The sequence below is a fragment of the Astyanax mexicanus genome, chromosome 2 (genome assembly GCF_023375975.1).
Source record: "Astyanax mexicanus isolate ESR-SI-001 chromosome 2, AstMex3_surface, whole genome shotgun sequence".
In the NCBI taxonomy this organism is placed as follows: Eukaryota; Metazoa; Chordata; class Actinopteri; order Characiformes; family Acestrorhamphidae; genus Astyanax; species Astyanax mexicanus.
This window is the reverse complement of record NC_064409.1, coordinates 49,668,517-49,726,642: the sequence shown is the minus strand read 5'-3', so window position 1 is coordinate 49,726,642 and position 58,126 is coordinate 49,668,517. Positions and strand designations below refer to the sequence as shown.

General features: G+C 38.1%; 2 protein-coding genes and 1 long non-coding RNA gene across 5 annotated transcripts; 1 reads left to right on the top strand and 2 right to left on the bottom strand.

The window, feature by feature from the left end:
• Window positions 1–400: 400 nt before the first annotated feature.
• Window positions 401–42,686, bottom strand: slc6a13 (solute carrier family 6 member 13). Of its 2 annotated transcripts, XM_022672442.2 has the most exons (16): window positions 42,506–42,686; window positions 39,756–39,955; window positions 35,785–35,985; window positions 33,130–33,264; window positions 32,894–33,034; window positions 31,276–31,363; window positions 30,720–30,852; window positions 30,020–30,154; window positions 28,719–28,822; window positions 27,768–27,892; window positions 27,368–27,480; window positions 25,966–26,103; window positions 4,372–4,474; window positions 3,636–3,736; window positions 3,334–3,504; window positions 401–3,234 (listed from the first exon to the last, which is right to left on the bottom strand). In XM_022672442.2, exons 3-16 carry the CDS (start codon window positions 35,960–35,962, stop codon window positions 3,067–3,069), a joined length of 1,833 nt encoding a protein of 610 aa, XP_022528163.1. In that variant the 5' UTR covers window positions 35,963–35,985; window positions 39,756–39,955; window positions 42,506–42,686; the 3' UTR covers window positions 401–3,066. The 2 variants fall into 2 exon arrangements, with proteins under 2 accessions (XP_022528163.1, XP_022528162.1); XM_022672441.2 differs by lacking the exon at window positions 39,756–39,955.
• LOC125799005 (uncharacterized) lies at window positions 6,565–7,961 on the top strand. Its single transcript, XR_007437803.1, has 2 exons — window positions 6,565–6,613; window positions 6,843–7,961. It is a non-coding gene; the product is annotated as an uncharacterized LOC125799005 (long non-coding RNA).
• Window positions 42,687–49,090: 6,404 nt separating the features above from the next.
• Window positions 49,091–57,904, bottom strand: LOC103027718 (aldo-keto reductase family 1 member D1). Of its 2 annotated transcripts, none has more exons than XM_022672440.2 (8): window positions 57,778–57,904; window positions 55,293–55,409; window positions 54,746–54,823; window positions 53,353–53,475; window positions 52,508–52,617; window positions 52,255–52,420; window positions 49,821–49,903; window positions 49,091–49,314 (listed from the first exon to the last, which is right to left on the bottom strand). In XM_022672440.2, the coding sequence occupies exons 1-8, from the start codon at window positions 57,877–57,879 to the stop codon at window positions 49,272–49,274; spliced, it is 822 nt and encodes a 273-aa protein (XP_022528161.2). In that variant the 5' UTR covers window positions 57,880–57,904; the 3' UTR covers window positions 49,091–49,271. The 2 variants fall into 2 exon arrangements, with proteins under 2 accessions (XP_022528161.2, XP_049330397.1); XM_049474440.1 differs by lacking the exon at window positions 49,091–49,314 and adding an exon at window positions 57,323–57,490 and having other exon boundaries at window positions 49,817–49,903.
• Window positions 57,905–58,126: the final 222 nt, after the last annotated feature.

Below are 58,126 nucleotides of genomic sequence, written 5' to 3'. Positions count from 1 at the left end.
GCTAGCTATCTTGGTTACCAGCACAGACATGGGTAATTCTAGCCAGAGGCTACTGATCCCAATCATTACCACTTTGCTGTCACCTTCTATTTATTTCTTTATTCATCAGGAACTGTTATAATTTACACTGACCAGTATTTAGCCTCACACAGGTGTGGGTGTCCCTAGCTTGTCCCCTGATAAATGCTGCTATCCCATGAATTGTAGTACATCAGTATAGGTGTGATCTGTATTTAAAGGTATAATTTTTACTTAGTAATAAAATAAGTAGTGTATATATATATTTTTAGATATCTTAAAAGCTTAACACAGCCAAAACATTTATAAAATACGTTACTGCCTCCAGGTACTTGACAGATTCCTCAAAATATAACAGTCAAGACAAATAAACACGTCAAAAGGTATTTAGTGGGTATATTTATCATAACCTTTTCAATGCTAAAAAAAACTTAACCATTCTGTACATATTATATACATATAGATTGGTCACAGTTTCAAACATTTTTGCTTAGCATGCACTTCATCACCTCACAGAAAGAAAAGTGGACGAATACTGTATATACACACAAACACACACAGATTCAGACACCTAAATTCATACTCCAATAAAAGTGTTGTTTCTTCAGTTAAATACTGACTGAAGTAGAATTAAAAATGTCCTTCTCAAAACAGTAGAGCTAAAAAAAATAAAGGTCTAAAACCTGCAGCCTCAGCAAGAATGTGGTCATTGAATCAGTATAGAAATGTGTCTGATTTCTGCCAATTCAACACTGAGGGGCACAACATTTTGAATGGACATTTTCCATTAAAAAGAAAATATAGTACAATACTATAAATACCACAAATACGTTTATTCCCGATGTGGGAAATTGACTGGGCTGGATAATTTTAGATACATGCAACAATTGCAGATTTATAATTTTTGTATCATTTTGCATCTTTTCAGGTTGAAATTTGTCTAAAGCAGAGGTAGAAAATGGGGGACCAGAGGCCAGCACAGCTTGGTAGTTTCTCTTTTTATATCATGTAAGTAAATCAGATATGCTGAAAAAACGTGCAGGAATCTCTACTGTTCTAAAAAAAAAAAAGTATGATAAATCTCAAAAATCAGAAATGTGAGTAAATGCAAAACAGCACAGATGCTGTTACCAACATAACACAAAGAAAGTAAATAGAAAACCTAAAGTTAATAACTAAAATGTAACTGACAGCAAAAGCAGATTCCTTTCCTTGTGAATATACTTCAGTAAAAAGAAAAGCATAATTTGATGGAAGTACAAACCCATACATTCTTACATACACAATACTGAGTTACTGTAACCACCCACCTTTGCTTACACATACGATTGAATAAAGAAGGGACAGCTGAATAGCTTAATTGTTGCACCTTCAATAAAACATTATGTACTTGGATCTGTAATCTAAAAAGCTGACATTTGATTATGCTGAACTACTGTACAGGATTTGTTTAAGCTTTAAAACAAGTAAATTTAATAAAAGTGACAGCTGTATTTATGTACGTATATAGCAGTACATTTTAGTTGCTCATGCACAAGAAACCCATCAAGAATAATTTTAGAATTATTACATTTCAATACAATTTAAAATCAGATCATATGATCTATTTTTTTGCAAGTAGCTGCAGCATTGCACGAGGTCCTGTGGTCACAAGAACAAGTTCCTCATTCAACCTCTAGATGTCAGTAAGGACCTTGTGCATGGCTACAGAAACAGTGTTGAAATCCACTTTGTGCACAGATCACCTCAGGCAGTATATTCTTATAAAATGTATAAAACTAACGTGCCAGAGTAAAGACTTTTAACACCACTTGGATAACCCTCTCAAAAACACACCGCTCAGCCTAGCACCGAGTTTCAGAACACAGAAAAACAAACAAACACCACTAATAACACATTGATCTTCACAATGCAGTTTAACGCTGGAATTCACTGACTTTCACAGGTGGTACTGAGGGGGTTGGACAGTGTTTTAAATGTGGTTAATTTCAAAAAGTGAAGGACACTATCCTGAACATTACAGAAGCCCTGCACGACGATGCATTACCAGGTTTGCTCTGGAAGGTGAATGTGGCATCCAGTCCTGCCTTTGATCGGTATTGGTGATCAGTACTGGCCCAAAAACAGTAATAAGTCCATCTCTAGTACTAAGGGTCTGTGATTTTCTTTTGCTCATTAATATAAGAAATAATATAAAAAAATACTTGTTTTATTTTTGCAGCATAATATTAACTGTCCAGCCCCTTCTTTTACCCTCTTTGCTCAGAAAACTGGAAAGTAACAAATCCGAGAAGCTTTTTCCAGAGCTTTCTGTCACAGAGATACTACTGCTACTTGTTGCCTCAGTTACGAAAGAAAGTCACATGTACATGTGAAGGCCAAAATACATACTTGCTTCCTTAGAAAGCAAACTAGAGCAATCACTTCTGTGGAGAGCTGCAGTATTTATCCCTCCATGTAACATCATCAGGTTTTTGTTGAATGTCTTTTCAACATAATACTGAAATGTACATACAATCTTGAAAATTATGAACATTACAAAAAGGCTACATTTGCCAGAAAGGCTTCATTTTTAATATTTCTATCTTTTACTATTATATTTTACTATGTTTATATTCAAAAACTATAATGTAGAAAAAAATGGGATGTTTATCTTGCTGGCCTTTCATCTCCCAGGGACATCTTATACTCCTCAGCCCCTCTTCATATCTAGCAGGACTATTAAACTTTAGTCATGATTTGGGATTTATAGATTTAAATTGCCATAAAAACAATAATAATGTGAGAAGGCCCTACAAGGATGTTTTAGCATGTTTTCACCTGGCCAAAAGTTTAACAACAGTTTGATGTTGGTACATCATAAAAGTATCTACAGAGGGTGACAGCACAGTTCAAAGCCTCGAAGGAAGCTGAAAAACGACCTCCATTTTCCTCTGTTTTGGTGCTAATTGCCTGGCAGCAGTGGAGTGAGGTATCAGTGTAAGGTTTCCAAGCACCACCTTTGCAGAAACGTAAGGTGGTCCATCATGACCTATGGCATTATGGGATTCAGCAGTGAGATTCCTTCTCATTGACAGGAAAGTATCCCTCCTTGGTGGGAGCTCCTCTCTGGCGAAGACTCTCTCCTCCCTCAGCAGAAAAGATGGCCTGCAGTTTCTCCTGCTCCCGTCTGGTTTTAGGCAGGTCAGGGGAAGGTGTGGTCAGCTCATGGAATCTCTAAATAGGACAAAATGAAATATGAGGAAAGCAATAAGAAAAAGAGGGGCTTCTGGTAATGACAACCTGCACACTGCTGCTATGATTAAGGGGTCTCACCTCTTTGAGGGTTCCTTTGGTAGTGCCCATCTTGTACATGATCCACAGTGGAATACAGACCATGGAGGACAAAGCCAGCAGCCAGCCCAGAGCGTAGCCCCACCATGGGTACACATATTCATTGTTGTACTTCAGTGGAGTGTACTTAATCAGAGAGAAGGCAAAGGTGCCCTACAGAATACAGGTAAAAAAGGCATTACTGTGAAGCAACTATTAAATAAATGTGATGATGTAACTTCAGAGCACATCATAATAATATAAAAGTAGGTTTAACATTGAGATTAGACTAAAACGATGCATACAAAGCAGGTGGCTGGGGTCAGGAACAACCAGCAGAACTTAATGTAAGGTCCAGGTCTATAGCCAATCATGTCCTCAATGTTGTCATAGAAACGGTCAGCACCTGAGAAACAAAAGAAAGTAGTCATTTTTAAGCTAAATGACAAGCCAGGTATGCAGGTGAAAAGTAAGATGTAGATAAAAAAATACACTCATTGGCAAAAATAAAATGATTGATTATAAAATAACTTTATTTTATAATAATAAAGTTATTGGAATAAAATGAAACTTAACATAACATGAAGGGGTTATATATGTAAGTGATTCCATTATTAAAGTGAACTAAAAGGTACCGTTGTATCCTGTTGGGCTACCTCTAAAGTCTGGATTTACAATAAGATAATGAACCAGGCATCCCAGCTGGTCCCATAAATGCTAGTTTGCCAGTAAATCAGCTGGAAGTGTTGCAATCTAACCATTCAGCGATTCGGGGCTACTGGAAAATTATTCTGGGCTAAAGCCTGAGTGTACATTTAAATCAGTAGAATTTCTTTCAGCAGAGCTTTGATACAGGAGATGTACAACATAAACACAATAATGTAATAATAAAGATTTTTTTCTTGTTTTTGACATCATCAAACTGTTAACTATTATGACACTAGTTTGATCTATTGAAAAAAATATATATACAAAACTCATAATTAAAATATATTTGTATTTTTTAATCACAGAGTTATATATATGAAGCCGTGCTCTCACCATAAATCCAGGCAATGCAAACAGTCTCAAAGATGGCAACAAAGAGGAGGCACATCCCACTGGCTGCATAGTAGTCAAAAAGCTGAAAGACGTACATTCCACCCTGCAAGTTTAAGAGAGACAGAGAATCAGTAAAAAATTTTTTTGACTTTTGAGTTAAGTCAACTTCTAATAACTTTAGTCTTTTGGGATAAACTATTTGCATTTTGGGTCTTTAGTCATTCCCCCGGGGCTACTTTTGGTAACCTTGGAGATCATATATTATGATTAACTGTCTGGCTAATAAATTCACCTTTTCCAGGCTTCCCCTTCAGTTTTAATAACTTAAGTTATGCTAAATTAAGTTTTCATTACACATTACTTAACTTTTCAAAGGCAAATTTGTTAAAGTAAAATCAACTTATCCGGGCGTACAGTGTAGGGTTGGACAGTATTAAAGTTTATTGTATACCATGGTATTAAAACATTTTAACAATATCTCCAAACAAGGACAGTAAATAGCTTATTAATTCATGTACATTTAAGATGGCCACAGGATGGGGGCGCTCTCTGAAAAATTTTACGCTTTGCAATGCAAAGCCATTAAAAAAGGATATGGAGTCTGCAACATGTGCCTTAAAAACCTCCTATTATAATTCACTTGACTGTGTGCACAGGTTTGAAGCTTTATCTTCTTAATGTGTGTGATTTGAACCTTATTTAGCTGGAACATGATCTGTGCTGTGGTCTTAGCTGTTAGCCTGTTAGCTAACACTATCTAGCTAACTAAGACATCACTCTCTCAGACATGAGTTTTTATCATCAGTACTAAGGTTAGTTTGTCAAATAAAAAATGCAGTTCTGAGCTGCCTGATACTCTGTACTTGGAGGCTAAATTAGCTAACAAAAATGCTAAAGAAAGCTAACAACAGCACTCAAGACCATGGGAAAAAACTCTTTACGTTTTATGCTTTATGTTTTCTTCCAGTCGCTTTATTATTTTTGTCTAAACATTTATATAAGCTTTTAGTCAGAGAGACATGAGTGTGTTCTGTGGTGAACAGAATGTTAGCTATCATGCTAGCTAGGTGAAGTCCTCCGATTAGCTAGGTTTAATATTTGCTATATGGCTGACTTAAATGTGTGTTCAGTGTTCACAAAAAATATATATATTTGATAATTTTTCAGTTAAAAATAACCCAGAATTTGATGGTATTGTAGCCATTTAAACACAGAACTTGGACAGCTTATGCAAATCCTCGTCCCCAGTAATACCACATATAGGACTGATTTGCCTGGCCTATGCACACATGCTTAGTACAATAATTCAGTATGTCAAACATACATAATAAATACAACTAGAAAAGGAAAGTTCGATAACAAACTTTAAGTTGGCTTGGAAAAGTACGTTAAATAGTTAAATAACGTTGAATAGTTAAAATGGTTGCTAAGATATTTCTGTCTAAAGCGTGTGAAGAGTGGTTGCTATGCTGTTGACTTTCTGCTAAATGTTGAAGTCCAACATGGTTGGCTAACATGTTGGCTAACATGGTGAAAAGCTTATAATTATCTTATAAAGTAAAGTGTTGCTAAGTGGTTGCTAGGTAGTTGCTAGGCAGTTGCTAATGTAGTCCACATCGTTGCTTAGTGCTTGCTAATTGGTTGCTAGGCAGTTGCGAACATATTCCAGGTGGTTGCTAAGCTGTTGCTAACTTGTTGCTAGGCAATTCCTAATGTATTCCAAATGGTTTTTAAGTGGTTATTAGGCAGTTTCTAATATTTTCCAGGTGGTTGCTAACTGGTTGCTATGGTATCTGGGGTGGTTGCTAAGGTGTTGCTAGGTGGTTGCTAAGGTGTTGCTATGGTATCTGGGGTGGTTGCTAAGGTGTTGCTAGGTGGTTGCTAGAGGGTTGCTAGGTGGTTGCTAAGGTGTTGCTATGGGATCCGGGGTGGTTGCTAAGGTGTTGCTATGGTATCCGGGTTGGTTGCTAAGGTGTTGCTAGGTGGTTGCTAAGGTGTTGCTATGGTATCCAGGGTGGTTGCTAAGGTGTTGCTAGGTGGTTGCTAGGGTGTTGCTAGGCGGTTGCTATGGTATCCAGGGTGGTTGCTAAGGTGTTGCTAGGTGGTTGCTAAGGTGTTGCTAGGTGGTTGCTATGGTGTTGCTATGGTATCCGGGGTGGTTGCTAAGGTGTTGCTAGTTGGTTGCTAAGGTGTTGCTATGGTATCCAGGGTGGTTGCTAAGGTGTTGCTAGGTGGTTGCTAGGTGGTTGCTAGGGTGTTGCTAGGTGGTTGCTAAGGTGTTGATTTGGTATCCAGGGTGGTTGCTAAGGTGTTGCTAGGTGGTTGCTAAGGTGTTGCTAGGTGGTTGCTAAGGTGTTGCTATGGTATCCGGGGTGGTTGCTAAGGTGTTGCTAGGTGGTTGCAAGGTGGTTGCTAAGGTGTTGCTAGGTGGTTGCTAAGGTGTTGCTAGGTGGTTGCTAGGGTGTTGCTAGGTGGTTGCTAAGGTTTTGCTAGGTGGTTGCTAAGGTGTTGCTATGGTATCCAGGGTGGTTGCTAAGGTGTTGCTAGGTGGTTGCTAAGGTGTTGCTAGGTGGTTGCTAAGGTGTTGCTATGGTATCCGGGGTGGTTGCTAAGGTGTTGCTAGGTGGTTGCAAGGTGGTTGCTAAGGTGTTGCTAGGCGGTTGCTAAGGTGTTGCTATGGTGTCTAGGGTGGTTGCTAAGGTGTTGCTAGGTGGTTGCTAAGATGTTGCTATGGTATCTGGGGTGGTTGCTAAGGTGTTGCTAGGTGTATCTAACTGGTCGCTAGGCAGTTGCTACCATTTCTAAAGTGGTTGCTAAGCAGTTGCTAGGCAGTTGCTAACGTTTTCCAGGTGGTTGCTAAGGTGTATCTAACTGGTTCCTAGGCAGTAGTAGATAAAAAGAAAGAGTGTTAAATGTAGAAGTACAGAAAAAGGGAGAGCCTGAAATAGAGAAGTAGAGAGAAAATCAGCGTGAGAAGTAGAGAAAGAACACCCGAGAATGTGAGAAAAAGAGTGACAAGTAGAGAGAAATATTGAGCGAGAGAAAGAGAATTAGGGAAAAAGAGAGATCGAGAAATAAAGAAGTAGAGAAAGAAAAAGGATGTAGTAGAGAGATAGATAGAAAGAGAAAGCAAGACAGAAAAGTAGAGTGAAAGAGAAGTAGAGAGAAGAGCGAGAAATAAAGAGAGAGTAAGAGAGAAATAGAGAAATAGAAAAGTAGAAAGAAAGAGACATAGAAAAGTAGAGAGAGTGAGAAAGAGAGAGTGAGAAATAGAGAAGTAGAGAGAGAGTGAGAAAGAGAGAGTGAGAAATAGAGAAGTAGAGAGAGTGAGAAATAGAGACGTAGAGAGAGAGTGAGAAAGAGAGTGAGAAATAGAGAAGTAGAGAGAGAGTGAGAAATAGAGACGTAGAGAGAGAGTGAAAAAGAGAGTGAGAAATATAGAAGTAGAGAGAGTGAGAAATATAGAAGTAGAGAGAGAGAGTGAGAAATAGAGACGTAGAGAGAGAGTGAGAAATAGAGACGTAGAGAGAGAGAGTGAGAAAGAGTGAGAAATAGAGAAGTAGAGAGAGTGAGAAATAGAGACGTAGAAAAGAGTGAGAAAGAGAGAGTGAGAAATAGAGAAGTAGAGAGAGAGTGAGAAATAGAGACGTAGAGAGAGAGTGAGAAATAGAGAAGTAGAGAGCAAAAGAGAGAGTGAGAAGTAGAGAGCAAAAGAGAGAGTGAGACAGAGAAGTAGAGAGCAAACGAGAGAGTGAGAAGTAGAGAAGTAGAGAGCAAAAGAAAGAGTGAGAAATAGAGAAGTAGAGAGAGAGTGGGAAAGATAGAGTGAGAATTAGAGAAGTAGAGAGAGAGTGAGAAAGAGAGAGTGAGATAGAGAAGTAGAGAGAGAGTGAGAAATAGAGACGTAGAGAGAGTGAGAAAGAGAGAGTGAGATAGAGAAGTAGAGAGAGAGTGAGAAATAGAGTGAGAAATAGAGACGTAGAGAGAGAGTGAGAAAGAGAGTGAGAAATAGAGGAGTAGAGAGCAAAAGAGAGTGAGAAATAGAGAAGTAGAGAGCAAAAGAGAGAGTGAGAAGTAGAGAAGTAGAGAGCAAAAGAAAGAGTGAGAAATATAGAAATAGAGAGAGAGTGGGAAAGAGAGTGAGAATTAGAGAAGTAGAGAGCGAAAGAGAGAGTGAGAAAGAGAGAGTGGTTGCTAAGCAGTTAATAGGTGGTTGCTAAACTCTGGCTGGGGTGCCGGGGTGTCCAAACTTTTGACTGATAGCTGCTCCATACAGCAGCTCCTCCATACACTCACAGTACTGGAGGAGCAGGGGAGAGAAGGGGTTCCGTGCGCAGAGCTGCTCGGGTGCGAGATGGAACTCTGGGCCCTCCATTCATTTCTATGGGAAAACTTCGTACGAAAATTGTACGAAAACCGTACGTCGTATCGCTTCGCAACCTGCTATTAATTTAAAGATCTCGGTAAGATCTATAAGCTCGCCAAATTTGGTCTTCGTATCTCAAAAATTGTGGCGGTTACGGACGTTTAAAATTTCGCCCCATTCATTCCTATGGGGAAAAAATGCGTACGTTTACGAAGTTTTTACGAAAACCGTACGATAAATCGCTCCAAAAAGCACAAGCACGCTAAGTTGGCATAGGTCCTACGATCCGTGAAAGTTTCGTGATTCTACGTTGAAAGCTCTAGGAGGAGTAGCGTACAGAAAAAAAGGCGTAAGAATAATAATAATAACTAGAAAAGGCAAAGTTCGTGAACGAACTTTAAGTTGGCTTGGAAAAGAACGCTAATAACGTTAAAAAGTTAAAATGATTGCTAAGCTGTTTCTGTCTGAAGAGTCGTGGATATGCTGTTAACTTTTGGCTAAACGCTAAATGCCAAAAACGCCGAAATCTAAAAATGTTTGGTTAAACGCTGAAATCTAAAAACGTTTGGTTAAACGCTGAAATCTACAAACGTTTGGTTAAACGCTGAAATCTAAAAACGTTTGGTTAAACGCTGAAATCGAAAAACGTTTAGTTAAACGCTGAAATCTAAAAACGTTTGTTTAAATGCTGAAATCGTAAAACTTTTGGTTAATCTTTTGATTGCCAATTTGTTGCTAGGCAGTTGCTATCATTTCTGAAGTGGTTGCTAAGCTGTTGCTAGGCAGTTGCTAATGTTTTCCAGGTGGTTGCTAAGCTGTTGCTAACTGGTTGCTAGGCAGTTGCTAACATATTAAAGGTGGTTGCTAAGGTGTTGCTAGGTGGTTGCTAGGTTGTTGCTAGGGTGTTGCTATGGTATGCGGGGTGGCTGCTAAGATGTTGCTAGGTGGTTGCTAGGTGGTTGATAACTTGTTGCTAGGTGGTTGCTAAGGTGTTGCTATGGTATCCGGGGTGGTTGCTAAGGTGTTGCTAGGTGGTTGATAGGTGGTTGCTAGGGTGTTGCTTGGTGGTTGCTAAGGTGTTGCTATGGTATCCGGGGTGGTTGCTAAGGTGTTGCTAGGTGGTTGCTAGGCAGTTGCTATCATTTCTAAAGTGGTTGCTAAGTGGTTGCTAGGCAGTTGCTAACGTTTTCCCAGTGGTTGTTAAGGTGTTGCTAAGTGGTTGCTAGGCAGTTGCTATTGTTTCTAAAGTGGTGGCTAAGTGGTTGCTAGGCAGTTGCTAACGTTTTCCAGGTGGTTGCTAAGTGGTTGCTAGGCAGTTGCTATAATTTCTAAAGTGGTTGCTAAGTGGTTGCTAGGCAGTTGCTAACGTTTTCCTAGTGGTTGCTATGGTATTGTTAAGTGGTTGCTAGGCAGTTGCTATCATTTCTAAAGTGGTTCCTAAGTGGTTGCTATGCAGTTGCTAACGTTTTAATAGTGGTTGCTAAGGTGTTGCTAGAAAGTTGCTATCATTTCTAAAGTGGTTGCTAAGTGGTTGCTAGGCAGTTGCTATTGTTTTCCTAGTGGTTGTTAAGGTGTTGCTAAGTGGTTGCTAGGCAGTTGCTATCATTTCTAAAGTGGTTGCTAGGCAGTTGCTAACGTTTTCCCAATGGTTGTTAAGGTGTTGCTAAGTGGTTGCTAACATATTCCAGGTGGTTGCTAGGCAGCTGCTAAGTGGTTGCTAGGCAGTTGCTAACGTTTTCCAGGTGGTTGCTAAGTGGTTGCTAGGCAGTTGCTAACGTTTTCCAGGTGGTTGCTAGGCAGTTGCTAAGTGGTTGCTAGGCAGTTGCTAACGTTTTCCAAGTGGATGCTAGGCAGTTGCTAAGTGGTTGCTAGGCAGTTGCTAACGTTTTCCAGGTGGTTGCTAAGTGGTTGCTAGGCAGTTGCTAACGTTTTCCAGGTGGTTGCTAGGCAGTTGCTAAGTTGTTGCTAGACAGTTGCTAACATTTTCCAGGTGGTTGCTAAGTGGTTGCTAGGCAGTTGCTAACGTATTCCAGGTGGTTGCTAGGCAGTTGCTAAGTGGTTGCTAGGCAGTTGCTAAAGTTTTCCAGGTGGTTGCTAAGTGGTTGCTAGGCAGTTGCTAACGTATTCCAGGTGGTTGCTAGGCAGTTGCTAAGTGGTTGCTAGGCAGTTGCTAACGTTTTACAAGTGGTTGCTAGGCAGTTGCTAAGTGGTTGCTAGGCAGTTGCTAACGTTTTCCAGGTGGTTGCTAAGTGGTTGCTAGGCAGTTGCTAACGTTTTCCAGGTGGTTGCTAGGCAGTTGCTAAGTGGTTGCTAGGCAGTTGCTAACGTTTTCCAAGTGGTTGCTAGGCAGTTGCTAAGTGGTTGCTAGGCAGTTGCTAACATTTTCCAGGTGGTTGCTAAGTGGTTGCTAGGCAGTTGCTAACATTTTCCAGGTGGTTGCTAGGCAGTTGCTAAGTTGTTGCTAGGCAGTTGCTAACGTTTTCCAGGTGGTTGCTAAGTGGTTGCTAGGCAGTTGCTAACGTATTCCAGGTGGTTGCTAGGCAGTTGCTAAGTGGTTGCTAGGCAGTTGCTAACGTTTTCCAGGTGGTTGCTAAGTGGTTGCTAGGCAGTTGCTAACGTTTTCCAGGTGGTTGCTAGGCAGTTGCTAAGTGGTTGCTAGGCAGTTGCTAACGTTTTCCAAGTGGTTGCTAGGCAGTTGCTAAGTGGTTGCTAGGCAGTTGCTAACGTTTTCCAGGTGGTTGCTAAGTGGTTGCTAGGCAGTTGCTAACGTTTTCCAGGTGGTTGCTAGGCAGTTGCTAAGTGGTTGCTAGGCAGTTGCTAACGTTTTCCAGGTGGTTGCTCAGTGGTTGCTAGGCAGTTGCTAACGTTTTCCAGGCGGTTGCTAAGTGGTTGCTAGGCGGTTGCTAACGTTTTCCAGGTGGTTGCTAGGCAGTTGCTAAGTGGTTGCTAGGCAGTTGCTAACGTTTTCCAAGTGGTTGCTAGGCAGTTGCTAAGTGGTTGCTAGGCAGTTGCTAACGTTTTCCAGGTGGTTGCTAAGTGGTTGCTAGGCAGTTGCTAACGTTTTCCAGGTGGTTGCTAGGCAGTTGCTAAGTGGTTGCTAGGCAGTTGCTAACGTTTTCCAAGTGGTTGCTAGGCAGTTGCTAAGTGGTTGCTAGGCAGTTGCTAACGTTTTCCAGGTGGTTGCTAAGGTGTTGCTAAGTGGTTGCTAGGCAGTTGCTAACGTTTTCCAGGTGGTTGCTAAGGTGGTTGCTAAGCAGTTATTAGGTGGTTGCTAAGCCCTGGCTGGGGTGCCGGGTGTCCAAACTTTTGACTGATAGCTGCTCCATACAGCAGCTCCTCCATACACTCACAGTACTGGAGGAGCAGGGGAGAGAAGGGGTTCCGTGCGCAGAGCTGCTCGTGTGTGAGATGGAACTCTGGGCCCCCCATTCATTTCAATGGGAAAAATTCGTACGACATTTGTACGAAAACCGTACGACGTATCGTCGAAACGTAAAAATTTTCGGAAAGAACACGGTAAGTTCTATAGACCGTCCGATTTTTGTCTTTGTATGTCAAAAATTGTTACCTACACAGTCGTTCAAAGTTGTCCCCCATTCATTTCCTATGGGAAAAAAAAGCGTACGTTTACGAAGTTTTTACGAAAACCGTACGATGTATCGCTTAAAAAAGCACAAGCAACCTATTCGGGTATAGGTCCTACGATACTGCAAAATTTCGTGATTCTACGTCAAAAGCCCTAGGAGGAGATGCGTATAGAAATTTGAGCGCGGAATAATAATAATAATAATAATAATAATAAGAAGATTACGAAGAACAGTAAGTTGGCTTTTCCAAGCCAACTTAATAATAATAATAATAATAACTAGAAAAGGAAAGTTCGATAACGAACTTTAAGTTGGCTTGGAAAAGTACGTTAATAACGTTGAAAAAGTTAAAATGGTTGCTAAGATATTTCTGTCTAAAGCGTGTGAAGAGTGGTTGCTTTGCTGTTGACTTTCAGCTAAATGTTAAAGTCCAAAAAGTTTTGGCTAACATGGTGAAAAGCTAATAATTGTCTTATAAAGTAATATAAACACTTTACTTTATATATACCTATATAAAGTAAAGTGTTGCTAAGTGGTTGCTAGGTAGTTACTAGGCAGTTGCTAATGTATTCCACATCGTTGCTTAGTGTTTGCTAATTGGTTGCTAAGCAGATTCTTACATATTCCAGGTGGTTGCTAAGCTGTTGCTAACTGGTTGCTAGGCAATTGCTAATGTATTCCACATGGTTGTTAAGTGGTTGCTAGGCAGTTTCTAATATTTTCCAGGTGGTTGCTAAGTGGTTGCTAACTGGTTGCTATGCAGTTGCTAACATATTCCACATGGTTGCTAAGGTGTTGATATGGTATCCGGGTTGGTTGCTAAGGTGTTGCTAGGTGGTTGCTAAGGTGTTGCTATGGTATCCGGGGTGGTTGCTAAGGTGTTGCTAGGTGGTTGCTAGGTGGTTGCTAAGGTGTTGCTATGGTATCCGGGGTGTTGCCAAGGTGTTGCTAGGTGGTTGCTAGGGTGTTGCTAGGCGGTTGCTATGGTATCCGGGGTGGTTGCTAAGGTGTTGCTAGGTGGTTGCTAGGTGGTTGCTAAGGTTTTGCTATGCGGTTGCTAAGGTGTTGCTATGGTATCTGGGGTGGTTGCTAAGGTGTTGCTAGGTGGTTGCTAGGGTGTTGCTATGGTATCTGGGGTGGTTGCTAAGGTGTTGCTAGATGGTTGCTAAGGTGTTGCTATGGTATCCGGGGTGGTTGCTAAGGTGTTGCTAGGTGGTTGCTAAGGTGTTGCTATGGTATCCTGGGTGGTTGCTAAGGTGTTGCTAGGTGGTTGCTAGGCGGTTGCTAAGGTGTTGTTATGGTATCCGGGGTGGTTGCTAAGATGTTGCTAGGTGGTTGCTAGGCGGTTGCTAAGGTGTTGTTATGGTATCCGGGGTGGTTGCTAAGATGTTGCTAGGTGGTTGCTAGGCGGTTGCTAAGGTGTTGCTATGGTATCCGGGGTGGTTGCTAAGGTGTTGCTAGGTGGTTGCTAAGGTGTTGCTAGGTGGTTGCTAAGGTGTTGCTATGGTATCTGGGGTGGTTGCTAAGGTGTTGCTAGGCGGTTGCTAAGGTGTTGCTAGGTGGTTGCTAAGGTGTTGCTAGGTGGTTGCTAAGGTGTTGCTAGGTGGTTGCTAAGGTGTTGCTATGGTATCTGTGGTGGTTGCTAAGGTGTTGCTAGGTGGTTGCTAGAGGGTTGCTAGGTGGTTGCTAAGGTGTTGCTATGGGATCCGGGGTGGTTGCTAAGGTGTTGCTATGGTATCCAGGTTGGTTGCTAAGGTGTTGCTAGGTGGTTGCTAAGGTGTTGCTATGGTATCCAGGGTGGTTGCTAAGGTGTTGCTAGGCGGTTGCTATGGTATCCAGGGTGGATGCTAAGGTGTTGCTAGGTGGTTGCTAAGGTGTTGCTAGGTGGTTGCTATAGTGTTGCTATGGTATCCGGGGTGGATGCTAAGGTGTTGCTAGGTGGTTGCTAAGGTGTTGCTAGGTGGTTGCTAAGGTGTTGCTATGGTATCCATGGTGGTTGCTAAGGTGTTGCTAGGTGGTTGCTAAGGTGTTGCTAGGTGGTCGCTAAGGTGTTGCTATGGTATCCGGGGTGGTTGCTAAGGTGTTGCTAGGTGGTTGCAAGGTGGTTGCTAAGGTGTTGCTAGGTGGTTGCTAGGGTGTTGCTAGGTGGTTGCTAAGGTTTTGCTAGGTGGTTGCTAAGGTGTTGCTATGGTATCCAGGGTGGTTGCTAAGGTGTTGCTAGGTGGTTGCTAAGGTGTTGCTATGGTATCCGGGGTGGTTGCTAAGGTGTTGCTAGGTGGTTGCAAGGTGGTTGCTAAGGTGTTGCTAGGCGGTTGCTAAGGTGTTGCTATGGTGTCTGGGGTGGTTGCTAAGGTGTTGCTAGGTGGTTGCTAAGATGTTGCTATGGTATCTGGGGTGGTTGCTAAGGTGTTGCTAGGTGTATCTGACTGGTCGCTAGGCAGTTGCTACCATTTCTAAAGTGGTTGCTAAGCAGTTGCTAGGCAGTTGCTAACGTTTTCCAGGTGGTTGCTAAGGTGTTGCTATCTGGTTGCTAGGCAGTTGCTAACGTATTACACATGGTTGCTAAGTGGTTGCTAGGCAGTTGCTAATGTTTTCCAGGTGGTTGCTAAGGTGTATCTAACTGGTTGCTAGGCAGTAGTAGATAAAAAGAAAGAGTGTTAAATGTAGAAGTACAGAAAAATGGAGAGCCTGAAATACAGAAGTAGAGAGAAAATCAGCGTGAGAAGTAGAGAAAGAACACCCGAGAATGTGAGAAAAAGAGTGACAAGTAGAGAGAAATATTGAGCGAGAGAAAGAGAATTAGGGAAAAAGAGAGATCGAGAAATAAAGAAGTAGAGAAAGAAAGAGGATGTAGTAGAGAGATAGATAGAAAGAGAAAGCAAGACAGAAAAGTAGAGTGAAAGAGAAGTAGAGAGAAGAGCGAGAAATAAAGAGAGAGTAAGAGAGAAATAGAGAAATAGAGACATAGAAAAGAGTGAGTGAGAAAGAGAGAGAGTGAGAAATAGAGAAATAGAGAGAGAATGAGAAAGAGAGTGAGAAATAGAGAAGAAGAGAGCAAAAGAGAGTGAGAAATAGAGAAGCAGAGAGAGAGTGAGAAATAGAGAAGTAGAGAGAGAGTGAGAAAGAGAGAGTGAGAAATAGAGAAGTAGAGAGAGTGAGAAATAGAGACGTAGAGAGAGAGTGAGAGAGAGAGTGAGAAATATAGAAGTAGAGAGAGAGTGAGAAATATAGAAGTAGAGAGAGAGAGTGAGAAATAGAGACGTAGAGAGAGAGTGAGATAGAGAAGTAGAGAGAGAGTGAGAAATAGAGTGAGAAATAGAGACGTAGAGAGAGAGTGAGAAAGAGAGTGAGAAATAGAGACGTAGAGAGAGAGTGAGAAATAGAGACATAGAGAGAGAGTGAGAAATAGAGGAGTAGAGAGCAAAAGAGAGTGAGAAATAGAGAAGTAGAGAGCAAAAGAGAGAGTGAGAAGTAGAGAAGTAGAGAGCAAAAGAGAGAGTGAGAAATATAGAAATAGAGAGAGAGTGGGTAAGAGAGTGAGAATTAGAGAAGTAGAGAGCGAAAGAGAGAGTGAGAAAGAGAGAGTGGGTGCTAAGCAGTTAATAGGTGGTTGCTAAACCCTGGCTGGGGTGCCGGGGTGTCCAAACTTTTGACTGATAGCTGCTCCATACAGCAGCTCCTCCATACACTCACAGTACTGGAGGAGCAGGGGAGAGAAGGGGTTCCGTGCGCAGAGCTGCTCGTGTGCGAGATGGAACTCTGGGCCCCCCATTCATTTCTATGGGAAAACTTCGTACGAAAATTGTACGAAAACCGTACGTCGTATCACTTCGCAACCTCCTATTAATTTAAAGATCTCGGTAAGATCTATAAGCTCGCCAAATTTGGTCTTCGTATCTCAAAAATTGTGGCGGTTACGGACGTTTAAAATTTCGCCCCATTCATTCCTATGGGGAAAAAATGCGTACGTTTACGAAGTTTTTACGAAAACCGTACGATAAATCGCTCCAAAAAGCACAAGCACGCTAAGTTGGCATAGGTCCTACGATCCGTGAAAGTTTCGTGATTCTACGTTGAAAGCTCTAGGAGGAGTAGCGTACAGAAAAAAAGGCGTAAGAATAATAATAATAACTAGAAAAGGTAAAGTTCGTGAACGAACTTTAAGTTGGCTTGGAAAAGAACGCTAATAACGTTAAAAAGTTAAAATGGTTGCTAAGCTTTTTCCGTCTGAAGAGTGTGAAGAGTCATTGATTTGCTGTTAACGCTAAATGCTAACGCTAAATCTAAAAACATTTGGTTAAACGCTGAAATCTAAAAACGTTTGGTTAAATGCTGAAATCTAAAAACATTTGGTTAAACGCTGAAATCTAAAAATGTTTGATTAAACGCTGAAATCTAAAAACGTTTGGTTAAACGCTGAAATCTAAAAACATTTGGTTAAACGCTGAAATCTAAAAACGTTTGGTTAAACGCTAAAATCTAAAAACCTTCGGTTTAATGCTGAAATCCAAAAACATTTGGTTAAATGCTGAAATCTAAAAACTTTTGGGAATGCTGAAATCAAGAAACGCTAAAATCTAAAAACGTTTGGTTAAATGCTGAAATCTAAAAACGTTTGGTTAAATGCTAAAATCTAGAAACGTTTGGTTAAACGCTAAAATCTAGAAACGTTTGGTTAAATGCTGAAATCTAAAAACGTTTGGTTAAATGCTGAGATCTAAAAACATTTGGTTAAACGCTAAAATCTAAAAACGTTTGGTTAAATGCTGAAATCTAAAAACGTTTGGTTAAATGCTAAAATCTAGAAACGTTTGGTTAAACGCTAAAATCTAGAAACGTTTGGTTAAATGCTGAGATCTAAAAACATTTGGTTAAATGCTAAAATCTAAAAACGTTTGGTTAAATGCTAAAATCTAGAAACGTTTGGTTAAATGCTGAAATCTAAAAACGTTTGGTTAAATGCTGAGATCTAAAAACATTTGGTTAAATGCTGAAAGCTAAAAACGTTTGGTTAGATGCTAAAATCTAAAAACATTTGATTAATTTTGTTTAATTAATGAAATCTAAAAATTTTGGTTAAATGCTGAAATCTAAAAATTTTGGTTAAATGATGAAATTTAAAAACTTTTGGTTAAATGCTAAAATCTAAAAACTTTTGGTTAAACGCTGAAATCCAAAAACCTTTGATTGCTCATGTGTTGCTAGGTGGTTGCTATCATTTCTAACGTGGTTTCTAAGCTGTTCCTAGGCAGTTGCTAATGTTTTCCAGATGGTTGCTAAACTGTTGCTAGGCAGTTGCTAACGTATTCAACATGGTTGCTAAGTAGTTGCTAACTGGTTGCTAGGCGGTTGCTTATGTATTCCACGTGGTTACTAAGTGATTGCTAGGCAGTTGCTGTCATTTCTTAAGTGGTTGCTAAGCTGTTGCTAGGCAGTTGCTAACGTTTTCCAGGTGGTTGCTAAGATGTTGCTGACTGGTTGCTAGGCAGTTGCTGTCATTTCTAAGGCGGTTGCTAAGCTGTTGCTAGGCAGTTGCTAACATTTTCCAGGTGGTTGCTAAGGTGTTGCTACCTGGTTGCTAGGCAGTTGCTAACGTATTCCATGTGGTTACTAAGTGGTTGCTAGGCAGTTGCTGTCATTTCTAAAGTGGCTGCTAAGCTGTTGTTAGGCAGTTGCTATCATTTTTAGAGGGGTTGCTAAGTGGTTGCTAGGCAGTTGCTAACGTTTTCCATGTGGTTGCTAACTGGTTGCTAGGCAGTTGCTATCATTTTTAAAGTGGTTGCTAAGTGGTTGCTAGGCAGTTGCTAACATATTCCACGTGGTTACTAAGTGGTTGCTAGGCAGTTGTTGTAATTTCTAAAGTGGTTGCTAAGCTGTTGCTAGGCAGTTGCTAACGTTTTCCAGGTGGTTGCTAGGCAGTTGCTGTAATTTCTAAAGTGGTTGCTAAGCTGTTGCTAGGCAGTTGCTAACGTTTTCCAGGTGGTTGCTAAGATGTTGCTAACTGGTTGCTAGGCAGTTGCTATCATTTCTAAAGTGGTTGCTAAGTGGTTGCTAGGCAGTTGTTAACGTTTTCCATATGGTTGCTTAGTGGTTGCTAAGTGGTTGCTAGGCAGTTGCTATCATTTCTAAAGTGGTTGCTAAGTGGTTGCTAGGCAGTTGCTAACGTTTTCCAAGTGGTTGCTAAGTGGTTGCTAGGCAGTTGCTATCAATTTTAAAGTGGTTGCTAAGTGGTTGCTAGGCAGTTGCTAACGTTTTCCATGTGGTTGCTAGGCAGTTGCTATCATTTCTAAAGTGGTTGCTAAGTGGTTGTTAGGCAGTTGCTAACGTATTCCTTGTGGTTGTTAACTGGTTGCTAACTGGTTGCTAGGCAGTTGCTATAATTTCTAAAGTGGTTACTAAGCTGTTGCTAGGCAGTTGCTAACGTTTTCCAGTTGGTTGCTAAGGTGTTGCTAAGTGGTTGCTAGGCAGTTACTATCATTTCTAAATTGTTTGCTAAGTGGTTGCTAGGCAGTTGCTAACATATTCCACGTGATTGCTAGGTGGTTGCTAAGCAGTTGCTAACATATTCCACATGATTGCTAAGTGGTTGCTAGGCAGTTGCCATCATTTCTAGAGTGGTTGCTAAGTTGTTGCTATGCAGTTGATAACATTTTCCAGGTGGTTGCTAAGGTGTAGATAACTGGTTGCTAGGCAGTTGCTAACGTATTCCAGGTGGTTGCTAAGTGGTTGCTAGGCAGTTGCTATAATTTCTAAAGTGGTTGCTAAGCAGTTGCTAATGTTTTCCTAGTGGTTGTTAAGGTGTTGCTAAGTGGTTGCTAGTGTTTGCTAAGTGGTTGCTAGGCAGTTGCTAACGTTTTCCTAGTGGCTGTTAAGGTGTTGCTAAGTGGTTGCTAGGCAGTTACTATCGTTTTTAATGTGGTTGCTAAGTGGTTGCTAAGTGGTTGCTAGGCAGTTGCTTTCATTTCTAAAGTGGTTGCTAAGCTGTTGCTAGGCAGTTTCTAACGTTTTCCTGGTGGTTGCTAAGGTGTTGCTAACTGGTTGCTAGGCAGTTGCTATAATTTCTAAAGTGGTTGCTAAATGGTTGCTAGGAAGTTGCTAATGTATTCCAGGTGGTTACTAAGTGGTTGCTAGGCAGTTGCTAACGTTTTCCAGGTGGTTGCTAAGGTGTTGCTAAGTGGTTGCTAGGCAGTTGCTGACGTTTTCCAGGTGGTTGCTAAGGTGGTTGCTAAGCAGTTAATAGGTGGTTGCTAAACACTGGCTGGGGTGCCGGGGTGTCTAAACTTTTGACTGATAGCTGCTCCATACAGCAGCTCCTCCATACACTCACAGTACTGGAGGAGCAGGGGAGAGAAGGGGTTCCGTGCGCAGAGCTGCTCGTGTGTGAGATGGAACTCTGGGCCCCCCATTCATTTCTATGGGAAAACTTCGTACGACAATTGTACGAAAACCGTACGTCGTATAACTTCGCAACCTCCTATTAATTTAAAGATCTCGATAAGATCTATAAGCTCGCCGAATTTGGTGTTCGTATCTCAAAAATTGTGGCGGTTACGGACGTTTAAAATTTCACCCCATTCATTCCTATGGGAAAAAAATGCGTACGTTTACGAAGTTTTTACGAAAACCGTACGATATATCGCTTCAAAAAGCACAAGCAACCTGAACCGCTATAGGTCCTACGATACTGTAAAATTTCGTGGTTCTACGTCAAAAGCTGTAGGAGGAGTAGCGTACAACAAAAAAAGCGCGGAATAATAATAATAATAAGAAGATTATGAAGAACAATAAGTTGGCTTTTCCAAGCCAACTTAATAATAACTAGAAAAGGAAAGTTCGATAACGAACTTTAAGTTGGCTTGGAAAAGTACGTTAGTAACGTTGAATAGTTAAAATGGTTGCTAAGATATTTCTGTCTAAAGTGTGTGAAGAGTGGTTGCTATGCTGTTGACTTTCGGCTAAATGTTGAAGTCCAAAAAGTTTTGGCTAACATGGTGAAAAGCTTATAATTATCTTATAAAGTAAAGTGTTGCTAAGTGGTTGCTAGGTAGTTGCTAGGCAGTTGCTAATGTAGTCCACATCGTTGCTTAGTGTTTGCTAATTGTTTGCTAGGCAGTTGCGAACATATTCAAGGTGGTTGCTAAGCTGTTGCTAACTTGTTGCTAGGCAACTCCTAACGTATTCCAAATGGTTTTTAAGTGGTTATTAGGCAGTTTCTAATATTTTCCAGGTGGTTGCTAACTGGTTGCTATGGTATCCGGGGTGGTTGCTAAGGTGTTGCTAGGTGGTTGCTAAGGTGTTGCTATGGTATCTGGGGTGGTTGCTAAGGTGTTGTTAGGTGGTTGCTATAGGGTTAATAGGTGGTTGCTAAGGTGTTGCTATGGGATCCGGGGTGGTTGCTAAGGTGTTGCTATGGTATCCGGGTTGGTTGCTAAGGTGTTGCTAGGTGGTTGCTAAGGTGTTGCTATGGTATCCAGGGTGGTTGCTAAGGTGTTGCTAGGTGGTTGCTAGGGTGTTGCTAGGCGGTTGCTATGGTATCCAGGGTGGTTGCTAAGGTGTTGCTAGGTGGTTGCTAAGGTGTTGCTATGGTATCCGGGGTGGTTGCTAAGGTGTTGCTAGGTGGTTGCTAAGGTGTTGCTATGGTATCCTCGGTGGTTGCTAAGGTGTTGCTAGGTGGTTGCTATGGTGTTGCTATGGTATCCAGGGTGGTTGCTAAGGTGTTGCTAGGTGGTTGCTAAGGTGTTGCTATGGTATCCTGGGTGGTTGCTAAGGTGTTGCTAGGTGGTTGCTAGGCAGTCGCTAAGGTGTTGCTATGGTATCCTGGGTGGTTGCTAAGGAGTTTCTAGGTGGTTGCTAAGGTGTTGCTAGGTGGTTGCTAAGGTGTTGCTAGGTGGTTGCTAAGGTGTTGCAATGGTATCCGGGGTGGTTGCTAAGGTGTTGCTAGGTGGTTGCTAGGCGGTTGCTTAGGTGTTGCTATGGTATCCGGGGTGGTTGCTACGGTGTTTCTAAGTGGTTGCTAAGGTGTTGCTAGGTGGTTGCTAAGGTGTTGCTATGGTATCCAGGGTGGTTGCTAAGGTGTTGCTAGGTGGTTGCTAAGGTGTTGCTATGGTATCCAGGGTGGTTGCTAAGGTGTTGCTAGGTGGTTGCTAGGTGGTTGCTAGGGTGTTGCTAGGTGGTTGCTAAGGTGTTGCTATGGTATCCAGGGTGGTTGCAAAGGTGTTGCTAGGTGGTTGCTAGGTGGTTGCTAGGGTGTTGCTAGGTGGTTGCTAAGGTGTTGCTAGGTGGTTGCTAAGGTGTTGCTATGGTATCCAGGGTGGTTGCTAAGGTGTTGCTAGGTGGTTGCTAAGGTGTTGCTAGGTGGTTGCTAAGGTGTTGCTATGGTATCCGGGGTGGTTGCTAAGGTGTTGCTAGGTGGTTGCAAGGTGGTTGCTAAGGTGTTGCTAGGTGGTTGCTAGGGTGTTGCTAGGTGGTTGCTAAGGTTTTGCTAGGTGGTTGCTAAGGTGTTGCTATGGTATCCAGGGTGGTTGCTAAGGTGTTGCTAGGTGGTTGCTAAGGTGTTGCTATGGTATCCGGGGTGGTTGCTAAGGTGTTGCTAGGTGGTTGCTAGGCGGTTGCTAAGGTGTTGCTATGGTGTCTGTGGTGGTTGCTAAGGTGTTGCTAGGTGGTTGCTAAGATGTTGCTATGGTATCTGGGGTGGTTGCTAAGGTGTTGCTAGGTGTATCTGACTGGTCGCTAGGCAGTTGCTACCATTTCTAAAGTGGTTGCTAAGCAGTTGCTAACGTTTTCCAGGTGGTTGCTAAGGTGTTGCTATCTGGTTGCTAGGCAGTTGCTAACGTATTACACATGGTTGCTAAGTGGTTGCTAGGCAGTTGCTAATGTTTTCCAGGTGGTTGCTAAGGTGTATCTAACTGGTTGCTAGGCAGTAGTAGATAAAAAGAAAGAGTGTTAAATGTAGAAGTACAGAAAAAGGGAGAGCCTGAAATAGAGAAGTAGAGAGAAAATCAGCGTGAGAAGTAGAGAAAGAACACCCGAGAATGTGAGAAAAAGAGTGACAAGTAGAGAGAAATATTGAGCGAGAGAAAGAGAATTAGGGAAAAAGAGAGATCGAGAAATAAAGAAGTAGAGAAAGAAAGAGGATGTAGTAGAGAGATAGATAGAAAGAGAAAGCAAGACAGAAAAGTAGAGTGAAAGAGAAGTAGAGAGAAGAGTGAGAAATAAAGAGTAAGAGAGAAATAGAGAAATAGAAAAGTAGAAAGAAAGAGACAGAAAAGTAGAGAGAGTGAGAAATAGAGAAGTAGAGAGAGAGTGAGAAAGAGAGAGTGAGAAATAGAGAAGAAGAGAGCAAAAGAGAGTGAGAAATAGAGAAGCAGAGAGAGAGTGAGAAATAGAGAAGTAGAGAGAGAGTGAGAAAGAGAGAGTGAGAAATAGAGAAGTAGAGAGAGTGAGAAATAGAGACGTAGAGAGAGAGTGAGAAAGAGAGTGAGAAATAGAGAAGTAGAGAGAGAGTGAGAAATAGAGACGTAGAGAGAGAGTGAAAAAGAGAGTGAGAAATATAGAAGTAGAGAGAGTGAGAAATATAGAAGTAGAGAGAGAGAGTGAGAAATAGAGACGTAGAGAGAGAGTGAGAAAGAGAGAGTGAGATAGAGAAGTAGAGAGAGAGTGAGAAATAGAGTGAGAAATAGACGTAGAGAGAGAGTGAGAAAGAGAGTGAGAAATAGAGACGTAGAGAGAGAGTGAGAAATAGAGTGAGAAATAGAGAGGTAGAGAGAGAGTGAGAAATAGAGGAGTAGAGAGCAAAAGAGAGTGAGAAATAGAGAAGTAGAGAGCAAAAGAGAGAGTGAGAAGTAGAGAAGTAGAGAGCAAAAGAAAGAGTGAGAAATATAGAAATAGAGAGAGAGTGGGAAAGAGAGTGAGAATTAGAGAAGTAGAGAGCGAAAGAGAGAGTGAGAAAGAGAGAGTGGTTGCTAAGCAGTTAATAGGTGGTTGCTAAACCCTGGCTGGGGTGCCGGGGTGTCCAAACTTTTGACTGATAGCTGCTCCATACAGCAGCTCCTCCATACACTCACAGTACTGGAGGAGCAGGGGAGAGAAGGGGTTCCGTGCGCAGAGCTGCTCGTGTGCGAGATGGAACTCTGGGCCCCCCATTCATTTCTATGGGAAAACTTCGTACGAAAATTGTACGAAAACCGTACGTTGTATCGCTTCGCAACCTGCTATTAATTTAAAGATCTCGGTAAGATCTATAAGCTCGCCAAATTTGGTCTTCGTATCTCAAAAATTGTGGCGGTTACGGACGTTTAAAATTTCGCCCCATTCATTCCTATGGGGAAAAAATGCGTACGTTTACGAAGTTTTTACGAAAACTGTACGATAAATCGCTCCAAAAAGCACAAGCACGCTAAGTTGGCATAGGTCCTACGATCCGTGAAAGTTTCGTGATTCTACGTTGAAAGCTCTAGGAGGAGTAGCGTACAGAAAAAAAGGCGTAAGAATAATAATAATAATAATAATAATAATAATAATAAGAAGATTACGAAGAACAAGAAGTTGGCTTTTCCAAGCCAACTTAATAAGAAGATTACGAAGAACAAGAAGTTGGCTTTTCCAAGCCAACTTAATAAGAAGATTACGAAGAACAAGAAGTTGGCTTTTCCAAGCCAACTTAATAACATATATTCTATAAGACTTCAGTGGTGTCACCTAATAATGCTTTGATTTTATTATTTTATAGGAGTCTAAATTCTGGTCTGTATACAACATATACAAGCACTTTTCCTCATTTTGCCATTCCATTACTCTTATTCCATTAAACTTCTACAGTAACATTATTTAAAATAAAACAAAATGAATACTCTGGAAAGTATTTTTCAAGACATTAGTCTCTTGATTAGTGGAGTAGTAAATTTAATTTGAAAACTAATGTCTGCATTTCCAAAATGTGCTACTGTTCTACAGACAGGTGGATGTGTTTATGGTGTATATTTGTTGATTAGACCTGATTAAATTATGTTTATTGAGCTGTAAAGCTTGTTTCTTTGTAGGAGAAACGTGAGCAGCTTCTCCCCCAGCTCCACTGTGCAAGCAGCCATCGTAAAACACTGTTTAGATGTGCAGTCCAACAACTCTTCAGCAAATGTGTTACTTTTGAATTGATTATATATATGAACATGATTTACATATTTTTATTTTAATTAAGTTGTTACTATTATTATGGTGATTTTTCATGACCCTGATTTTTTTGGTGCCCCCCCTGGGCAATTAGTGCCCTACATGGAGTGTGTGATCTGCGTGGGCCGTTGGCACTGACCGCATAACATGGTAATGTTTTGACACTGTATGACAGAATAAAAAAGCAGATAAAAGCGCCCAACCCTAGCCTGCTTGTTTCAAATTGCACTCACGGCTCTGACGCATTTCCGTTTTCAAATAATGCGGCTCGGACGTTTCCGGTTGTATTGTTTACATTCGCCTGTATAGGCAAAACGTAATTTTTTTACTAGCGAGAGGTCACAATGAGTATCCAGCGTGAAGTTTTCAAGCCGTTTTCAGCACTGTTGTGTTCCTTTTTGCACGGCGTCTGCTAAGTTTTAAGGAAGCTTTAAGCTAATAAATCTAATAAACAGTGGCTAATGAACATTAGTCGGGACCACTTTACCATTTCGCCATATTAAAGGTCTGTAGCAAACATTTCATACCAGACTACCTGGTTAAACCAGAAACGTCAGAAGCTTGGAGACGACTGGCAAAGCATGCAGTGCCACTGCTTTTTAAATGGAATAATTAACGTTACAGCACCCAGGCTCCATGTATTTGGGAGAGGAGATCAGCGTACTTGCCTGAATGATCCACCAGCTAGCATTTTTATTATTATTATTATTATTATTATAGCGAGATATTATTATTATTATTGTTGTTATTATTAGTATAATAGCTAATTATTATTATTATTATTATTAATAATATTATTAAAATATTATAGCTAGCATTTGTATTCTTATTTTTTACTAATATAGCTAGCGTTTTTATTATTAGTATAGCTTGATATTATTATTATTATAGCTAGCATTATTATTATTATTATTATTATTATGATTATTATTATTATAGCTATATATTATTATTATTATTATTATTATTATTATTATTATTATTATTATTATTGCTAGCATTTTTATTATTATAGCCAGCATTTGTCTAATTATTTTTATAATGATTATTATAGTTTGCGTTATTATTATTACTAGCATTTTATTAGACTTCCATTTGATAACAGGAGAAACTATCAATAATGCACCTAGCAAGCTAGTTAGCTATACTAGCTAATGCTGAGCTATGTGGGCTAACGTAAAATATAAGAAAAAAAACTTTGTAGTGTGTAGGTATGATATAGTTTATAGGCATATAGTTTAAAGCCTTTCTCTAGTTTTCTAGTGGTAGGCTTTACTGGTCTCCTTGACGTTGAGGTTAATTTTTAGAAGCTCTTGTAAACACCAGCTGATAATACTGCCATAACGAGTGTATTGGAAAAGCCAAACAGGAAACGCTGGAGCAGCACTGATGAGAATGCGGAAGTAGTTGTGCAAAGAGCGCATTACATATCTAAAATGTAAGAGTTATGTAGACAGCAGTAGGCAGTAGGCTTACCTGTGTTAACATGATTAGGCCAAGGAGAAAGGAGCAGATGGCCACAGCGAGGATGAGGAGTTCTCTGCGATTTTTACGACGAAACGTTGATGGATACATATCAACCATTGCCGTCACCAGACTCTCCACACACACAAACTGAAGGATGAGAGAGCAAGAAGGACATTTAGATTGGGCCAGTCTATGCTGTGTTATGGTAAGAATATGTGAGGTCTGAAAGCACTCTTTTTCATTATTAGGACCATTATTCTTTTTTTTTTGCTAATAAAAAAAAAATCACAAAATTATGTTAAAGTTAAATTTTATGGCAAATATTACAAATAATGTTGCTTTAATAGATGTAGAATTTCATTATGTAGATCTTATAGATGTGGTTCTTCTGTAACCACTTCTTGGGTCAGAGAACTGAGCAAACAGTCCAGAACATTGATTTACCTTATCCAGCAATTCACACGTTTTTTTTTTAACTGTTAAATTAAATCAGGTGTACTTGTGTACCAGGTAAAATACCAAATTGTGCTCTCTAGAACCAAAATTATTCAACTTGTATGGTCTATGGAATAAAAACAACTTTTTCACTTAAATGTATACTAATGTTTTTTTAAGAGTCTGACCAGCTGTTTTGGCATATTTTATCCATTAACATAGACGCACAGTAGGGGTGTACCATTTCATTCGCAATATTATCGTCAACCTTTTTTAAATATCGTGAATGATACTGCTGTTTTTAGCAAAAGAAAAACTCATACTGTTCTCTTTCCCATTATATATCTACTAGAGACAGATTATATCTATATGCATTAATTACATCAGTGTAAGTGTAAACTCAGCAAGGCTGTAGATCTCAAAGAAAAAGAATGAGCAGTGGATTATGTTACCACTAGATGGCGGTGTAGAAAAGAGAATGTCTGTACAAATAGTGCAGCATTTCTGGCCAGTAATTAGTGTTTGCAGATACAGTGACCAAACATAGTATTAAAAAAATCTCTAACATGTGAATGAATTACATCGATTAGGTTAAGGGGTGGGTTATATATTTTAGGCTGTAAGTAAAGTTTAGTTCTTGAAGTTGGAAAACTGGGCAAAATCATGGCTTGTCGGCAACCTATGGCGTCATTAACACTCAATTTACAGGATATACGGATCTGCTGCTAAAATCTTAATTATTGATTGATTAATGATGTTTGTTCCTAATGTTCACAATACTGTTGGGCAACTGTCAGGTGATCTCCAAATGCAAAAAACAGATCAGATCAGCACTTGTTTCATACCCCCTGTAACCTGCTGCTACTTGCTTCAATTTGTCACAACTTTGGCATGTAAGATTTACTAAGCAGGGCAATGGAATAACAAGTTTCTGTTTCTGATTTTTTCTTCAAGTTATTACATGTGTGGGTCTTACCTGACTGTCTAGGCCCAGCAGCACAATCATTATAAAGAAGAAACAGGCCCATAGAGGGGAGAAGGGCATCATGGACACAGCACGTGGATAAGCAATGAAGGCCAGTCCAGGACCTAAAAATATAGATTATCAGTTTCTGCATATCTGCTCTCATTCAATATTTGGTTTACAGTACAATTAAGATTTTGATTAACACAAATTTATTAACATTCAATAAGTATCAATTTTGTGGTTTTCTCTTGAAATGGTGGCCTGCCAGTGGACACTATATTCACCCTCCACACAGACACCAGGAAGGTGAATAAAGCATGCTGGGAGAGCTACGCCCAAATCATTTTGTTGCCACTATATTAAAAAAACATAAATACTTTAGGGAAAATTATGAATAAACACCACCCACCTGACTCTGCCACCTCTGAAATATGTACATTCTGCTCAAAAGACATAAAACCCAGTATCGAGAAAATAGCAAATCCAGCTACAAAACTGGTCCCACTGTTCAGGAAGCACAAAGCCAGGCAATCTCTGTGGGTCAAAAAGAATCACCAGATTAACTGAGAACCAAAAAACATCACTTTTTTCAGTTAAAGATTTGTGCAACAACCTGAACTGATAAAACTGTTTATGTATTTCAAATGATCCAATGTGCTGTGCACAGACTTGCTAAATGTCATGGGATAGCATGTAAATTGAACTTGAAGTGCTACCCCAGGGGACAATAAGCTGTGAGATGTTATTTTGTGGGTGAAGTTGAACACTGACCAGAGTGCTCAGGGTAAGGTGACATAAATTATCAGAGTTTGACCAAGACCCTGAAAGTGGGTGCAGAATAGATGGGGCATTCCATTTCTGAAGTAGGCATTCAACATTCCTTGATCAACAGTGTCACGTGTTAAAAGACATCATACATCATACATACACATACATCACACAAGCATTACTACCCACAGACCGGCTGCATCTGGCTAGAACTGTCCATGTGAACAGACATTCTGCAGTTCAGGGCAGTATTCTTTAGCTTGGGGGTATGGAACAAGTCATAGGACACTATGACACAAGACATTTGACTTGCCAGAGTAGGCTTAAAAAGAAACATAACACAAATCAATTTGAACAGCAACAATATTCAAGATGTAAAATAAAACACCATGGGCCGCTTTCACAGACATAGAGGGGAAGTTTCTGAACAGGGATTAGGCTTTTCAATGGAAAATCTTAATTTAAAATGCTGTGATGTCCAAGACTATGCTTAATACATGTTGGTGAAACTGCCCCAGAGTTTGGATAAGTGAGCCAATACTTTTGGCAATATAGTGTATGTTTGACATTAGGTTTCGCAGAGTTATCTTACTTGTAGCAGTTGTTGTTATATTTGTTGTAGCTGCCCAGTGCTGTGAGGCAGCCCAGACAGATAGCATACGAAAAGAAGATTTGGGTCCCTGCATCCATCCATACCTGAAAGAGATCAGAGGAATGAGAAACAAACCCAAAATTCTGAACTCAGTTTAGTTTAATTTAGGGCAACTACATGACAACTTCACATGGGCCATAATACTCAGTATTCAGTTTGTGGGATTCACTTAAAGCAGAAGCAAATGCAATATACAGCTGTTTAATAATTTCCCCCATCTGTCTTCTTTGAAGGTATAAATCAACAAGAAAGAGTTTGGAGTGCTTTGCCTCAGGCCAAAAGCACAAGAAAATGAAATGAAAAAGAAAAATCAGTAATCATGTAATTTAGAGTCCTCCAACCCTGACAGTGAAGAAACCACTAGTCCCATGTTGCACGTAAAAGTGTGGAGGACAGTAGTTTTCCACTCTACTTGTCCAACCTGAGCAGCAGAAACCTGCATTTCCATGGTATTTCCATCAGTAAAGTGGTGGGTAAACTTCCCATGATTTATCCAGAAATCTGTCCCAGCAGATTTGATTTTGTGAGGACTGATTTACTCAATCAAGCACAGTTTTAACTACAGAGATGTTTGCGGTTCATGAGACACGCTGAATGATTAAGAGTGGGAAATTTGAATGCTGACTGGTCAGTCGTTTTGGCTCTGTTGAACACTTCACTGTTTGTCCTCCCCATAGGAGAGTCCTCTTTTTGTAGCAGATGGGGAAACTGGGTCAAAGGTCAAAATGCACAGCTGGACACTATCAGGAGAAGAAACAAACAGTGTTTTCATGCTGGGAGTTGAGCTCTTGTAGATGTCAAGCACCTGGTTGAACCCTGTCTGTGCAAAAGGAAAAAACTCCTTCATAGTTTTACCCCAGAAGACCTCAGCCTCTAGCTACACTGCAGTTAATGACTTCAAAACAGAGTAACACAGTAAACAAAGTGAATACTCCAACAGAATTTACCATAGTTCACTTAAAGGAAGTCCATTGTGTTGTAGAAAGACAGCTTTTTAATAAACTCAATCCACACCAAAAGCTTACAGTGACATACCAGAATTCAGTTGGGAGGTGATTTCTTGTGATAAAGTTTAAACACTGGCCATTTTGCACAAAGCAAGGCAAAGTGAATGTCTGATAGTGGGAACCAGACTTCCAATTAACACAAAATCAGTAACACTTCAGAAAGGGTTGCATATGTTTTGGACTGCATACCTTAAAGACAGTGATTAGTATCTTGAGTTTAATTGATGTTACTACCTGTGGGTCTGCTAGCCGTCCCAAGTCAGGATAGAGATAGAACTGGATCCCTATGGAGGCTCCTGGCAGAGTGATCCCTCTGATTAGCAGAATCAGCAGCATCAGGTAGGGGAAGGTGGCAGTGAAATAAACAACCTGGAAGGGTTACAGTTAACAAAAAGGCATTGTTTAATCAGGTTCTGGTCAGGTTTCACAGGCTCATAGACTTTCAGCAAACAATGAGTCCCTTTTTTTTCTCACATCTTAAATACTAGGTTTGGTATCACTTGGTTTAACAGTTTCTTCAGTAAATCAGTTAATGTCAGTTAATCCAGTCCTCCAGTAATGTTATTACAGGGCTAAATTTCAGATGGGGCTAAATTTCAAGAAACCAGTGCAACCTAGTGTTACTGTACATGCTGTGTTTAACCCCTTAAACACCAGGAAAATTATTTAGTTATTAAACCTAAAGTAAACACGTTATGGTGTATTTAAGTCAGACAGGGTTTTATTTTAGGGCCTATAAACTGATGTAAATTTTGTGTGGGCCTGAGATGAACTATTGCCCAGTTGGCTTATGCAGCAGTAGCCAAAGACAGTCACACATCTAATCTTACACTTTAAGTCAAAATATCATGCAGGAACATGGCTTTTTCTCTCAGGAGTTCCTGTTTTGCAGGATTTCATCCTGATACTGATTCCCTCCATCTTAAATCTTTACCTTGCCAGTGGACTTGACACCCTTCCAGATGCAGAAATAGCAGAGAATCCAGGCGAGAAGCAGACAGAGGACCATATCCCAGTGCAGCTCCCCAATCTCATCTATTCCTGAGGAAATCCTGAGGACCCTTCTCCTACACGCACACAACAGAGGAGAAGAAGGGATTTAGCAGATTTAAAGTGGTTAGAGAGTAATAGGTTAGAGAATTACAGGATTTTCACATAATTAAAACACTGTTATAACAGTTGGAAAAATGGTTGTGTGATGTGAAGTTAAAGCATGCTCCTAAATGGAGTATTATTATATAAAAGCTTTGCTTGTACTGCTTTAGTCTTTAAAACTGAAGTGCAAAAACAGATTAATATTTGAATTAAGAGTCAAATAGTGTATAATGAGATCTACTTTGCACATTGACTTTAAAGGGGGCTTACATAAGAAATAATACCCTGGTTAAACAAAGATTAAATAAAATATAGAAATAATCTGCAACGGAAAAAATAGAAGCTATAATAAGAAGCTATTCATAAAATGTCTGTAGACACATTAAAATACTTACTCCCAAAATTCAATGACTGGTGAAGTGGCGTTTTCCATATGTCTCTGGTCAATAGATTCATTCCTTCTCTGAAATTCCATGCAGGCCTCTAAACAATATTATTCAGTGTTAGTAACAGTAAAAATACTCAATAAAAAGACTTAAAACAGTAAAAAGACTTTAAAAGTCAATAAAAAGTCAATATGAGATTTTTTATTCAGTCCAAAATGACTATAAAGCCCTGTCTTTGGTACAGGTAGGAAGGTGATTTAATGTCATTCATTTTGGTTGAGGTAAAATATTGATGAAATTTGCCATTTCTTAATATTGACAGCAATTACACTGAATATACATTGAGTTGTAGTTGGAGATCATGTGACAGAGACTGCATAAGCTCACTGGCAGTTGCTGTAAGTGGCTATACAGACTGCTGCCTCTGAGGTAAAGGGAAAATGCATTTTATAACTAACATGATAAAAACGTTTGTTGTCTGGTAATAAATTGGGTCTAACTAAACTGGTTAACTAAATTAAGTTTACATTTACATTACTGTGGTAAAAAATATTGGCTAGCTTCTTAGCTAGCAGCTTAACTAACTAGCATTATGTTTTCAGCATTTTCTAGCTAGATTAGCTAACATTTCTTAGTGAGTCATGCTTGTATGTACAGTAATTAATTAGTTTTTTTGTGTGTTATATTTGTTTCAAATTGCCAGGCTTTTGGGAAAGGATTTTATAGCTAGATACATAGCTAATTAGGTTAAAGTCTCATTTAAAAGAAGAGAAAGTTACAGAGAGAAGAATTTACTTATTAATTTATTTACTGAAAATAACACATTTTTATTTATTCATAACATTTGCAAATAATATTTATATATATATAAGAGTATTTCTAATAATTAAATTTTCTTTTTTATATAAAATAATCCTCGCTGTAAATAATGCAGGCTTGATTTAACATATTTTACTGCAGTAATATGTTTTTTTTTTTAAGATTTTCTGTTAATCATCAAATTTCTGTATTAATTCAGGGTGCAAAAATTAATAGTAAGTCAACATCAGATTAATAAAAGTTACAAAAGTTACTTACAGCACTTTGTCGGTTATATTAACTCGAAGTCCCTAATTAACACTTATTAAATATCCTAAGTGTATCACAGGACAGTGTGTGAATTTGTGTTAATCATCTGGCATTATTTACAGAATGTAGGAGCATTGGATTAGTACTTGGTCCTTTTAAAAAAGAGTATATTTGGCTTTTACAGATGTGTTCCAAGCATTTTAACAATTCACATGCTTTATATAAATGTTTTCCAATCCGTTTTGACACTATAGAACAAAATGTTAAAATACAGGTTAAATGAATAAAATATTTGTTCTGTCATTTGTGTAACATTAGTATTTTAACCTTAAAATATTTACAGTCATGTTGCCTCAATGAAAAAAAACAACATGCATGAGCTGCTCACTGAATGTATCTAATTTAATTTTGGGTAAAACATTGATTCACTAAATTGTTGACAGTTAAACATTAATTTACCGTTTATTTAATGACTGAATGCTGGTAGAGGTAAAATATGTCTATAAAGGTGTTAAACATGTCAAATATGTCAAACAAATAATGGTGTACATCTACACACCTGTGTTCCAAGTGTTGTTGCAGGAGGACCATGGTAAGTTTGAAGAGAAGGAAAAGGCCAGGTAAAATATCCCCCATGCCAACACTATAATATAATAGACATTTAGCAAGGCCACTATGACTTGAGTGGCATACCCAACACCTGCAGATATAAAAGATAGAAATTATTAAACATGAGGGAAATCCAGTGTTATAGTATGAAACATTCTTCAGTCCATTTTAGGGTGGAGTTAAAACCTTCAAACAGAGGGCTGATTTTTCTCCAGCAAGTGATTCCTCCTTCACTGGTGTATTGACCCAGGGCTGTCTCCAGGAAGAACACAGGAATTCCACAGGTGGCAAGAAAGATGAGGTAAGGAATGAAGAAGGCACCTGTTTAATAGACAGTATGAAAAAAAAGCAACAGTTCAAAATAACATTTTTTTTTTTGCAGTTTTGTTTAGCGTTTACACTAAACACTATGTAACTGGTGTTTTCTTGATGTGAGATTTCGGTCGGTCTATTTTTTAATAGCAAAGTTCTAACATAACTTCCACTTCCAGACACCACTGACTCATCAAACAACATCTGTGACCTGGAGAGCCAGCTATGTTCCCAACACCCCAGCGAGCAGACCAAGAGGTCAGTTTCACAGGCACCTGGAGAACACAAAACATCTCAGGAACAGGACTTGTCAGTCAATTTAGAAATACTGTGATGTCTGTGTGGGAAAGTCTACTTAAAAGTTTAGGAGAGTGAGTTCTTGCCTCATAACCACATATGGCAGTCATAAAACATATTTATTGGAGCTACATCAATATACAGCAATACATATACTGTATTTAAGAGGTTCTTGACTATGACACAACATTTAGTATAGAACCTTAGCATAAAGTATAGGTTAATAGGTAGGTTAAAAAAATATTTTTACTCTTGCAGATCTCATTTAAAGAAACTGTCTGTAGCTTTTGAGGATTTAAATAGCATGTAAATTAATTGCTGTGTGAAATTCTGTTAGTACATTGGTTTGTTCAATTGATCAGTTACAAAATATCGTCAAAATATAGAGATTTTTATTACATCCAACAAAACTACCAGACCACTCAGTGCCAGAACACTGATACCATTAATAAGAACATGTTATCCTTTCCCAACTCAGAAATACTACTTCTTTCAATGTAAAAGAAATAAATTGTGACTGCTAAATATGTTTAAATGTCAAAACAAATCTTTATGGCAGTGGTTACCAACCCTGCTCCTGAAGATTTAACTTACTGCACATTTTTATCTCCATTCTTATAAAAAGGTGCTGCAAAGAGTCTTTAAGAAGTACCATTTAAAAAAAAATATGAGAGAGAAGAACCTTTAAATTGGTAAATAATATTTTGATCCTGTTTTTTAAACCTTTAAAAAAAAGGTTCTTCACACACCCCTCACTTTAAAGTAAAAGGGGACTCAAATACTGTTCTTTTTGGCATCCTTTAATAACCATTTAAATCAAACATTGATACATTCTTTTTAACCAAACAGCGACCTTCCGATATTTCTCTAATTTAATGATCAGATCATATTCAGGAGTTGGGGATCACAGCAGCGCTGTGGGGTTCATTGTTGACTGAGTTGATCGGTCACAGAAAGCTGCAGTTTCTTGTTCAACCGGTAGATGGAGCTGCTCATTGGCAGCTTGTTACCATGTCTTGAAAATAGAAATAGATTGAAGAATTTTTACCATGCCAACCCGGTCTGTACCACAGTACCACTCTCATTAGGGCAGCTTTCAGTAAGTACAGTAAGTAGCAAAGCTAACAAACACCACTAACCACACAAAACAGCAATGTTTTTTTATACACAAATGGCTTCTAGAACGGCTCTTAGAGCTTGATCCGTCTCTATTTAATATAGCGTGACATTGGTTTTTAACCGTAAAAACAGCAGGGGACCAAAACTGGCTTTTGAAAAAGCGTTTCCACTCTGAGCTCCAAAGTGTTGTAGGCATTGTTGCCATTGTTGCTGTTACTATAATATTTTTATTGCTATTACAATTATATCAGTACATTTAAACATATTAGACTTATGCTGCTTTATAGTGACTTTTTATCAATCACTTTTGATTTGTTCTAAGTAAAAGTACTATACAAAAATAAATCTAAATTGAAATTTGATAGTTCTGATAAAACTGATGTAAACTGTTCTGCAGGATCATTCCACAGAATCCTTTTTTGGCAGACAGGTAAAACATATTTATTTAATTTCCCTTTTCTTCAATGAAAAAAAACATTTAGACAGTCATAAATGAAGTTTACAGGTTCAGGTGAAAGTGGGCAATACAATAAAATAACCACTAGAGCCCAAAAATAGAGCAGAACATTCTGTTGTGTAATTAAGTTGGGCTGCTTTGCATCAATTTGCACAAAAATACTGATGCTAAAGCATGTTGTTCTGTTACACACCCAATGTCTGATGCGTTTCCTTACCAAATTCCTTTCCTTTAACACAGAGAAGTTAATGAAGGCTATATCAGCATGAAACATCTGTTTTAGTTTAGGTTTACAAGCAGATTAATTACACTCTAAAAAAGAGGAGCTAGGATTCATTCTTTAACAAGATTGATTCAGCAAACAAAACAGGTTATAGCATGCTGGCCTAGTACAAAATCCTAGCCAGGTTCAGTAAGTGTTTATAAGGTAAAATTTAATGAACGTTTTGTTCATTTAAATGTGTTTGCAACTCAAATATGATCTGTATGAACATGCACTATGGAATGGTTAACATTTATGTGGTTGCCTGTTGTAATATATGACTATATTATGTAATATGTAGACACACAAAATAATCCAGCACAAAGTAATAAAACCAAGCATGTTCAGTTCACACTACATATTATTGTATTACATTTTATATATTTACACTTACCTCCTCCATTCTTATAACAGAGGTACGGGAAGCGCCACACGTTGCCCAGACCGATGATTTCTCCAGCTACAGACAGCACAAACTCCAGCTTGTTGCTCCACTGGCCTCTGTCCTTCATCTTCTCCTCAGTGGAGGGGACAATATCCAGTGACCGATTCAACCCATTAGAAGGGTCCATTTTACATCTGATGTCCTTTTCTCCTAAAACAATGCAAGAACAGCCATGAATGAGACAGTAAAACAGGAAAAAGACAGAAGATGCGGTGGCTCTTTGTATTCTGTGTAAATAGAAGGCATCTATTTCCTGTTCAATGAGATCTTGAATGTTCCTGTTTTGTGGTATGTACAGATATGAGAATTCTTTGAATTCTTATCTTTATCTGGATGTGGCTTGTAAAATTGTTTTAGTCCACTCAGGCACACTGACGATGCTGCAGTGTTAAGCTTATACTGATTTCAATGGTTTTTTTTTCACAGTTTGTGCAGTTTGTGACAGAAACATTTATGATCAGGTTGTGTATTATTGCTGTTATTAGATAATTAGCTTTAAAGTATTTTTATAACATTTATATTCCTTTATTTACAGTAAAATGTAAAAAAATGTGTAGCTAGCATAGTTTTTATGACAGCAAGAATATGTTGTAAAGATTTATGTTGATTTAGAATTGATAAGATCAATATTTGCAATAAGGGTACATTATAGTGTTAAGATAAGTAAAAACTTGCTAAGACATTATTAATCATGATTTTTTAACAAATGTTTTCATTATTATTGTTAAGTGTTTCCAAATAAGATTGCTGTCAGATAATGGTGGCAGTGGTGTTTTAGCAGTTAGAGCACTGGACCGTTGATGACCAGGTTGTGGGTTCAATACACAGGTTTTTTGGGGAGTCACTTTTACACTCACTGGTGTGTGTTTTCATTGCAAGGATGGTTTAATAGTGGAGGTTCTACATCTTCCCACTGTGGGACAAATAGGGGATTAATTATGAATAATAATCCTCAAAATGGCAACTTAACATAAGAAAAATATCATCTGAAAGTGAATATAGAATGATTTTATTTTAGATAATTTTGGAACATTTTTATTGGTACATTCATAATTAAATTATCAGATATACAGGGTTAAAAACCAAAGGACACCTTTTTCCCAGAATATAACAAAATATAACAGCTTTCAAGAAAATAGGCCCCCTGAACCATCACTTACAGGTGTATTAAGATATGTAATTTCCTCTTTTGTTTGGTTTCCTTTTTGACTTTTCACTCATCCAGTACAAAATTTACAGTCCTACAGTTTCTCTGAAATAATTTGTAAAAAAGAAATATGTAAAATACAGCTCTGGAAAAAATAAGTGACCACAATAAAATGATGAGTTTCTTTGATTTTACCAAATTGAAAACCTTTGAAATATAATCAAGAGGAAGATGGATGATCACAACCATCAAGCCAAGGTGAACTGTTTGAATTTTTGCACCAGGAGTGGCAGCAATTTATCCAAAAGCAGTGTGTAAGACTGGTGGAGGAGAACATGCCAAGATGCATGAAAACTGTGATTAAAAACCAGGGTTATTTCACCAAATATTGATTTCTGAACTCTTAAAACTTTATGAATATGAACTTGTTTTCTTTGCATTATTTGAGGTCTGAAAGCTCTGTAACTTTTTTGTTATTTCAGCCATTTCTCATTTTCTGCAAATAAATCCAGGATGTGGCTCGTAAAGTTGTCTCAGTCCACTCAGGCACACTGAGGAGGATACAGTCTTAAGCTTATACTGATTTCAATGTTTTTTTCTCACAGTTTGTGTCAAAATCATTGATCATTTTGCAAACAAATGCTCTAAATGACAATATTTTTATTTGGAATTTGGAAGAAATTTTGTTCGTAGATTATAGAATAAAACAACAATGGTAATTTTTCTCAAACATATACCTACAAATAGCAAATTCAGAGAAACTGATTCAGAAACTAAAGTGGTCTTTTTCCAGAGCTGTATATACATGCTATTATGAAAGAAAGCCCCAAAAATGTTTGATATAAGATGGATTCATCTGAATAAATGTAACTTTTCTCTTAGTTTATGGGGTGTGGTTGAACAAGGTCCATGATCTTTAGTGGGGCTAAAGGGTGACAGTCAGCTCTGTTTTTCTAGACTAATTACGATCTGAAACAACTGTAATAACATCAAACACAGCAAGGGGCACTTTAGAAATGTCAGAAACAGGCTTTGTGTTGTTTGCATTTGAGTATTATTAACATGTGGTGGCAGCAGTGTATGCTATTAGATAGCACTAAATAAAGCAGAATGCTTTCATTTACACTATTTAACATTAATGCTAATTTTTACACATGCTTTATTTGTATCATAAAGCCAGATGTAGAATTGAATTTAAGATTTTGGAAGAGAAGAAGCTGGGAGGTTTTGCTTACATTCGGCCCTCAGATCATTAGTTGTTAGTTGTTTTGTCACCCTATTAGTCTACTGTAACGACTAGTGTTGTCAATTAGTGATATACTGTATCTGTAGGTCTTCCAAAGCGGCAGGAGTGATTAGTAGTGATAAGAACTTTCTGTTCCTAATTATGTTAGAGATTATTAGTATGTGTAAGGTCTTTTGTCCAGTTTCTGGACAAGGCCCAGCCAGTTGGAGGGCTAGCTTGACTGTATCTACTAGATACCACAGAAACTAATCTGACAGGATAATTTTACCTCATGCCATTTTAAAATATTATTTCCTTTGTTTTCAACTGAAATTAAACAATCACTTAAGGTATGATGATTCCATGAACTAAAAACGATCTAATATTTACATATTGTACAGTTAAGATACATATCTTTCTGTATATACCGATATACCCCTAGTGCTCAAGACCAGGCCATTTACGGAAGTCCACACAGAAAACTCTCATTACACTGTAAAAAGTGTAGCCCTGCTCAAATTAAAAAAATTGATGTCCATTTGTTGCATCTAAACTATTTGACTTTACTCAATCTAAATAAAGTCAATTGTTACAACCTGATTATTTTATTTTGACATAAACCCTATTACTTCACTCGACCCAATATTAATTATTCACCTTGATCCAAGTTAAATTCTTTACATTTCAGTTTCGGAACCAAACTAATACATTTAAATTGAACCGAACTTAAAAAAAAAAAACATGGCAGCATATTCAGAAGTTCCAGAAGTTACTGTGGCGTGGAAGAGAACAGATTACCAGCGAGATTCGTTTCAGTGCTCTCTTGCTCTTTTTATTTTGCTCTGAGGAGGACACTAAGAGCTGGATTTACGTGGGATTCCACTTTTGAAAGTAAAACTAATTACAGCTCCAACGCAGCTAACCCCACTCCCACACACAGAAAACACACAAAGGGTGAGGCACAAAACAACCACATAACTGATAACTACATGAATAATACTAGAACAGTGATAATAAAACATGACATGAAACTCTGGGATAAACAGTAACATAAACACGCAGAAAAACACCCACTTCCCCCAACAGGGTGAGCTCCCATAATTCCTTGCGCCCCCCCTCCAGTCCCGACGCCACAATACCATAAGCATGCGTTGCTATCTCGCGAGCGCGTTCAGGCACTTTCTCCCTCTCTCATTCTGTCTCTCGCGAGCGCGTTCAGGCACTTTCTCCCTCTCTCCCTCAGTGCTCTGAAGCACTTCTCTACAACTTCTCCCGTGCTCCACAGTGCGCATGCGCAATTCATGTTTGATTCAAATTAAAAATATTACATCCTTATCTCTTTTCTTCGAGTATGATTTCAGTGGAACCAAAACATTTGGTTTATTTCCTTCAGAATTGTAATTAATTTAGTCTGAATCAAAATTGACACATCAAAATTCAAAAAGGTTGAGTTTCACAATAAAGTCAATAATTGTACTATGTGTTCAATCATATTTATTAGCTTGAATGAACAGCTCCATGCTTCACTTTTTACAGTGTATAACCCACCTTTTCACAGGCACTGCGGCCCATATCGTTCAGTTGTTCTGCATGCATAGTGCTGAATTACAACAGCATCGTGACCCGGCAGTGGCGTGAGTGAAAGGGCTCTCTCTGTCCCACAAACAGAATGCTCTCTGACTGTGTTCACTCCTGTCAGCTCGCATTAACGGTCCGCTCTGTGCCACTCGAGGCCCTGCACTGCTCGGCTTTGGCAAAAGAGAAGAAAGAGAAAACAGTCCCTCTAGAGACTGAATCAAACTAATTAACCCTTTAGAAGCTGGGGGTTATTACTTTAGTTTTGGCAGACCATTCAAATTTGCTGTATTTTTAATTACTAACACAATTATATTGTATACTATTATTGCTTTATATTACTATTAACACTTTATATTTTGCCATTTATTTTTTTACTTTTTGAGTATGATTTTGAGTTTTCTTTACATTGTGGACCAGCAGACATGCCCCAGAATCACTTGGAATAACACATTTAACATTTTTAACATCTTTTTCCTAGCAGTTTTAAAGTCTTGATGGTTTTGCTTAACATTGATGATTTTTATTTCATTTATCCATATTCACTGAACTTGTGTTCAGCAAAGATGGACTATGGCTTCCACCTTTAACCCATCTGTGCAGTGAACACACACACACACATACAGTAGTAAGCACATATTAATCACACATAGAGGCACTTTCCCAGACAGGGATTAGGCCTAGTCTTGGACTACACAGCATTTTGAATGGAGATTTTCTATTAATCTACGACTAGGATTCATTTCTGTGTGGGGAAACAAATTTATAGTGTCATAAAGTAAACACACGTGCCTATAGAAGTAAGCATCCATTGCTGAGGCTCCTGGTAGATGGCTGAACCCACAATTCTGTCATCAATAACCAGGTGCTCTAACTGCTGAGCCAGCGCTGGCCAACTACTCCTAAATTTAGATTAGAGTCAATGTGTTTTTTGTTAGAGAGTCTGTCTGTTAGAGAGTCAAAAGGCCAAATGTCAAAGATCAGCGTAAAGGGTGTTTTCTTTCTATATAAAATGAAGTGGAATTGAAAGTTTGGAATAGTTTAAGTTTTTATGAATGAGAAAGGATTATCACAATCCCACAATGTTTTGCAAAAATTGTTATTTCTAAGACTCAAAGACAGATTGCAGATTGAAGGGCAGATTAAAGGCTGCACTGGGATCTTGTGCTGACAAGTATGGGAGAAGCAGGACATTCCAGCTTTCCATCTCTCTCTCTCCCGCACTCCAGGAACGACAGGGACAACTGTTCCCTTGACATACTTGAGGTTTCAAACAACAAACGGCAAGGCGTCCCGCAGTGCCAGAAGCCTTGAGAATGTGCTCTCACTCTCTCACTCTCACTTTCTCTCCCTCTTGCTCTCTCTCACTCCTGTGTGGAGCAGTGTGAGGGGAAAGGGGCAACCAGCACCAACCCACCCCCGATCCCTCTCTTCAGCAGAGCACAGAGTACTGAAAAGCCTGGCGAGGGGGGTAAAAATAGACTCTAGCTTTAACAAGGAACTTGTGGGAATGAAGTGTTGGCAGCACTGAATAGAAAATGGGCCTGTGGCTTGGAGGCCTTTTGTGTTTGAGGAGAAACCTCCATGCCAAGGAGTTTGATCACAGTTTACCTTGGTTTTCACAGGCTCAGGGGCCTGACAAAGTGGCCCGATTGCCAAGAACTTGCAGCAGCTCCATGGGCTCAAGATGTACTCATCATTCAGAAGGTGTGAATTAGTGTGCAGCTCAGAAATAGAGTAATAGACTAGAAGATCCTTGTAGGATGACACAGTAGCGGTCAGTAAGTATTGGGGGAGTAATGTGTAGCAGTATGTGGTCACAGAATAAATAAATATTTGCAGGAAACACATACTGTTCACCTACTGAAAGTAAGAGCATTTTACTCAGAGCATTTTTAAATCCTAAAAGATCACATGGTTCAGCCTCAGGGGATATCACTGCTCTATTAAACATATAAAATAAAATAAACTGCAGCCATAGAACCATTTGTGTTTACACACTAAGGCCAGATCAGGTCATACAGAAACCTTTCATTCTGTTCCCAAAAATGTCTGGGAATAGCCTTGACACCATTAAATATTGATCACAAAGTCAATACATTCAAAGAAGTGCTATTTGTTGAAATTTTGGTTATCATGTTCGAAAAGAGTGGGATGTTTTAGACCCAGTAATGGAAAAGTACCACATGCCATATTTTTCAAAGGTAAAATTCCTTAAAGCACATCATGACAGGTTCCTACTTGCGCAAAAGAAATGCCATTCTCTGCGGAAGCTCAGCTGAGACTTTGTAAATTTCCAGCATGAGCTGTTAGAATAACTGTCCAGTACCAATACGCAATACTAGTATAAAAATATTGTAAAAATGCATAATGCATTAAGCAGTAGTTTACAAATGTGTGCATTTTGTGCTGACTGACACTAAGTTGACCCTTAGTAAGCAGCACAAATACAGATTAAATACAGATTCTCATGCACTAACACTAACTAAATAGAAAATGCATACAACACTAAACTGAAGTAAAATGATATTACATATTCAATTTAATACATGCAACATTTAATTACTTATCAATTTTAATTTTTCATACCAATGTTCTCATTTTTAAACATTTTTAAACAACAGCATAACAAACAAAAGAGCACAAAATCAAAACTATTGACCATTAATTCCCAAACCTGCAGTTTCTTTAAGAATGTTAGTTAAAAACAACTTGTCACTCACCTGTCATTTAGATTCTGCCGTGCAGGGTCTTCAGCTCAAAGATGTGAGCAATAAATGTCAAGGTTTGACTATTTAATGTGATTGAAGACAGAGAAGTGATCCTCCTATGGCTCACTACTCAGCCCTCAATGAGGGTTACCAGCTCCTCCCCCCAATTTCTGTCTCCCTCATTCATGAAGCAGCACACTGGAGGCCTGTCCAGCCTCTGAGAGTGATTGAAGGATTGCATAACTCTTTACTCTCCCATTCTGCCCACAGAGTGTCTGTCTTTACTGAGAAAGCAGGCTGAGAAGGGAGAATATGGCACTCGGTCAGAAGACCACCCTGACTGAACTGACATTAAAACACAGCAAGGCCACAAGGCTCAGACACTTAACAAAGACAAACAAAAAGTTTTCCACCCTCTTGTGTCTTGTGAATAAATAAATAAATAAATACAGTGATTTGGTAAAACTTGAGCACCCAGCTACTGAGTACTGAGTACAATAGTTTTATAAACTTTCTGCCTGACGTGACACACCTAAATGAAGACTGAAGATTTCTATTCATTCATTACATAAAAAGGTTTCATGTTTGATAATAAACGTTACTACGAATTCTAATTGTAATTATAATGGAAATTATTGTAAAACAAATAAATTACAAATCAAACAGTTCATGTCCTTCAAACATTTAGTTTGTCTAGTTTTTTTGCATCTATTCTCAAACCTGCAGAATTTGGGTTTGATTCCTGTTACAGATCTGAAATTATCATGTGGAGTGGAGAATGGACAGGCAGCTTCTCCAAGTGTCCTGTAGGAGTCTTTAAAGCCATCAAAGTTTTAAGAATGTGAATAATCTATTTTACTGCAGATTTTCTTTTTGTATCATCTACACCTGTAGCCCTTATACAGGACAAGACATGTAAAGGGGTTATGATGACATTTTTCTTTAATATTTTAAGCCAAGAGCCCAAAGCTTTGTTTTGGAAATGAACACTTCATATTTTATGCCACCCCTACTTATACGCATGTATTACAGCTTGCAAACCCTTTTGTAGCAGCTAAGAGTCTTTCAGTTTTAGTTTCAGGGTTTGTTCTGTTAATTCTTCCTTGCAGAAGGCTTCTAATTTTGTCGAATGGTTTAATTTACTATCCATTTGAGGTAAAATTTGTTTTTAGCTTGTACTTCTTCAGGTAGCCATTCACTTTTCATATTCAGTGCTTGTTTTACAGCTAGCAGGAAATTTACTTCCAGACTTCCAAACTCTCATTTAATTTAATTAAACAAGTCCATCTTCCATCTACCAGTGAAATATTTTACATGCCACCAGTGTGCCCAAAAACAACAAGCCCAAAATACACTACTGGTCAAACATGCAGCTCCTGGACTGGGTCCAGTTTTAAAGTTGAGCTACAATGTGTGATCATGTGATTGTCACATAACCTGTTTTAAGGACTCTTGTATTCTGATGCTGTTGTGGATTTTTTTTTCATTGAGGCTCCATTTATTTTCTCAGTTTCCAGCTGGGGGTGTGTGTATGTTAGCATCACAGCTAAGCAGCTAACCCTGCTTAGGACAGCTGACCCAGTCTGCTGTTCCTGGTAGCATCAGGGCTTATCTTGCTCCAAACTGTAAAACTTTTGAATGATATATTGTTTCAGCATATTATTAGAAAAATAAAAGATTTAGTTTGTTTTGGTAGAAAAAGTCTGATAAAACTTCTTAAAATTGCAAAATTACTATACATCATTTAACAAATCCAGTAAAGTATAACACAGCACACGTTGCCACACAAAAGAAAATGTGGCAACATGGCATGGCATGCTGCTTCAAATACTAAATGGTATAAAAGTCTAAATAGACTTTGTATCTAGTCAGGTCTATTATCCAGATGCACCACCAGATGCCAGTCTCCACCACTTCCACCTCTTCTCTATAAATCAGGAATGTCCAGGTGATCTTTTTTAGTCTAGGCCACTTAAAAAAAAAAAAAAAACTTGCAACAACTTATGAGTTGTAAGCTCTTTTTCCCACACTGTGTTAATCACAGTCCTGTACACTGACTCCTGTCCACCGCTAGCAGACCCCACAACAGCAGAGTCATCAGAACATTTCTGTAGACGCCATGTCTGTCCCTTGGTTCCTCATTTAGCTGACAAAACTTTATGACAGGGGTGTCCAGTGTTATCCACATTGGGACAGTGTGTGTGTGTGGTGTTTGAGGGAGAGAGAGGGACTAAATTTCACATAAATAAAATGCAATCTAATCGTCTGTACTTGGCAGTATGCAATGTTGTGTTATGCAGCTCTGGAAAAAAATAAGAGACCACTTAAAAATAATGAGGTTCTTTGATTTTACCAAATTGAATATAATCAAAAGGAAGATGGATGATCACAAGCCATCAAACCAAGCTGAACTGCTTGATTTTTTTGCACCAGGAGTGGCAAAAATGTCTCCAAAAGCAGTGTGTAAGACTGGTGGAGGAGAACGTGCCAAGATGCATGAAAACTGTGATTCTTTCTATTTGGAATTTGGGAGGAATGTTGTCTGTAGTTCATTTTACTCAAACATATACCTATAAATAGCAAAATCAGAAAAACTGATACAGAAACTGGTCTTAATTTTATTTATTTTTTTAAGTGCTCTTAATTTTTTTCCAGAGCTGTATCTCTAAATAAAACTTCTACTGCGTCAACAGGCTCTATAGACATTGTCACAAGCTTAATTTGTGTTAAAATGAAATTTTCCAGTAAACAAATCACCTCAAATTATTTAAGAAAGTTCAATTTATTCAGGTTTACAGTGTCTTCTTTCCAGCAATTAGACAGTGAAATTGGAGTCTACTTACTAATGGCCTCCAGGTTTACTTTCTATACATTTTTAGGGAGACTATTCTCATAGGCAGTGAAGACAGGTGTGTACAAAAACCATGCCTGTTTAAAACCACACGGCCAGGCAACACTACTGATTAGAATTAATATTGAGTGCCTGTAAAGTCACACTCAGTGTAAGATTCCTTATTACGATGAAGTCATTCTTGTGAAAAAAGACACTTTTTCTCATTCAATGTTTTTTTCTTATTTCTTTATTTAAATTATTTTCTACATTGTATAATAATAATGAAGACATGAAAACAATTAAGGGACACATATGGATTCAAAGTGTGGGTGATTTGGGATGAGCTGGAGCTTCACAGCGTGAAGGAAAAGCAGCAACTATGGTTCAGCACCTCCAGGAACTCCTTCAAGACGCTGAAAAAACTATTCCAGGTGACTCTACCTTGGGAAGACACTGAGATTAAAATACCCAGAGTGTGCAGATCTGTCCTCAATGATAAATATTGCTACTTAGAAGATTCTAAAGAAACATAAAACATATTCTGGTTTGTTTAACAGTTTTTGTTTAAAAAATATAATTCCACATGTGTTCCTGTATAGTTTTAATTTCTTTAGTATTAAATTTACAATGTAAATTTAAATGCACTGTATGTATAATTCCATACATTGAGGGGTGTGCTGAAATGACAGGTAGAGTTATTGATTGAAGTAAATATTTGTCTTTTAAAATGATAGCACTGGACTTTGTACACACTCGATGGTTTAGGCTTCACCTTTATCTCTGCATGCAGCACTGCACATGCTCACATAAAGGAGCTGTTTTCCAGCATTCCACAGCTATATTACAGGGGATACGGTTTATTGCACTTGCATTCTTTTTCATTGCTCTAAAAAAAGGCCAAAAATACTTGTCTAAAGTAATTGTTCCACTGTGTGATTTTTCAGAATCTAACAGGAAGCGGCAGACCAAGGCACTGTTTTTCCTCCCAGACTTTTACATTCTCCAACTGTTCTTCACTTCAGTGGCACAGGTCAACGGCCAGCCGTGCCCTCATCTGAAGAAGATGCCCTGTCTCCCCTTATTAAAATCACACAGCCTTAGCCATAACAAGCAAGCTGCTAATTACAAGTTTAAGCATGCAGTTACAGAACTCCTATTGAGTGAATCGTTAGCGACTGCTCAGTGGCCCAAAAGAAACAGCAGGAGACCTCTTTCATTAAAGTGTTTCTTTAAAATAATAACAAGGAGAGCTTAAACTGAATCAACCATCACATGAGACAAACATGTTTTTGTGAATAGTGGACAAAAAAATAAAATTAATGGCTGGATGAGCTACTGCAGTCAGTCAGTGACAAGTTAGAAGCCTCTTTCTATTTCGTTTTTTTTTTTTTACTTTGTTTATTCAGGCAAGTTATTAAGACCGATCTCTCTTATTTATAAAAGCCTACGTTCTAGGCACAAAACTAGAATCAACATGCTCTTGTAGTTCTGGTAGTGCATCAAAAGCCCTATCGGGATGGGATTAGTTTCTCAGGGGGACGTCTGTTAAAAATATTTCACACTTCTACTCAGTGATAAAACTCTTGTAGTCAGACTACAATTGAAAAAAACGAAGGACCAGTGAGATTTTTGGCTTTCTCAGTCACATGACATCACATTCAGTAGCTCCTCCATTTCCACTCACTGTTGTGTTTGCGTGGATCTCGGTAGAAACGTGTGCTCAAAGTGTAATTATGGTGCGTGGCAGTGGACAGAGTTTAGCTAAAAACAGTAGGTAATTCAGCCTGTAATTTTCTCAGAGAACGTCTGAGAAAAACACATACAAGGTTGTTCATCACAGAGGACCCCCATAATAGAGAAAAGTACCCCAGGACCCCCTGAGAAAATAATCCCATCCAGATAGGGCTTATGGTAAAAATGGTATAATAGCTTATCAGACACTGTTTTAGAATATATGTGGCTTTGCAGGAAAGGTGGCAGAAGCACTCTCCCCACTCAGGAATACTACTGCTTTTAATAAAATAATAAAAAAAACACCTTAAGGACTGCTGCTTTAAATAAAATGAAAACAAAAGTTGTCCAGATAAAAGATTTTGGGTCTGCCATGTCTGCAATTAAATTAAAGTCAAAGTGAAACACTGTGACATAAAATTTAGTACATAATGTAAATTTGGCAGTTGTTTATAATAAATGGACTAAACGAAAATATTCGAAAATGCTGGATTTTATGTTCTTAGTGAGACCAATAAATGACTTGATATCTGGCTTAGGATTAATTATCTAGCCCTTCTCAGTAAATACTGGGTGATATAACTCAGGATCCAGTTTCCTGGTTCAAAGTTACACTTGTATAAACAGAGAGAAACAGACAATCACTTGTAGTAACTGCACAGGTTTAAAATCATACCAATGAATTGTCAGAAACTACACTCTGTATACATAAGATATTTAGGACTCTGTATCTCTCTCTCTTTCTTTTCCTTTGGTTCTCCCAGCAAAAATCCACCAATTTATCCTATTTTCAGAAACATGTCATTTGAACAGTATGTGTGTATTTCTGTGGGAAAAAAAAAAATTCAGACAAATTGTTGGCTCTCCATATTACTCAATTCCCACTCTCTCTCAGGTCTCCTTTATTGCGCAATAACTACCAGTCTGAGAGAGTTAACACGTGCTTCTCCCACAACACGTGTAGCAAAGTCAAACATACATCATTTTAAACCTCATGAAAAATAAGGTTTTCCTCCCCCTGTTCAGCATCCAATGAAAAGGCCTGACTGAAAACAAGACAAGGCAAGGACCATAGACTGAACTGTCAGCAGTCTTGGCTGAGGGGACAAGTGTACAGTACAAGACAAGTGTACTGACATTGATGTGTTGGGGTAATTTCCTGACAATAATAAAATGTGAGGAAGTCAAAATAATCAAGAAATCAAAATAGCATGCCTTTTGTGTCCACAGGATAATTGATTTATTTTCATTTAAACACTATGTAATATATTTTGTGACATAATTTAGGCATTTTAATTATTTATTTAGCTTTTTTTATGATAATATCAAGCTAAACGTATCAGAGAATTGCAACTGTCAAAACATAATGAATGAAATTATTATTTGCTCTTTCCTGAACTTTCCTGAATACAAATCAAACAGTTCATGTCCTCCAAACCTTTAGTTTTGTTATGTTTGTCTAATTTGTTTATCGATTTTCAAACACGCAGAATTTGGCTTTGATTCCTGTTACTGATTTTAAAATATTAAGTAAAGTAGAGAGTGAACAGGCAGCTTCTCCAAGTGTCCTGTAGGAGATTTCAAAGCCCTCAAATATTCAAAATGTAAATAACTTTTACATTTTACTGCAGAAAAAAGGGTTTTGTGTCACCTACACCTGTAGCCTGTGTATGGATCAAGGCATTTTAATTGAATTTTTGAAGTTGAATTGAACTTAATCCGTATCATATTGTCTCCTCACTTAGCTGAGATAAAGCTTAAGCTCTCCAGCTCATCATGGCACAATTTCATGATCATTTAAAATCTTTGAAACAGAACAAAGTCACTGTTTCCTACTCCACCATTCTCCACCATGTCATGTAGCTTGCATAACAGGAAATAAAAAGTGAAAATGTAAAGTGAATAAGTTAGATGTCTTATAAATACAATACATAGAAAACAAAAAGTTATTAAATATCTTCTACTGTAATTTCTTAAAGGTTGTGGGGTGAGAATTTAGATTTTGACCCGGGATATACAGTCATACACATCAGTGTTTCTCAATCCTTTTTATTGTACTGACTTTACACAAGTATAACAACACAACTCATAGCAGCTGCTGTACAAAATGTAATGAATGTTAGAACAACTCCCCCTAGTGTCTAACTCAGTTTAAATGAAACTAATATACAGTATATTTAATGTATAGTTAATGTCTGCTGGTAGTAAAAGGGTTTAGTACTCATCGTGAAATGGATACTCAGGATGGTCACTCCACCTGTCGGTAAAAGAAAATCAAACTCAGTCATTTAGAGAATCTGAATTTCTGTATAATGTCATTTATAGCAATACATACTCTTTATTCAGAAGACAGATATGACAGACTATTTCAGATATAGATAACTTACAACTATTTAAATATATTAATGTGAGGCTAAAGCTATAAGGATGTTTTATCTTTTAAAAAATATATCATGAGTATTTTTAATGATATTTAAATTAAACTAGCTGAAACCACACTTTGTGTGAAATCAAACTTTCCAAAATCTAAATTTAAGAGAACCCCTATTCTCTCAAAGGTCCGTATGGTCCACTAGAACTGGGACTAGACTTTGAATTTGTATTTCTAAAGTTTCCTGATTCTTAAAAGTGCAATAATAATATTCTTACTAAGAAACAATAGAAAAAGTTATGTTTCTTATGTCTTGGTTATTAGGTTGTGACTGTGTGAGCAACGTTAAATGTTAAAGGACGAAAAGCTGATGTGAAAGAGTTAATACTCACATGAGGAGCTCCACAAAACGAATATTTTTGTTTAGTCCCTCGATGGCCTTCATTTCTTCATCAGTGAGAGAGAAATCAAAAATCTACAGAAACAAATAAAAACAATTAGACAAAGCAGAAGAAGACGACACACATGGAAAGAAAGATTGTAATAAACTTATTTTATAGTGATATACAGCAATATATGGAATTATACAACAGTTAGTTCCGACCACACAATCTGATTGGTTGAGAAGTGTTCTAGCCGTGATGATATTTCGTGATAACATCACGGCCTTCTCACACTAAACTTGTATCTCTCCGCCGACGCGTTGCCGAGTAACGGCGTATATACACAGGACACCCGCAGCAGCGTTAGCTTAGCACAGACTAGCGCTCAGCCGCGGCACGCTCGCCCGCAGCGCAGGCTCGTCTTTCGTGGAAAAAAGGGAAAGAAATTCGCTCGGTTACTGCCGTCTTACAGCCAGAACGCTAACCAGCCACAATCTGATTGGTTGAGAAGTGTTCTAGCCGTGATGATATTTCGTGATAACATCACGGCCTTCTCACACTAAACTTGTATCTCTCCGCCGACGCGTTGCCGAGTAACGGCGTATATACACAGGACACCCGCAGCAGCGTTAGCTTAGCACAGACTAATGCTCAGCCGCGGCACGCTCGCCCGCAGCGCAGGCTCGTCTTTCGTGGAAAAAAGGGAAAGAAATTCGCTCGGTTACTGCCGTCTTACAGCCAGAACGCTAACCAGCCAGGCTAGGCTAAGCTAAGTTAATGCTGAGCTAAAGCAAGCTACGCTAACCTAACCACAGTCCAGCCAGCTCGCTAAAACCAACACCACCCAGGAAAATAAGCAGAAATGCTAAAATTTGCAGCTTTCGCCTGAAGACGACTCCACGGAGCAGGAGAGGAGACTATTAGCGTTATTTCACGCTCCTAACGTTTACCATCTTCACTATTCCCAATTTTGCTTTCAAGCTAACTTTCGTGGTGTTAGTCTGCCTGAACCATACACTGTTTTGTAGTTAAGTTGTGGTGGAACTACTTTTTGGCGGAAGGCTCAGTCCATATTAAAGCATATTCAAAAAAAGTTCTTTGATTTATTTTATTTATTTATTTAGTAAAAAAAGAAACTGTTGTATAAAAGCAATATAACACTCGAGGTCGTGTGTTATCGCGAATAACATCACGGCTGTGATGATCTGACCAAATCACAGCCGTGATGTTATTTCGCGATAACACACACCCTCTCGTGTTCTATTGCTTAAATATACCATTCATATTCTATATTATGAGAGTATTTTTGCCATAAAAATAGCATTAAAAATATATTAAAACATATTTAGGGATGCACCGATGTGGTAATTCTGGGCCGATATTCAATATTGCATATTGTATGTGTCTGCCAATGCTGATGCCGTTGCTGATATACATATTTGTAACTTACAGAGAGACTAGATACCGCAGTATAAACTAAAAAATATATAATATTTATACCCCTTTTAGCTTTCAACCAACGGTATGCAAACAATTAAATAAAATGTGTCTCCTGAATTATTAGTTGTTAATTTTTTTTGTTTTCACATTTATTTAGCTAACTGGTCCTTACATAGACTGTACACAGATTTAAACCCTCTTTTCAATTTAACAAGTTGAATAAAACGATATATCTATCAGCTTAAGTCAATGGATTATAAAGTGGTATGGTCAGTTTCAATTATAGCATGCCTGGCATCTCTTGTTCCTTTTCTAGAATACAATAAATATGTCAGAAAGTATAAAGTAATTCTTTTGACTATTTATAATATGTATAAAACTGCCAACTGCACAGAAATCATATTTTCCCAGCCTAATCACTTTTTTTTGGCATGTATCCTGGTAAGCTACATGAAAGGATAAGACAATATTAGTGAATATCTGGCATTTGATCAAATATATATTTTATTTAGATTTTCTATAATGAATATTATATCAGGTAAGATAAACTAAGGAATTTAAGGGGAATTATTATTAATTGCTAAACATGCAGCAAGTGCCCTCAGTCCCTTAAAAAGGAAACAAGTTGTGATGTCAAAGGTTACTTTAACAATAAAGTTAATCCAGAGTGACAGGGTGGATAGGGAATTCTTGGACATATTTAAATATCTTGATCATTTTTAATGAAAATAAAATAAAATTTTAATGAAAAATTAAAAACTAAAAAGATAAAATTATTATACAAAAATAGGTTTTAATTGTAAAAGTGAAGATCATCATTCCTTTATATTTGTAATAATGTGTTAATTCATGGTAAATCTCAGAAACCAAAGCTTTTTATTATAACATTTTGATATTATCCTGTACAGATACTGCAGGTGGCTGGAGTAGGTTTACAAAACAGTTCTGATAAAACTTCTTTTGTTGCAATAATCTGGAAATGCATTAAAATAAACAATCTGACCTGAAAATTGTCTCGGATGCGTTGAGGACTGAAGCTCTTGGGGATGACGACCACGCCTCTCTGAGCGTTAAACCTCAGAGCAACCTGAGCTGTGTTCTTATTGTATTTTCTCCCAATGGAGATCAGAACCTCATCTTCCAACATCGGAGGACATTTGAGGTTCACCCTGACAAAAGACAGCATATGATAGAATGACCATTTCAACACAGACTGAACTGTTCAGTATTGATATAGCGCTGGTCAGACTGAGTACCAGGAAGCATCTCGAGAGGTTCCGAGAGGACTGTAGCCCACAATCACAATATCATTCTGCCGACAGAACTCCAGCAGCCTGGGCTGAGTGAAGTAGGGATGGCACTCAACCTGGAATATGACAAGGAGAATTTAAATAAAACAAATATTTTTTTTTCCCTACAATTTTAACAGCAATGATCTACCCATGAGTATAAATAATTACTTGACAGAAAAAAACCCCAATAAAAACAAATAAAGTCACAGGTGGTACCATTCTTTAGTGTCCAGAATGTGTAAATAAATGCACAAAAAAAAAAAAAATATATATATATATATATATATATATATATATATATATATATATATATATATATATATATATATATATATATATATAAAAACTGTCATGCATACATACAGCCAATAAGTTAAGTAATAAAATAGTCCAAGTTTAAATATAAAAAAATGGATATTTCAAAGTGGATGATCCATAATCTAATGTAAAGTTGCAGAAAAGAGGCTTCATCATTATCATCACATGCAGTATTTTAATTTAACTGGTTCTATATAAATTAGCTCTTCTGTGAAAGTATAGAATGTCATATTGTATAATTAAGTGGATTTCCATTCATGTTGAATTTAGTTGACTATATCATTTCAACACACTAAATTTTACAATGTGTCAAAAATATTATGATGAATGGACCAATAGAAAGGATCCAAAATAATATGCAGAATTAAGATAAATTACACCAACTTTCACTAACAGTTAAGAAACTTAAAAAAAAAAAAAAAAAGCAACAACATTCATCATGTATGAAGTTCCCGTAAGCACTGCATGAGATGTATAGTAAATCATCTTACCTGGTTGGAAACTGGTCGATGTTTTAGTCCAGTTTTGTTTAAAATCAGCTCCAGCTGTCTTCGATTGAAGTTTGAAACTCCAAGTGATTTGGTCAATCCTGCATCTTTGCAAGCCTCCAGTGCCTGTTAAAAATAATGCACCAAAAACAAATCAGTGAAGCTGGAGTTAAAAAAAAGTATGTTTATTAGAAACTGAGAATATTGTAAAAACTTTAAATCTGTCATTTATAAAAATAAAGTATATCCAAGGTAAACCAGAACTACAGATTCTGTGGAAAACACCAGTGATTATCAGACATATGGAATATCTGAACAGCAGACCTACAGGGTTTGGACAATGAAACTGAAACACCTTTCATTTTAGTGTGGGAGGTTTCATGGCTAAATTGGAGCAGCCTGGTGGTCAATCTTCATTAATTGTACATTCTACCAGTAAGAGCAGAGTGTGAAGGTTCAATTAGCAGAATAAGAGCACGGTTTTCTCAAAATATTGCAATGCACACAACATTATGGGTGACATACCAAAAAAGTCCAAAAGAGGACAAATTTTTGGTGCACGTCTTGCTGGCGCATCTGTGACCAAGACAGCAAGTCTTTGTGATGTATCAAGAGCCACGGTATCCAGGGTAATGTCAGCATACCACCCAGAAGGACCAACCAACTGTGGACGCAAGAGGAAGCTGTCTGAAAGGGATGTTCGGGTGCTAACCCGGATTGTATCCAAAAACATAAAACCACGGCTGCCCAAATCACAGCAGAATTCGATGTGCACCTCAACTTTCCTGTTTTCACCAGAACTGTCCATCAGGACAATAAATTATTGTGGTCTAAAACCAGGTGTTTCAGTTTCATTGTCCAGCCACTGTATATACAGCTGCTACAAAAGGTTCTTTTTTTGTATTTGCTTTAAAAAAATGTAAAAACCCATACACCTTGCTGCTGTATGTATAGTTGGGAGCTCTTAAACTTGCCTCACTCCTTTCTGACCGACAGTTTTTTTATCTCTATTTTTACTGGACACAGCTGGACCTGAAGGATCAGGAACATTTGCACTGTCTGTACTTGAACAAATTGTGAACAAAATGTTTTCTGACAACACAGTGTTTCCCAATCCTGATCCTGGAGGAGGCACCCTGTCCTGCATATTTAAGTGTGACACTCTGATGGAATACACCGAATGACTGAATGAGCTGATTAGCTGATTCAGATGTGTTGGGAAACGGAAAATCAATAAATGTGCAGAACAGGGGCCTTCAGGACCATTACTGCAGAGTGTAGAGAAGAATGCTCTTGTGTTAAAGTGAGTATGTGTTAAAAGTGAGAAGTAACTATAGAGAGAGTTGGTACTGGAGAGACAGTGACCTCTAGTGGAGATGAAGCAGTGCATACATACCTCCCATGTAGCACACAGATCTGTCTCATGATAGATGTATTTCCCATCTTTATCTTTAGGGTAGAATTCATCACCTGGCTAAAACAAAAACACTGATTTGAATCAGGAATTAAGATTATTAAACTGTTTAAATACAGTTTCTACTGTGATTCCTTCTTCCTTCCTACCAAAAATATTACTACATGATAAATGATTTATCTCAACTCTTCTTATGCATTAGATTAAAACAAGCTCTTGCATTAGGCCTGCTGTTCATGGAGCTTAAAAGCTGTATAAATGTATATATATACTTTTTGAAGGGGAATATATATATATATATATATATATATATATATATATATATATATATATATATATATATATATATATATATATATATAAATAGCACATTTGTTTTATTTTTATTATAAAAAATATATATACATACAATATATACATTTCAATATTCTTTTTTTTATGAAAAAAAAAATACACTTTGCTCTTAAAATTATGTGAGGGAAAAAAACAGTCAAAATCAACACATGTAGTGGTGCTAAAGTGAATTTACCTTAAACGCAGCAGGAAACTCAATAATGTACAGATCAACATAATCCAGCTGTAGAGTCTTCAGAGTTCTCTCTAATGCAGGTCTAACCAGCTCAGGTGGGTGGAAGGTGTTCCAAAGCTGTGAAATCCAAAACAGGCCACTTAAAATATAAGTGATAAGAGTCTGAACATGTTTAAGTCAGTGTTTAAATGTTATATGTGCCACTATATAATCCAAAAATCCATAAATTTGACCAATACTAAATTTTACATGAATAATCATATTTCAGTAAAATAGACATATTGAGTATCGAGTATGGTATTACTAGGTTACTAGGTTATCTTTAAACACCTAGTCCCTGTTCAGACTGCAGGCAAATCAGATTTCGCTGATGTTTCTCTAATCAGATCTGTTGAGAAGTTCAACCACTCTATTATTTGCAGGAGATCACAGTAATACCACAGCAACAGAGTCCAGAGGTGGAAAGTAACTAATTACATTTACTCACATTACTGTAATTGAGTAGATTGTATGAGTATCTGCTTGGATGTAAAAAAAAAACATGTAAATAGCAGTTAAAGCATAGCAATGGCAAATAAAAAATTAATAATGAACTGTATAACTATAAAAATACGGCTTATAGTCACCTTTTAAGACAGTAAAGGAACAAAATAGATCATAGAAACCTATGCCACTTGTTCTTAAAAAAAAATTATGGGGTGGTCTGAACAAATACTGCCTGAAAGGTCCAAATTATTAAATTTAATAATTATTAAATTTATGATTTGTTCTTTTTTACATCAAATAAAAAAAGTAACTATGTAACTTTTACTCCAATACATTTTAAATTGAGTACTTTTTTACTTTTACTCAAGTAGAATTTTAGCAAAGTAAAGGTACTTTTACTTAATTACAATTTTCTTTTAGTACTTTTTCCACCTCTGCATGTCTGATCACTTTCAAATAACAGTGTGGACAGTCACATCAACAGATCTGATTAGAGAAATAAATCTGATTTGCCTGCAGTCTGAACATAACCCGAATTTGTTTAGAATCTGATTAGCAAAACTTAGATTTCATGTGGTTTCTGGCTGACCAGGCTATCATAAAGCAAATTGGTTACAATCTAAATATGCCAAAAATCTGATTTGGTTGATTGATGTCTTCTTGTCAAAATGGACTGCTGAAATGTTTGCCATCCTCTAAGTTTTATTAAAGTATTGTTATTTTAGGTGGCAACCATCTTTAGCCTCCTGAGACGTGGACTTTTGCTTGGTGCGCATTTTTAATTTCTCCTAGCTATTTGGGATTAGAAGGACCTAACAAGTATAAAAACTAAACTTGTTTTATGTACCAGAAGCATTTTATTTTTAAAAAGACAATGTCCTCAAGTGAGTAGCTTATTTTTACAATAAAAAAAAAAAATAATTGCCAATTGGGATCAGAATGAACCAATTACTCTAAAAACAAAATGTTAGCTTTTTTCAGTAACCAAATTAAGTCATTTCAAACACAAAACTGATGATAATTTTTACCTGGCCTATGTTTCTGTCTAAACTGGCTGTAGAAACATTTGCCTGGGATTTCTGATATCTTGTTTTCAATCAATTTAGTGTACTGCTATCATGTGACCACTAGATGGTTTTTGGGCAGTGTCTCCATATGAGGCCAAAGGGTCAACGCTTTAAAAGTCAAAGTATCATGGAGCAGAGAAGCAGAAATGTAATGTCCCCTTATGAGGACACAGGGTGTCAAGAGGTGAGCACAGCACGCAAAGACACTGAATTAATAAACAACTGTTGCGGTGTAACCAGCAGCAGACTATCACAAAAGCTTATTTGACTAAAATCTTACTAGGATACAGTCCAGATATTAGTCCATTTTAAATGGGGTTTTTTTGTTGCATAACTTATGTTCAAATATTTCATGTTTTTTCCACTTTTCTTGTAAAGTTGTTTCTTTAAAGTTGCTATTCTGACAGATAAATTATGTAATTGTCTATTATTACACACTACCATGTGAAAAAGCAAATTTAGTTTCACCTAGAGTACCTTTCCACAGTAAAAGATGTCCTCTCGCCTGACAGTTCCATCTGCAATCTTCTCCCGAATGGCCTGTCCAACCTCATGCTCATTAAAATAAACCAAAGCTCCATCAAAGTGTCTGTAGCCAGCATCTATTGCCAGCTTCACAGACTGCTTGGCAGTACCTTTCTGTGTCTGTAAGAGACAGAACCGCTCATTATAATCTCCGTAATCTGTTGTAATAACAGTAAGTGTGGTGGAATATGATGATATCTGACACATTACTGAACACAATTGCATCATCTTTGCTTAGATAAATTAATACAATTGTCTGAAACTTTATGAAGCCCAGTGAAATGTCACATTTATTGACCTGTCAGGTACGCTGCCCATTATATCTGAACACATATTTCCATTACACAGTAATATAGTAACATTTATTGCAGAATTAGCAACAGCGTAGCATAGATTCAGGATCTTACTGTGCGTGGATCCCCATAGGTCCCGAGTCCGATGATGGGTATCCTGTTACCATCACTTAATGGGATGGAGTGGTTCTCAGCTGTCAGTGTTGTGAAGCTCATCTTTTGACACAAGTGTGAAAGTGTGCACAAGGTTCAAGGCTTTTTTTGCCCGTTATCATACTTATGTGTGAGCTATTAAATACCTTTGATCTCAGGCTCTGTCAATTTTGACTCACACATTCTGACAGAAAACTCTACAGAAACTCTCTGAGATCTTTGAATCTGTAGCTGGAAAATAGAAAAAAATACTTAAAGCAGCAGTCGATAAGAGCTTTTATTTTATTTTATTTTTTAAAAAGCTGTAGTA

What these genes read in the sequence shown, in the direction of transcription:
- slc6a13 (XM_022672441.2), bottom strand. An exon ending in CCAGTCATTGAATTTTGGGA is followed by an intron (nt 30,853 to 31,275) that starts GTAAGTATTTTA and finishes GTGTGCGTGTAG; the next exon opens with GAGAAGGGTCCTCAGGATTT. An exon ending in GCCTAATCATGTTAACACAG is followed by an intron (nt 4,475 to 25,965) that starts GTAAGCCTACTG and finishes TTAAACTTGCAG; the next exon opens with GGTGGAATGTACGTCTTTCA.
- LOC103027718 (XM_049474440.1), bottom strand. Translation starts at nt 57,879, where the DNA reads ATGAGCTTCACAACACTGACAGCTGAGAACCACTCCATCCCATTAAGT. An exon ending in CCTATGGGGATCCACGCACA is followed by an intron (nt 57,491 to 57,777) that starts GTAAGATCCTGA and finishes TGTCTCTTACAG; the next exon opens with ACACAGAAAGGTACTGCCAA. An exon ending in AGTTTCCTGCTGCGTTTAAG is followed by an intron (nt 54,824 to 55,292) that starts GTAAATTCACTT and finishes TTTTTGTTTTAG; the next exon opens with CCAGGTGATGAATTCTACCC.